Genomic DNA, 72,089 nt, shown 5'->3' on the forward strand with positions numbered 1-72,089 from the left:
CTACATTTCATCTGCATGGCCAAAGGGGGAGAAAGTTATGGATTCCCTGTTGCAGAGAATGGGGAATCATGGAGCTTCATTATAAACTGAGTGACTTGGTGCCTGAATTACAAATTTAAGTGAGGGGAGCACAGAAGAACTCAAAAGCAAATCAGAATTTTTAATTTTTCAAAGTTAACATCAGGAATTTAGAATTTAAATTTGGGGGTTTTTTTAGTCAAAGAAGTGTGTGTGCATATGCATGCATGAACAGTGTATTGTGTAACAATCTGATTGTTGTTGTTTGGTCGTTTAGTCGTGTCCAACTCTTCGTGACCCCATGGACCAGAGCACGCCAGGCACTCCTGTCTTCCACTGCCTCTGCAGTTTGGTCAAACTCATGTTAATAGCTTCAAGAACACTGTCCAACCATCTCATCCTCTGTCGTATAATGGGATCCACTAGTATTTATCAAAGCAGCCATACTGCTGTAAGCCATGTTCGGGGCACATTACACACAGGGTGACTTTGTCCAGTGGCATGTGACTTGGAGAGTGGCAAGGGAGAGCAGAGTTCTTTCTCCATGTCTAGGCTTTTGCCTCCCACAGAGGAGTCCTTTCCATGAGATCTCAGAAGAGAGGGAAGGTGGGCAGAAGTTCAAGGCTATTTATTTCCACCCACACTTGGGTTAGATTTTTTCCCTCTCAACCTTAATTGGCTCTTGGTTGGGTTTTTTCAGCTTTCCCTCAGTGAAGCATATGTCTTTAGATTGTTAGGCATCAATAATGTTTGTTATGGATAAGGTGGAAATGACATTGGGCAAGATCAACAGAGTGAAGGGCCAACCCTTCAGGGGTCTCAGGGGATGATTGGCTATGGCATGCCCTAAGCTCATGTTGAGGTCTCTGACTGGCTGGAATCTTCACCCTAGTCACCCAATGTGACCCTGGGAGCTTGGTTTGCACCATGAAAAGGTTCAACACTGGACAATTCCCATGGCAGGAGTTTGTCGCTTCCCATCCCCAGCAAATTTCAATTCAGCAGTAGGGGGCTGAGGGGAATGATGAACTGATCCTTGCCCTACTGCCATGCCAACCCTGCCTTACGCATTGTAGTCAATAAAGATTTGGCCTGATTTTCAACTAACAAGTAATTCCTGTTTCAGTTATTTCACAGCTCTCCCAGGTTAGAGAATGCATTTGCCAGGGCAATCACGTCATTGCCCATAGCCAATTCTTAATTTCATTAGGCCACAATAGAGACATTGAAAGAATGCATGACTAATATTTAAAACTTAAGAGTCCTACTTCCAGTCTTTAAATCTTTACTCATCGTTGATTCTAAGGATTGGTTTCATTTTCATAAGTCTAGTAGCTGAAACTATTTTTAAAAACTTCCATAGATTTTCTTCAGGGCAGTTTTAAAGTTCTGATTGTAGGCACTAGATACCCTTTATGAGCTAATATGCATCCAGTACCTTTCATCTGTGATTTCCACTGCTATAAACTGATAAGAGTTTTGTGCACCATATAATTTTGATAGTGATGTAGTCTCAATTCTAATGATAACAACCAGTTATAAAATAGCCAGACCTGAATAATATGTTCTTTTTATAAGTGCTGCCTCATAGTCTTTTGCATTTTAATGCAGCTTGGTCATTTTACTGCTTAATGTACTAACAGCTAAATAATGATTTAATTAATTAGCTGCTTCAAACTCATTTGTGCTTTTCCCCACCAAGTAGACCCATCTAGTTATAACTTCTTTAGGCCTAACAATGTGATGTTGACCTAAGATTTGTGTCTCTTTGAACTCAAAAACACAGGAAGTGCTGGCTTTATCCATATTATAGCCTGGGTCCCTTCCTGTGTTTTTGAGTTCAAAGAGACACAATTGATTGTTATTTGAAGTCTAAAATATATTAATACTTCCCAAAACCAGCATCATTAAGATGCCATCTGGATTTAGGGAAAATATTCTGTGAATAGTATTAATCCATAAGAATCTATTTGTGGACAGGACATGGAGCAGCTTTACCCATAAAACTCTTCCATTCTGAAGCAACAATGATAGCCACAATGTCAAAAAGAAGCTACGGTATATAACACAGGCTCCATGACTTTCATGGTCAGGTTCTAATTGATCAACATATTTGAAGATGAGACAACAATATTGCTTGTTATATTAATATCTCACCTTCCCTCACTGCGTTATTTTTAAGTATCTCGAGCAAGTCAGGAAGAATATTCAAAGGACCATATTTCTGCCAGCTGTAAATGAGATGCAGTAGCTCTGTAAGCTGGGATGGTTTATCCTTAATTGGAATTTGTATGTACTGTATTTATCTCTCCCCCCCAATCTATAAATAAGTCTTGTGTTTTGGCAATTACTGATGTCTGCTGTCATTTCTCAAGGCTGGGCTTTTGATGAAGCACTCAGTGTTATAGGCTAATATTTCTCATTCCTATCAGCTCCTAATTCTATTTCTGTATGGAAATATAGCCAAAGCTTTTTGCATGATGATTTTCTTTTTCTTTTTCTGCCTCCTAGAGAAATAAAAAAGATGGAGATGGGAAATGATTGAGGGCTTCGGGTTCTACTCTACTCAGTTTTCTTGAAGGGAAAGGTTCCATGAGGCAAATCTTTTCCTGAGGAATCACTAAATAAAGAGATGAGTCCCCCTAGCTTCGTTTGTTGTGCCATGAAATTTTATTGCAGAAGAAGTTGGGGGAGATCTAAGCCAGCATCGTTTGAGCCTTACTCAAAGTGACTTCACTAACCCTACAACAGGCTACAATTCCATTTATAAACATGTGTTCTAGCAGGTTTCATATTTATTTTTATATTTGATATGCTCTCTAAATTGAAACAGCTTTTAACGCACCTCCTTTTTTACCTTTGCTCTATACATCTCTCTCTGTGTTGCTCTTCCTCATATCTTTCTTTAGCTTCTTAGTCTAAGTTTTAAGACTGGAATATTCAACATTCAACAAATATTATTCACATGTCTTTATACCTCATAGAGGAGATGGGCTCCATGCATTGTCAAACTAGGGATGGATGAATCTGTTACGTAATTTCAGTTTCTCTCAGTTTCTTGTTTTTTCACTCTTAAATTCAGTTCATTTCATTTCCACATCAGCTTGTGTGTTTTTTAAAGCCTGCATGAAAATATGTTCATGAAATAAAGCAAGATGAGCGCCGCAACCTCAGAGTCGGTCACGACTGGACCTAATGGTCAGCGGTCCCTTTACCTTTACCTTTATGAAAATGTGTATGCATATTTCAGTGCTTTTCACCTAATATACATTTTTTGTAAGCAATCCTTTCCTAATGATCCATTATTTTCACTAATATAATCATTTCGGTGCATGCTTTTTCCTAATATATGTTTTTCTGCACACATTTTTGGTGGCAAAAATAGCATTGTAAAATTCAAATGATAGCTGTCTTTTGGTTGGTTTGGCATGTGTGAATTAGGTACATTTGTATTAATGCAAAGTGAATTAATTCCCCCTTCATCTCTAGTCCAAACATACCATTTTAGTTTGATGAAGTTTCAACAAGTCTGATATACTGACCAAAGCACATCACCCTCAGATCTGTAATTTCATTCATAGCTTAAAGCCATGTCTTTCACACATGCAAAATAATTATTCAGCATGATGTGGGAATTATTACATGTTAAGATTGATATGAAACCTGACATTCTTGCTCTTTTTCACTATAACACTTCTTTCTGTCTCTAAATTCTGCTATGTTGATTTTCAACAAAGGACCAGTATTCCTAACTGTAAAATGTAGTAGATGCTAGAGGGCACCTGGGCTGGACCTAGACACCTCAAAGAAGTGTTTCAGTTAAACATGTTGCAAATTTTGTATGAGAAATTGGGTTGGCAAAAACGAAACTCCACAGTGCCATCTGATGTCACAGTGTTAGAATATATAAACAACACATATAAAGCGCCTTTTCTTTGTCAATGTAGCTGAGTCCTTGGTACCTGCCCTCCCCAAGCATATTTTCAGTTATAACTTGATCCATATGCTTATCCTAAGATAAATTTATGGGGTACCCCAGATTTCCCTTTTCAAGGGTAGATTGTGGGATTAATGGCAGGATAACAAGAATGAGTCTTGTGTGCCATAATGGTCACAAAGAGACTTAAAGCATAAATCTGGTTGGTTGGATAAATCTATGCTGTCTATCATGCAATGGTCCCAAAACATTAATGCCCTTGCTACATATGAACATACTTTCTATGAATACTGACTTCACTTTGATACACATATGGACATTTAAAGGGCACGTACTGATCTAGATGTGTAAGCTGAGATTGATGCACTGGTGTTGAAAGCATTGCTAATGTGAGCTGGTGGGCAGGTGTTTTACCCTTCTTTTTTCTTCTCCTTGTGTTTTTCTTCTTACTTACTTCCTTTCCCTCCCTCTTCATGATTTTGCAATAAAAACAATGTAAAAATGAAACAAACCGGTCTGCATTTATCAGGACTGGTGGTGTGGTGCCATAGAGCTATCCTCCCCACACTAGCCTTGCTGCAATACAACAGGACATTGTGGGGGCAAAGCAGGGTGGCAGCCAAGTTGGACTGTGCAGGCACACTGGCAAGAGTGCCAGATAGGCTCAACTGGTGTGCCCATGCAGCCCCAACATTGCTGCCACCCTGGTAATTGGCAGCTATGCCAGTGTCAATAGAGTGCCTCTGCAGCAGCACCCTAACATGCCAGTCTGGCATGTATTCCTTTCTGTAGGTTGACCTTCTTCTCCATTCAAATGAATGAGAATGCCTTTTGAATGAAGGGACTTCATATCTGCAGTGGGAGACAGGATTCTTAAAAAAGTTGGATACTCTAATAGTTCAAACATTTGGGTGGGGGGATATTTCCTACTCACTTGAAAGAAATAACTATTTTTGGTCCCAGGATCAAATGGGAAAATATTCAGCACTACCCTATTCATAAGATCCCACTGCAGAACTGGGTGAATTATTTGTCTTTAATTATGATGAGCAAATTTCTTTGCCTCCAGCGAGCTCAATAAGAAACCATTCCTCAGAAAGAGCTTTGAAGAATGATATATGAAAGATGCCACAAAACATCTTGAGACCAACAGCTATAATTATCCTTTGAATAATTTCCCACCATTATTCAGCCCTTGCATATTGAGCATATAAAGAGCCCTTCCAGGCCACCAAGAAGCTCTTGGGTCTCAGGATTTACAGCTCATTGTGAAGGAGTCCAATTTTGTTTGGTGCCCCCAGGAAATGTATATTTAAATTGTCAATGGGATAAAGAAAAATGTGGTACTTTATTCTTTATGTTCTTTGTCTTCTGATAATTTTGGTACATTGCATTTCTTACTAAGCCTGTGAGAGCAATAAACATGAAGGCCTACAACTTAGATACGCCCCTTCATTCACACAAACACCCTGGAATGAAGATCAAAGCATATATGGAGTGAATAAAGGGGCACAACTTTATTGTTTATTCCAATATTTATTATCTAAATCACCTTTCAAGAAATGCATTCAAGGCGGATTGCAATTTTAAAACACTAAAACAGCAAAGGGAACAAAAATATAGAACAAAAGATTTCTTTCAGGCTGATGGCAGGTGATGATGGCACAAAAACTATGGTCTAGGCTTCTTGGCTTTTGGCTTCCCTCAGAGCACATAGATCTTAACTATCTCTGGGAAAGGTAGTTCTGGACACAAGAACTAGGAGGGCACTGACTTCTTCAAAATGGTCAAGATCACCCTTGCTTCAAGCATCATATTCATGCTTTTCTTTGCTGCTCGTCCAAAGGTCTGCCAATGATGTTTTCTTTCACTGCAGCTGGTGATCTAGATAGGACAAAGCTCTCCAAATCTCACATATTATGCTGCAGGAGCTGGGACGAAGTTGTGCAGACCCACAAACATTGGACTGGAAAATGAGCTTCTAGGAATGTTATACAGAAACTTCCCCAACCTTTACTGCTATGACTTACAAAAGAAAACTAGTGGTGGGGGGAGAGGGGGGAAAACATGGGGGATGAGAAGATTCCAAGGTAACTAAGTTTCAGATCAGTGGTGATAAGTGAAACCGAAGAAGTGGTGGTCAGTGAAGAGGTGGTTCTGTTGTTTCAACAATCTCATCCACTGATGAGATTCACAGCCCTTTGTGAAAGGGTTTGAAGCTGTGAGCAAAAAAGCTCTATCAGAAGAAAGATGAAACAAATTCCCACTGCAGATGCTACCTTTCCCTAATACTAAGGCAGACTCTTTATGAGCCAAAGTAAACATGGATACCATTCATGCAATTAATTTTTTTGTGATTGGGTTTTTGAAAAGTAAATAGCAGGCGCATGGGGGTGATTTGGATAGGAAGGCTGGAGAGGACAACCCTTGTCCTATGTCTGATATTTGAAATGGAAGGAAAGATCTCTTTTGCAGCAATGGATGCTTTCCTTCTGATGCAAATAGCAAGCGCAGAGCATCAGATCTGGATCAGGACCATATTGCATGTTCTCAAGCAAAAGCAATTTATTGATTGAAACGTTACCTGTGGAATGACTTATTTAGAGTTAATACATAACTATTTAGTATAATTTGTGTAGCGCTGAACTGAGATCTTATCTGCAGTATAATTTGTCTGTACTTTGTAGGAGACACATTTGTTATCAAAAAGATGGAAAATATGTTTAAGCATTCAAGGACTTGTTACTGTTTCTCCTCTCAGCTGAATAAAAGGAATTGTGGAGTGGCAATTATCAGTTCAAGTTGCTTCTTTTCAATAAGGGATGAATTTTGAGAAGCAAAAGGGAACTGGTATTAACTTCTACTCATACTTCTAATCTTGTGCTCATAATAATCATACTTAGATCCACTGATGCCTCAGATTTTGGTCTGCATGCTTTTTATAAAACATTATTTAAGGAGCTTGAGAAATTATTTGATGAAGCAATCATATTAGTGGAGGGCTCCAGTGCTGTTTAGAATGAAGAACAAAGTAAATTTTATGGAACTGGGTCTATTTAGCACTTTTATTACCTAATTCTTTTTGAAATCAAGTTAGATAACTGAGTATAACAGAAAATATATGCACAGTTATATCCATAACTCAATGATTATACTTTTTACTCATCAGGATCATTTTTCAAGAATAAACTTTTTTATGGATGTTTAAGACACCAGAAAGGGTAGATCTGGAAAATGAGAAACCTGAAAAATAACCAAGGTCTTCTTTTGTGTTTTCTGTTGTCATTGGTGCCAGTATGAAAATAATAGGTCGAGAAGATCCCATGGTGATTGAACAATATCATTTTAAATGACCATCTTTCAGAAGGAGAATTATCAAAGAGGTTAAGATTTTCATAATAACAACACACAAAGTCCAAAATTTGGGAGGGAGGCAGAAAAGATCTCAACCAAATAGGAATTTTGTTAAAGAAATAGAAGCAATTGCCTAAAAGAAACCAAGAAACTGGAAGAAAAATATAAACTAAAGTGGAAGCATGAAGCATTTTAGGGCACAGAAAGAGGCTGTGCAACACACCCACACACACCCTTTTTTTGAGAATTTCAATGAAATATTTTTAAATGTTTTTAATCTGCTAGTAAAGTTAAAATTTGAACATTGTATATCTCCAAATTTTTTAAAAAGAAAAAATAGGAAACCATTAGCTACCATGTAACTGAAAATTGCTTCAAAGTTTAAGATTTATCATCAACAATTCTATTTACCAGACAGAGCCAGCACCTGATTCAGGGGTCTTTGGGCAAGATGTCCTCAGTGCAGAAGTGGCTCATTGGGTTGCTGTGCCAGTTTCTCATCAGGTGGGTCACTGATGCTTACTGGAAGTGAGTGTGGGAGGTAGTAGGGAAGATTGGCACAGTGCAAATGCACCGGTGGAGCCAACCGGTGGAGGCATTCCTGCTGGTGTGCCTGAGCCAACCTCCTCGCCACTTTGCCTCTACCCCTCTCCCTCCTGGTAAGCAGCAGCAACCCACCTGCTGAGAACCTAGTGTGGTGGCTCAACCCCACCTGCTGAGATGTATCTGCCTCAGTGGGTTCTCTCATCAGTACCTGCCCAGGTGCTCTGGTCCCATTCCACACCAGTGTGTATAGGGAAGAAGTAGCCAGGAAAGTGGGGGCTGCTGCTGCTTCTCCTTGATCCTGTTCTGATCTCCTTGATTGCTCACTCAGAGCTATAAGTGACAGCAAGGGGAATGAGGAGGCCTGTGCAGTGGCGACGGGGAGGGGGGAGGGGAGGCAGGCCAGGAACTCAGATGGTTAAGCTGGCTACTTTTTTGTTTGAGTATATAACTTTATTCTAACAAGACTCCCACTGCAGTGGCCTGAGAAGGAGCAATGGGCCCGGTGGCATCAGCAAGGGCCTTTGCAGACACCTGGTTATGCAAACTCCTAAAGCCAACTTTGCTAAGTATTCGTAAATCATGTGTTTCTATATCTTTTGTCAAATAGCATGGAGGTGCTTTAATTCACTCCTGAACATAAACTTTCTGTTGAATAGCCTGGTAAGCACTATCCTATCAGATGAGAATCATCCTATTGGATTCTTTTATTATTGAAACAGCATTTCGAAGTTAATTATTTTTCCTAATCATCTAAACTCTTTCATAGCTAATTATAATTATGTCAATCAGGCGGATTTATTTTGGTCAAGGGAATGACTGATTAATGTTAGGTGAGTTACTGAAACCATTTTATAGTCAAATTCAAAGCTATTCCATTTCCAGATCTTGGTCTTTTCTGTTGAGTAAAAAAAAAAAAGGCTATTGATAGATTCAATTGGAAATATATTGATTATACTGTAAATGTTTTTGAGACTGGTCTCATTAGGAGATTGATTGGGATGAATTTTATCTCACCAGAAGCTAATGCAGCCATTAATGGTTCATCGTCTAGTACGTTTTATTTGAGGAGTTGAATTTGACAGGATGTCTCTACTGCCTCTCTGGTATGCTTTATGTATAGATCTGGATGAAGTAAATTGAGTTTTGAGATATAAAAAAGTAATGATGGGCAGATCAGTCCTGTGCTGTCCCATCAGTCAACTGAAATTCTCTATACTTTGCTGTGTCTTGGAAGTGGGAAATCATTTTTTTGTGAACTGACTGATAAATTTCCTGGTTGGTGAATTATACCTTGCTATACATTGCACATAATGTGCCAAAATGAAGTTGTATGTACATTTTTAGAGCATGTCCGATTAAATTAATGTTTGGACGAGGTCCTTTGTGTGTTCTTTGTGATGACAAAACAATGTTCATGAAGAAATTACTCTATGTTGTTCATAACATGCAGAATGACATATAAATGATTTAGTTTCATGCAAGAATCAATTCCTGCATGTGCACATTTACAAGTTTAATGCTGTGAACAAGTTGTAGCATCATAATGTACAGCAAGATGTTATGCATCATTCACGTTCCCATCCGTTCTCTCACTGGCTGTTTCCACTGTGTGATCCCTCCCTATGTTGTAGGCTCTGTCCTATCCAAAAATATTGTAAAGATTGCTTTCCAGAGTTAGCTCTGCCCAGCAGTGGTTAGGGTGGTGCAGGCAGGTTGGCACTGCACACTTGGTTTCCCAATGCTGAGTGACACTGCTAGTTACTGAGGGATGGAGGGACAAGGCATGGGGAGCTCAGCAGGATGCAAGCACAGTGGCAGGAGCATCTGGTTGTATGTGCCATTGCACCTGTGCTGAGCTCCCTGTGCCTTGCCGCTTCCAGTGTCCCTCTCAGTAATCAACAGTGATGCTCTGCATTGGGAAGCCAGATGTGCAACACCACCACTGCACAACTCATGGCTGTTGGCTCTGCCTAGTCTTCCTGCTGCTACAGTCATTGTGTCTGTTTCTCACCTCTTTTGATTCTTTGTTCTGCAACCCAAAACTCCTTTTTTTTTTGCCTTTATTTCACCCTTGTCTTCTCTGAAGCGTCTTACTGCAGTATGAAAAGTACACCTTTTCTTTCACACTGGGAAACATATTCTTGTAAATAGCCAGGAATTCTTTTTCACAGTACGTATGGCCAGATCCAAGTAATGAGTCCTGCTAGTGGAAGCTTGCACCAGGACTCCCACTAACACAACAGGCCTTTTCACATCAGGCAAGCAGAATGATGGAGTGATCTCCTTAGCACTACATTGAATTCTACCCATAATATTTTATTTGGACATGTTTCCTTTAAACAATAGTACATGATTGGCTTTCAATATGTTTTTCATGCACACCCCTTGACCAGTTTACATGGTGACTGTTCTTATGTGTGAGGGATGCTCACATTGGCCCTTTGTGGCCCTTTGTTGAGCTTACATGATTTTAAACTTAATATTAAGTTAATATTAATTATTAGAACCAAAAGATCTCAGTGCACAGACATCTGACAGATCATCAATAATGTCTTTAGTGTGTTACAAACATTTTTGCATGGCTGTATACAGAAAAATGGATAAGAACATTATACATTTTTTTCAAAGCTCCATGTCCCACCCCACATCTTCATTGAGAACACCCATAACTGAGAAAAAAAGCATAAATATTAACAACAAATGAAGCTGTGTTGCCTGATCACTTTCTCTCATTTAATCCAATTTTTCCCATTCCACAGTTAAACAGATAAAGCAAATAGATCTAACTTCAACTTGCACTCAGTTCATGGGCCTTTTCGGTAGTGGTGCCCGTCCTGTGGAACACCCTCCCATCAGATGTCAAAACGATAAACAACTACCTGACATTCAGAAGACATCTTAAGGCAGCCCTGTTCAGGGAAGTTTTTAATGTATGATATTTTAGTGTTTTTTGGTTTCTATGGAAGCCGCCCAGAGTGGCTGGGGAAACCCAGCCAGATGGGCGGGGTACAAATAAATTATTATTATTATTATTATTATTATTATTATTATTATTATTATGTGTGTATGCACTGCCTCACCTTGTTTTGCTGGGCAGTTCTTCAAAGCCACTTCCGCCTTAGGAGGAGATGGAGTTGTGGGCACTCACGACCCCTTCAAGTGCACAGGGGTGTGGTCAGCCCTGCGCGATTCGGGGTATTCCTGCCTGCATCACTGCCCAGGCAACCAAGCCGATTGCCCTGGGGGTGCGGCTTGCTTGACTTAAGCAGGACGCAGCGGGAATCTCACCCCTTTTCACGCTTCCAGCTGCTCTGGTTTTCCCACCCTCCCACCCTTTAGGTTATTTCATCTCTTGACTTTGCTATGGACTCTGGTTGGTCGCTGTTGAGGGGCCTGGTAGGACTTTTTCCACTTGGCAAATTGGCTCCGCCACTTGGTTTTCACCTACCTCATAGCAAATTGTCACAACTTTGTAAGGTTTGGCAGTTAGGCATTGGAATATTGCTGGAGAAGAGAGGAGGGGAGGTAGCACCATCACCTCCCCTGCACATTGAAGGGTATTCCGTTAAAGGATTCTGGGGGTCTGGCCCTGTCCGAAGCCTGGGGAGGCTAGGACCTAAGGCATGACCCCTATCGGTGGCCCTGGGGAGCTCCTAGTTGATGTGCATCAGCAGGACTCCCCCTACTGGTGGTTAACCCTTCACAGACTCTGCACAGACGGGCGGCAGTCAGATATAGTCGGTTAGCCTAAGCCAATACCACTCACATTTCAACACTCACAATCTGCAACCAATAAAGTTGTGGCCTTTTTAAGCCCATTAACCTAAAATACTGGTGTCAAGTGTCTTTGTTCAACCTCGTGGGGGGGGGGGGGTCGGGACCTTGCCATGCAACTGTGTGGTCATGTTCTCTGCAAGCGTTCTCTATCGCCATGAGAAAATATTGTAACAAAATGTGGTGTGGCTGGGTGAGCATGATCTTTTATTTAATAAGGCTAAAGAAGAGATTAAAAGTTGTGCTACCAGTGAAAAAACCAACAGGCAGTGAAGAAGCTAACAGGATGTCATAAAACCAGCCAAATGAAAAGGCCCAGAGGAAGAATAGTGAAGACACTGGATACTTTGACCACAGAGGAACAGTTAATGGAATGCAGAAAGATGAAACCATCAGTGACAACCTGCCAGAGGTGCTTCCTAATTCAGAGACCTGGGTCATGGGAAATTCCAGTATAACTAATGACAAGATAGATCCAGTGAAGATAAATGCAACTGGATTCTGGTTAAGCTGCATAGTAAATTGATTGCCCATTCACCAAATCAACTACAGCAGGGCTGACTCCCTGATCATGTTCTAGTGTGGATAAGATTGAAACAAATCAGAGATGTTATCAATGAATAAGAACACAAAAGCAGCAACCAGCAGATCTGCAATCATATATATTTGAAGCAGAAAAAAAATAGATAAGCCACACAGCCTGGAAGCCGCAAAACTGAACAGAATGCATTGCTAGTTCAATGTTGCCCTTCAATATTATGGAAAGCAAAGGTTTTAAGAAGTTTGTAAGCACACTTTGGCTCCAATTTCGTATAACTACTAAGCAGTCAGTATATTGCTGGCCCTGTCACAAAGCACAGAACAAAAGAGGAATAGAAAATGCATTAAGGAAATCAGATGAGAAAGCAGTCTACTTCACAAGTGACTTTTGGATTGGTAACCAGATGAAATCATACCTCTGCATTGGAGTGCAACTTCATTGATTCCTGTCATTATTAACAAAAAACCAAAAACAAAATTGCAACGGTGACACTTAGATTGTTTTCTGGAACACACGATGGTGACAATATATCCAGACAGTTGCAGGAATTGATAGATGACTGGGTGACTTCATTGATTTTAGTGGAGGGCTGTATCGCTACCGATAATGGTTGCAATTTCTTTAAACCTGTGAGACTAAGCAGCACGAATCATGTGCAATGCATTGAACACTGCCCACTTCTGGGTGTTCATTCTGCTTTGCCTCTGTAAGAGTGAGAAAAGTACTAGTTAGCTAGCAAGAACAAAGCTAGCAAGAATAATCTGTGTGCACTTTAGATAGCTGCAGGCTGCAATGGAGAGCATAAGAGCAATTCAGGTATGACATGGCCTACCAGAATACTAATTCATACTTGATGTACACATGGATTCCAGACAAACTTCAGCTAATACCAGAGGAGGAGGAGGAGGAGGAGGAGGAGGAGGAGGAAGCAGCAGCGGTGGCATGGAACTTTACCAGACATGCTTCCAGTAATGACAATGATACTGGGGTGCAGGTGGGGGGCAACACTGGTGATGATGAAGGCACATTGCGTGATGAATTCTACTAGGAGGACACCACAGCAACAAGTGAAGGTATTCAAGTTGACAATACATTTTGCATGAAAATAATTGGTGGTTGTTTGCGTACCTGCCGTTAAGCTTCTCTATGGTAGTTTGTTATTTTTGAATAAAGTGTGCTAATGGTAACATTTACTTCACTGCTAATGAGTTATTCTGTGTACAAGTACTAAAATAAGCTACAGGCACAATGAATTACAACCCAACACGCAGTGCTGAACAAAAGAGTTGAATATGTGGATAGATAATATTTTGAGCCTATTCATGACCTGCACACGTCTGCAAATGGAATGATTAGTTTGAAACACTGTCTGTTATATCTTCATTGTAACATTTTATTGCTGTAAATGCATAGTATTATGTCAGATTTATACTTATACTAAGTCTTGTATTTAAGAGTGTCCCCTCTTAGATCTTTGTAAATAAAAGTACTACAATGAGGCCATTTTTGTTTTATTTCTAAACATCAGTCTCATGCTACCATAGATTCTATCACAGCATAGATGTATATAATGACATTATCACATTATGCTATCAGCAGTTTCATTTTCAATTCATTTTCTAATGATCCCAACATGGAACTTCTCTTCTTCACCACTGCATCACATTGGATCAACATCTTCCATGAGCTATTATGACCTCAAGGTCCCATTGTTTACCCTGAATTGCATTTGCAATTTTACCACCCATTCACTCAGTTTGCTTGTTTTAACAACCCTGAACAATTAAGTATCATCAGCAATGAGGCATGATGACTGTTGCAGTCCAAGAGCAGATGAAGGACCACAGATTCTTCATTTGGTTCCAGAAATTTCTGCACTGAACAGGCCTGTGATGGCCTGGGAATCTGATTCAGAATCTGAACCTGAGGAGTCCCAGCCTGCACAGGAGTACCCACCTCCAGGGCCGGCTGAGCTGGGGCAGGGGCTTGAATCTGAAGGGCCTGCACCTGTGCCGGATCCTCAGGAGCAGACACCAGATGTATCCACTCTGGCTCCGGAGGTGATTGAGGATCCATTGCCTGCAGGTGCGCCTCTCCCAGCCCTGTCAGGGGAAGGTGAAGCTGCCCCTGGGTCCAATAACCCTTCAGCCTCTCCTGAGCTGCAGAGGCTCAGGGCAGAGAGGAGGAGGGAACTAAGTTCTCTGAGGAGGAGTGCTTGCCTTAAGGCCAGGAGAGGCGGGTCACCTGTGGGCCGGGACCGCCCCTGGCCTCAGAGGGAATAAAGGCCAGTCAGCCCAGTCCCAGGTTGTGGGAGCAACGTCGTTGGAAACCTGTTTCTGCCAGCACCCAGACCTGTTCTTCCGGAGTTCCTGACCACGCCCGGCTTCCTGCTTTGGACCCCGCTTCGCCCTTGGTGGACAGTCTCCAGACCCTCGACCCAGGACCGGACTCTGACCATGCCTCATGGTAACCTCCCCCCGGGACCAGCACAAGACCATAACCAATGCTCTAGATACACCACAAAACAAGCTAAATGCATGAAGATTCACCAGCTAGCGTAAAGTAATCTTTCTGAAGATGGCTGTGAACAGGGCTATTTTTCTAGAAAAAGAGTTGCTGGAACTCACCATGAATACCTTCTTTGTTCTCTTAAAATGGCAATGGTACCCACCTGAGAGGTGCTGGTGCTGAGTTCCAGGGAGTTCCATCTGAAAAAGGCCCTGGTTGTGGAACTTATGTCGTACTGTAACATGGTGTTCTTCTCCACTGAGAGCACTGCACCCCATAGTCGCCTTTGACTGGACTTAACTGCCCAGGGATCCTTTACCTTTACCTTTACCTTACACTGACCTAATCACTTACTTCATCAAATCCATGGTGCCCTGCTTTCTTGAATAAAAGTATAAGAGGCACTGTCTCTCAAAGCTTCTGTGACACATTTATTTATTTAATCAAATTTATATACTGCTTGATTGTAAAACAACAACAACCCTTGCAACAATTTACAAAAATATAAAACAAAGCATTTAAATGATTGATAGAAACAGTTTAAAACAGGTATTTGAAAACTCTCAAAGACAATTAAAATCAACCAAAGCTAAAAAGCGATAAAAGGAGATATAACTTCTACATGTCTGGATAGGCTAGCCTAAACAAAAATGTTTCAAACTGGTTCCGAAAAGGACACAGTAAAGGTGCCTGTCTGATAACTGATGCCTGCAAGTTATGACTCCTTTCTGTGCACTGTCCCTTCAGGCTAAAACCTGCAAGAGAAAATCACACTAGGAAATGAATTTAATTGGATTCTGATTTTTTTAAAAAATATATATTTTATTTAGTTTTGTTTGAAAAGTTCACAAGAACTTTTTGGAGCTTCATAGGCAATTTTGTGTGGCTGCAACAGCAAAAAAGTGTGAATAAAGAGTCATACAAGCTCCTTAATTGGTCTTAATTCATAGGACAGAGCCTAGTGAGCTAGAAAATAGAAAAGAAAAGCAAACTAAATGTGATGAGATAGATGTGCCTGCAGTATTTCAGCTAGAGTACATTTCTGACTGATAATGGGTCACTTCCAGTGGTCAGAAAGTTCTGTTTTGTATCAAAACCACTTCAATCTGAAATCAGCTACAAATACTTCAAAGTTTTGAAATAATCTAATGAGAGGTCTGTTTCTCAAAATGAACTGCACCATAAAACACTCACAGCTTTGTAAAATGACAGTCTACATGCACCCAGGCAGACGTTTTAAAGGAAGAAAGGCAATTTGGAAGCTACTCTTGCCTCTAGTTTGAAGACAAGAACAATGGGATTCTTGATAAAACTGAAAAGCCAGCCACTTCAAGGGAAAATTCCCCTCCATATGTGTAATTAGATTGTTGAATTCACTGTCACAGGAAGTGGCAGAGGCAGTAAATTTGACAAAAAACAATTGGGGAATTTTGGGTGACAATAATAGCTGAGGACTCATTAATAGTACCAATTTGGGGTAGAGAATGAAAAAGTCTGATTCATTATGCTTTAGCAATAATAGGCATGAAGATTAGACCTATTCAGGGTCTGGTTTCCACATCTGCATGACACTGAGGGACTTACAGCTAGAGATGAGGGCATTTCACCCATTTCAGCCTGTTCCTTGGTTGTTGTGTAAGTTTTGCTTTGTCCCATTCCTCACAGATTCCTGTTCTAGAGCTGAGTCAACATTTTGAAAAAGACAAATTCCTGGGGCAATGATTCTGGAGATTTTTCTTTCTCACACCCCTTGTCCCAGAAAAATGAGACAAATTCGTTCCAAATATTCTCCACCATTTTCCCAACCCCTGACAACCCCAATGAAAAGAAAAACTTTCCTCACAAATAGGATGGACAATTTCAAAAGTTCATTTGTTCATAGCTCTATGGAAGAATTCTAAAATAAACCTCAGCAGTGGTGAAAGCAATTTGCATACTAATCCAACATTTCTCCAATGAAAATAGGGGCGTCCTATTTCCATAATAATAATTTTATTATTTATACCCCACCTATCTGACTAGGTTGCCCCAACCACTCTGGGCAGCTTCCAACATATATAAGAAAATAATAAAACATTAAACATTAAAAAAAACTTTCCTATGAAGGGCTGCCTTTGAATGGCCCGGGGGTTGGATAACTCCATTCCCTCCAACATTTCGCCAATGAAAATAGGGACATCCTAAGGAAAAGTGGGGCATTCCGGGATCAAATCAGAAACCAGGACAGCTTCTGTAAATCCAGGACTGTCCCTGGAAATTAGGGGCACTTGGAAGGTCTGAATTTGCCACATCTTTCCATTCTCTTTCCTCCTCCTAGTGTACATAAGGCAGCAGCAGATGGAAGGAAGTGGAAGAAAAAACAGCTAGCTGAAAGAGTGGGGAAAGGTACAGGTTAACATCAGGCCTCCTGCAGAAGCAGCTATGTCTAAGAGGCTGTTCTGAAAGGAATTTAATATCAGATCTAGGCCTTGTCAAGGCTGTACACTATCTGGCTAAGTGGCATCTGCTGGTCAGGACACATTCCAAACCAGCACACTTTGCACTGGTGCTGGGAAGGAGGGTGTAAGACAAGCCTGCCTGGGCAGGGGGTGCTGGTGGTCCTGAAGGAGCAATGCCAAAGGAGGGCAAAGGCAAGGACCCACCCCCTTTTCATAGCTGCATTGGGCCTGGTTTTATATTTGGCATTGTATCTTTCCCTGTGGGGTTGTGTTTTTCTCAAGGCCACTTCTAGTGTGAGAGGCTGGACAAGTTCTGAAGTGGCGTCAGCACCAGATTTAGGGTGGCAATGGGTCCCCCCCCCCACAGGGTGTCATGCCAATGGGGCACAAAACTGAGAACACCCATAACTGAGAAGTTTCATTTTGGGGCACTACATTTTAGCCTTACACAAGGCGCTATATGTCCACAGATGTCCGCCCCTGATTATGTGTGTTAATAGAAAGTGGTTTCATGCCACTGAAGTGAGAGTCTAATATTGCATGGAACAGTGCCCTTGCTAGGTGGGAGGCAGGTGACAGAGTGGTGAGTTTTTATCCTAGGTGAAAGCTGGATTACAAGTCCTGACTGATTATTTATTTATTTTTTAGTAAGTGTTGCCTGATGCTATCTTCTTCTACATGCCTGCTGTTGGTGCCAGAATGTCCTCCCACTTCCAAAATAGTGGGAATTTTTGTTCCAATAAGGAGGAGTAGGATGCTAATGAAAGCCATTTTCAACAACTCTCCAAGATAAAGATAAATGAACTTCAAAGCCTCATTTATCATGGTGATGTCTGTTATTTGTAAAGATTTAATTATGTTATGTTTTAAACACACGTTAGTTTCACCTTTTTGAAATAAAACTTGTAGATTTTTACTTGCTATAGGGACTGAAAAGTTTTCCTGGCTCTACCATGAATGAAAGAAAATCCCAGCTGTGATGAGGAAGCAGATGCTGTGGAACTAGACAACTTTTTGCACAACCTTGTGTGGACCAGTGATGATTAATGAAACTGAGGGTAAAGACTGTGAACATTTTCATTACCTATTCAGGTTCTTGATATCAGTCAAGTGGCTTTTTGGACTTTGCAAACATTATTAGATTACTAAGAAGGCTAAAACATATCATGGTAGACACAGAGGCTACCATAAAAATGAAATCTAATGATAATTATGCACACCAGGCTAGTCAACCAGAAACTCTATTAGCTAATGAGATTAGACAGCAATCCTGTCCAGTGCCAATTAATCACACACCAATGCCAATATACCTGAGTTTAAAAGGGCACCTGATTATCTGGGAGGAGGGAGAAATAACACTGCAGTATCAGAATCTTGTGGTTTATTAAAAACCCAGTGAATTAAACGTAGGGAAGAATTTCAGTTTAGAAAACAGGAAAGCAGAGGAAGGGAAACTTAGGATGTACAAAATTAAGCCTGTTATGGAAAAAGCTGAAAGGGAAAAGTCATCCCCACCATAATATTTTAGAGGAAGGGGTCACCAAATGAAGCTGAATGCTGGGAGACTCAGTTCAGACCAGAGGAAGTACTCCTTTATACAATGCATACATGCAAAAGAAAAGGACCACACAATGGAATGTGTTACCATAAAATGTATTGATGACCACCAACTTTGATGGCTTTAAAAGGGGGATGAGATGAATTAATAGAAGTTAAGGCTATTAATTGTGATAAGGCTACTAGTTGTAATGCCTTTGTTTTAGTAATTGTGAAGCAACATGGCTGAATGAAATAATGTTGAAATGAGTGCTAAAATGCACTATATCCCATTAGCTTTACATGGTGTGAAAGCTCAGTTATAAGGTAGATATTAATAGTGAGGGAAACATTGTGGAAATGGAATGTGAATGCAACCTAAGTCTGTTGAAGCAAAAAACAACAAAGAGCATTGCGTAACCTTAAATAAGGAGTGGGAAACTTGAGATCCTCCACGTGTTGTTGAACTCCAACTCCAGGCAGCCCAGCCAGCAGGATCAACGGTCATAGGAGATTAGACTTTAGGAGCATCTAGAGGGCCAGAGGTTCCCCACCCCTGACTTAAAGACTAACAAATTTATTATAATAGGTTTCACGAACTGCCACAATCCCCTTTGTTGTCATTTATGCATGTAGTTATCTGTAGGCTTCTCTTTGTAACTCTCTCCCATTAAAATGTGAGCCGCACAGATACACAGTGGGAAACCATCCAGTGTGTATCTTACCAGTATATTGAGTAAGAAAACAAATTAACCAAGGCCCTTTGATCTCAAGATTAGCTACTGGTCGTTTACCTACGGGATTTTATCTGAAATGAAGCTCTAATCACACTAGCCACATACATGGTTTAAGAAGAGATTAAAATTAAGTTTCTCAAATATGCCCTGCATTTAAATTTCATATTTCCACACAACAGGGCTCAATCCTGAATTCCTTATGCAAGCAATATTCTCAATGGAATTAAAGATTTCTCCGAATACGCATAATGGAACAGAAGATCCATGCTTGATAAGGATTAACAAGGCTTTCAGTTCCCTTTGTATGTTGGATGGATACCCATCCAAATATTTATTATACATTTAATAGCCTGGGTGATGTTATTTACATAGTCATTACATTTATCTAGGAGGGAAGAATAGTATCACAACTCCAAATGATGGCTGGTTGATTATGTAGATCTGCTCAGTGACAGATTGGTCGTCCCTAAGAATGGCAAGAGCATATGTATGCAGGAGTCAATGCTATGACATTTGTGGAAGGGGTACAAAAGATTCTACTGCAGGGCTGAAACGAATCATTTCATATGAGGTTTTAGGATCAGGCCTCTGGGGAGCAGATTATCGTGTCTCATTCTATTACAACGGTTTTGCATATTGCTTTTCAGAATTCGAATATAGATTCAGCCCCTGCAAATTAATAGTTGGTCAGAAAAAACGGGATCTTTGTGGTAGCTCAAAGTCAGCTCTAGTTAAGGATTGATTCCTATTTTGTGAGATACAGTACAAGACTCTGCTAAAAGAAAAACAGGGGTTTTGTCCATGATGTGTATGAACAGATGCTCACACATTCCTGCAACCATCAAAGAAGTGAGGAGAAGCAGCTGTGGCAGCTTCCAGGTTCCAACGAGATTACGTGGAGACTTCTGGAGGCCTCACATGACCTTAGCTTGCTGGTAAGCAAGGAGCTCTACCTCGCTTACTGGGGTCTTGGGAAGTTCACATGAACCTGGAAGCCACAGATATGTGACTCCAGTAAGCAAGGCTTCGGTGGGGGGTAGCAAGGACAGGTGTGTGGTGTATTCACAGGGTGGCACCTTCCCATTTTGCCTCCCTGGGGAGGAGAGGGGAGGGGAAATCCTAAGAGCTCTACAACTATTTCATTAAATACCTCCCTGAATTTTTTTGAATCTGTTTTATAGCTGAAGGGGAGATAAAGTGGGGAAGAAGCAAATATTATTTTAAATATATATTCTTTAAAAAAATCTGTCAGTTCCATGATAGTTTCACAGTCCATCTTCTAGACATAAAACACGCATGTCAAAGATTCAGAATTCAAGAATTCTTCTAGAATTCAAACCTGGCAGGGTTGATATTTTTAAGCTTTAGCAATGACTTAGAACCATACATGTGTACAGATCTGTAGGCGCAGACTATCCCCCGACCCAAACTAGTTCGCTAAGAAAATCCCCAAACTTGGTCCCTTGGGTGACTCTGTGTCATCTCTCTGCTGTAGCTTATATTAAAGTTTTAAGTGTCTATATGCTTATCACATTTATAAATTTTAAATTTATTGTTGTACCTTGTTTTAAATGTTTGTTTTCCTTCTAGGATTGTACCCCCAAGTGTGTTTTATAAGCTGGTCTCCGACCGTAATAAATTATCTATCTATCAGCATAATTTCCTACGAGAGCTGATGACATCTCCAAAGCAATGGTGCATCAGCCACAACACTGACTGCAATGGAGACATAATGTGTATCTGGTGCTGCCAGAGGAGGACATGCAGAAGCCAAATCACATAGCAGCCTCCCATGTTCCCCTTTGCATCATTATTCCGTGTTCCAAATGTGGCTCCTTTAGAAGTTCTTTATGATTTGTAGCTATGAAGATTGCACATGATTATTACCATCTGACATATTTGCTCTTTTCATTCCCTTGCTAATCCTGCTACAAGATATTTGTAGGTATTTCTCTTTTGTCTTTTTTTGTTCATCCTCTCTGTTCAGTTGGATGGCTGTGTTTGGTATATAGGGATATATGCCCGTGTTTTTTAGATCAGCACTTACCTTCTGCATCATACGGGGAGCTTATATGAGTAGAAGCAGTTCCTCACCTCAGACTGTTGCCCTTCAACTCATGAGGGGTGGGCAAGGACAAAGGGCAGAGTATCACACTTATTCCTGCACCGCTCCCTGCACCTGCTACTTTAATCAAGTTTTCTGAACACCTGAAGAGGACTAAAATGCAAGTCAGAAGTCACCTCATTCCGATTTTTACCAGTTCAAAGATGGTTTTGTGAATCAGTTCTTGTTCTAGAGATGTTGGCACATATCTTCTTTATTCTTCCCTGACAGCTCTCTGTCCAACCTGCAGATGGATGGAAAGAAGGGTGTGTAAATGTTTTAGAACAGGTTTCAAAGTGTGGTGGAGGAAGCATCTGGAATTAGTAGTAAGCAGAAATGATTTTGAAAAGCGAATGCTTTCCTTGTTCACAGCGAGATCCATTGCCTGCATGAAAATCAGCAAACCCATTTCTTCTCATTTGCACTCTTTATGCAGAAATAGAGAATTAAAGGTCTGTACTGGTTACTAAACTATTTCATCTCCCTGGGACAATCCTCCCGGTTGGTATTAAAAAATATCTTTGCATAAAAGCTATCATGTTATGTATATTTGGCTGGTGCTCAAAGTAAGCATATAAAGGGTGTTTGGCGAATAAAGAGATGTAGGTAGCAGCACACAAATAATATAAAAGGTAAGAAATGAACAAGGAAGCAAAAACATAACACCTAAATCCTCATAAAGAATAATCTGTTGTTACTGATAAAAGCAGAAACATATAAAGGAGTGTGATATGCAATACTTCCCATCACCTGCAAACTAAAATTAATGAGCTGAATCCAGAGTAAGCTATTTACACTTAGTTGCGACTGAAATCAGTGGGGCTTCACTTACTCATGACTAACATTTCTCATTGATTTCTGTGGGACCTAAGAGCTACTACTTGCTCTGGATCCACATAATAATATATGCCTTAGTTACAAGCAAGTTGGACTGCAGCATACTCTGTATGGGGCTACCTTTGAAGGTCTTTGGAAACTTCATTTGGTTACTAATATACGATTCAAACTGTTGGTGATTATCTTTGAAAGACCAAAAGCTTCCTAAGATCAAATGGGTGGAAACATGGCTGGGTGGGACAAGAGAGAGGACCTTCTCAGTGGCCGCACCTATATTTTTACATCAGAAGTGTGGGATATACCGTATTTTTTGCCCTATAGGATGCACTTCCCCCCCCCCAAAAATGAAGGGGAAATCTGGGTGCGTCCTATGGGGCGAATGCAGGCTTTCGCTGAAGCTTGGAGAGCGAGAAGGGTCGCTGCGCACCGACCCCTCTCGCTCTCCAGGCTTCAGGAAGACATCTGCAGCCTAGGCAGCCCTGCGGGAGGTCCCACAGGGCTGTCTAGGCTGCAGATAGCAGCCTGCTTCCCGGAGCGTTGGGCGCCCTGAAACCAGAGCGCCCGGCGCTTCGGGAAGACATCCGCAGCCTAGGCAGCCCTGCGGGAGGTCCCGCAGGGCTATCTAGGCTGCAGATAGCAGCCTGCCGCCCGGCGGGCAGAGCGCCCTCAAGCAGAGCGCCCCGCCCGCCAGACAGACATCCGCAGCATGGGGAGCTCTGCAGGAGACATCGGCCAGCCCCACAAGCTCGGGGGACAGCAGGGAGGCGCAGCGCCGTCATCCCGCTGTTCCTCGACCTGGTTCGGTTTCCCCGACCTGCTTTTGGGGGGGAAATAAAGGAAATTTTTTCCCCTTTATTTTCCCCCCAAAAAACTAGGTGCGTCCTATGGGACGGAGCGTCCTATGGGACGAAAAATACGGTAAATGTTTTAATAAAACAAATATGCATTTTAAAAAGAGATAAATACACTGCCCAAATGTATGTGCCATATACAACTAAACTTGTAACTTGACAAGGAAAAATACATGCTTCCATGCAGGGTACCTGTTGTGCACTGTGTAAATAATTACTGGAATATTCCGTCTCATTTTTTATTATGATGAATAATCAGGTCAGGACAATTTCCTCATTTTACAGCTATTTTCTGTTTTTGTAATCTAAGATGAAAGACTCTAGGATACATGTCAGAGATGGGCCATCTCTTTCTGTGTAGGTTGTAACTATTGCTTCTTATCCTGTCCACACTGGAAAGATAGGTTGAACAAATATTTCCTGATTTATCTAACATCTTTGAGGCATTTGAATTAGCTGTCAGTTAACCTATGATTAATCTTCTGGCTATGCAAAATATGGGCATTTTCTTCAGCTTGTACTCATACCATTCCCTCCCCCCCGCCTGTACATTGCTATCAATTTTTTATTATTCATTGGTAACTCTCTAGCTAATGCCTCCCAGTTTGTCAGCATTTTCTCTTCAACTGCATACCCTCCAAAATTCCTCAGATGGAAATAGGGACATTTCTCACTCCCCCCCCAACTGACCCTCCTTGACCCCCAATTTTTTTGTCTCCTCCCCACTGAGCATTTCCACCACCACTACACCAACAGGAAACGGGACACACACACTTCACTGTCCCAAGAAAAGCCCTTAATCCAGATTTTATTTAATTTTTTGGTATGTTTACAAGAAGAAACACACATGCCAATAAATGAATTTTTAGAAAGGGCCAAGATTAGACATGGATGTGCAATATATATATATATATATATATATATATATATATATATATATATATATATATCACAACTCCGCTCCATTCTGTTCCACCTTTCTTCCTGCCCAGGGTGTCCCTGCACCTCAGGGCTGTTGCATCATGCAAGGCTGGTCCTCAATGGCAGCAGCCTCTCCTCACCTGTTCTCCAGCAGCCACTACAAGCTGCCCAAGGGGGGAGGCCAGCGGCAGCAGCCATGGAGAGGCCTGTTGGAAAATGCCCTGGGGTCACCTGCAAACCCCCAGAACTCCGAGTGTCCTCCGATGTGCGCAGCACTGGAAAAGGCATCTCCCTTCTTCTCCAGGGCACTCAGCGACATATATCAGCTTGATATAGGCACACTAATCTTCTGGCATAACACAGCAAGTAAGAGTGAGACATCGTGTTGTTGTTGTTTAGTCGTTTAGTGATGTCTCTACTTTTTAGGACATCGTAGATCTAAGCTATTATTTATTTATATACTATATACAGACTACAGTGGAGGTCAGCAACCTTTTTCAGCTGTGGGCCAGTCCACCGTCCCTTAGACCATGTGGTGGGCCGGACTATTTTTTGAAAAATATATATGAACGAATTCCTATGCCCCACAAATAACCCAGAAATGCATTTTAAATAAAAGGACACATTCTACTCATGTAAAAACACGCTGATTCTCAGACCGTCCACGGGCCGGATTGAGAAGCCGAATGGGTCGCATCCGGTCCCTGGGCCTTAGGTTGCCTACCCCTGGACTACAGCATAATTGGGTCCATTCACTTCAGCTCTGAGAGACAAACCAAAGTGAAAGTATGTTACAAACTATATACAGAGGAAGAGAGATAAGGTTGTCTTCTGTTCCCACAGTCTTCTCAGACAGGCGTGTGATTCACACCAGTCACATTTGCAGCATCAGCTGCATGAGATACTAACAAGGCCACAGAGAGGCAACAGGATGCTCTCTCACAGCTGCCGCTGCTGCTGCTTCTCAGACTAATGCCAGCTCATCCTCCTCCATGAACTCAGAGGCGGCACTGGTGGGCGAAATCAGGATATTCCAGGATCAAATTGGAAGCTGGGTTGGTTTTTGTAATTCTAGGACTGTCCCTGGAAAATAAGTACACTTGGAGGGTATGTGACTGTAATGCTCACAACTGAACATAATATAAATGAAGAATGATATGGTACTACAACTTATGAAGCCTTGGAGAAAGTGACCAGGTTGATACAAATGGCATTGGGTATTTGAGTTTCATAATATAATTGAAAAGGTTTGCAAATCTGAAGAGTAGATATTCTTTTCTTTTCTTTTCTTTTCCTAAGTTGCTAAACTTCCAAACTCAGGATACCAACCGCAATTAGTCTAATTCTCAAAGAAGCTTTTTGTTGTGTTGAGGATAGTTTGGGTGCCCATTCATCTCCACCTTGCCTAATTTCCACTCACCTCAGCTCATTTGATCAAACTGCATTTAATTCCAGTTTCTTTAAAATCTCTAGGAGAATACGGACTTTTTGGTTTTCAAATACGTTAGATTTTAATAACCTGCTGGAGGATTTAAAAGAGATTTATTCTACAAAAAAGTTAATTACTGATTAGAAAATTAATTTACACAATATAAATTAATTTTATCAAGCACCAGAGCAATAAAATACTTTAAATGCTTTTGGCTCATCTGTGTTTTAAACAAAAGATGATTTGATTCACATCCTCCTTTGAAACCCTGGTTCTATACCTTGTATTCTTCCCAAGAGGGCCTCTTTATAAAGTAATTTTGTAATTAGGAATAAATTGCTTTGAAGAGTGACACTTTTTCCATTTCACAAGTATAAAAATGGCCTACCTATTTCTCTCTCTCTTTCTCTCTCTCTTTTGAGTAAGTTCCATTTGTTTTCAAAGACAGATTGGAAAGAGACTGCAGATATAATTTTGGAATAATTGCTTTTAATACGTTTGGTTACAAAAGACTGAATTATACACACTTTACCTTCCCTTTGAAGCCATTACCAATCTTCGAAACTCCCAATAGTTAAGATGACACTTTGCTGCACTGTAGAATTCAACAGAGGTTGATGCCAATGTAATAATCCAAAGCTATTGCCTACTCATTTTATACTGGTTCAGACAAGTACCCATCATGAGCATTATACTGTCTCCTATAAAGGTTAGAATTTAATTTGTTACAATTGCAAGAGGCTCGCCCTATCTCATGATAGAAATCCACACCACTCCTTCATGTTCCTTGGTAGGCCAAAATGATTACTTTGCTAGGATAGGTTCAGGACCAGGTTCCAGTAGTGGGTGGTAGGGTGGCAGCGGCAGGACATTGCAGCTCTCCCAGCTGCCAAATGCAACATGCCCTGAAACTTACTGGGAGCAGGCATGGGGAACTTGATGTTGTACAGGCACATAATAGCCAGAGTGGCGAATTAGCTCTGCCATGCTGCACTGCACAGCACCAAACCTCCCATGTCTCACCCCTCCCACCAGTAAGTGCCAGTAATACACACAATGCTTGGAAGCTGGGAGAGCAGTGGGGCCCCACCAAATCTTTCCAATTTGCAATTTTCAAATTAATATGAGAACCGACATTCAGCCATTCATCAAATAGCACATATCAGAATTTTGCAATGCACCTCTCCAGTCAGATAATATTTACAAAAAGATGCACATCGTAGCCAAAAGCGTGCATAAAAATCAATATTTTTCTGAAAATAGCAGAAAAATACATCATGTGATGTGAAAATGCTTACATTGGTTACAATTGCATGAAAAATTGTGTGAAATGTCAAAGATTTTTCATTATATATATTTTTAAAAAATAAATTCACGAATTGCAGAAGAAATCTGGGGAAATGAGTTTAGGACTGGAAATGTGAGAAACTGAGAAAACCAAAATGGACAGATTCTATCACTCCTGGTGGCGCTTCACTTATGGAACTCCTTCCCAGGGGAGCCCCTGAAAATCTCCCTGAGGCCTCAGAAAACCAGCCATGACACCACATCTATGTCTAACAACCCCAGCCATCAAAATCATTCCCCTGTAACCTTTTTTTGTGGCTGATGGAACCAATCCTTCTGTGTCCCACTTCAGGTTACCATTGTTTGATAGTTAGCAGTGGGATAAAGACCCAAAATAACAATGTTCAAAAAGATATTCAGTCACCAAAGGGATTTTAAGATGGGGTAAAACCCCCAAATTTTTATAGTAAGGTGCTCAGTGGAGAGGACAGCTGCAGTGATAAGGGTTTACTGGCTCTGGTGTAAAACAAACAGTTTGTCTTGGCAGGGATTTGGCAGGCAGAGACTGTGCCTGCTGAATTATGGGCTTATTACACACAATTATGTGTGTTTATAAAGAGCGAGTGGCAGGCACAGACAAAGCTGACTCCAACATCCATTCACTGAGCAGGTGACAGGTAGGGGAGGAGGGCAGTGCAAGTGAAGCCAGCCAGCAGTCATTAGGCTTTAAATGGGTTCATTAAAAGAGGATTCTTTAATAAGACTCGTTCACTAAAGGCCAGAAGTTGCCTGTTAAGGCACAGCCTAGCTGTAGAGGTGACAGGTAGGGCAACCACAGATGGAGAGGTCCTGCTTTAACCATGTGTCATAATGTTTATTATGTTGCTGAATTTTCATGGTGTTTTCGTGTGATGGTGTGCCCTTTCACAAGGGAATAATTCTTCACCAAATTAGTTCCCTATTTTTTAAAAAAAGAAAATGGATTTGTTTATTTCTATACTGAATGCTCTTCAGCCACTCACCATGAACTATCTCCCTGAGTCCAGGGCCACTGTATCTCTAGGAAAAGAGTCAGACCGCAGATAAAGATAGACAGCTCCAGCAGAGGAGCTGAAACCACTTATGCCGTGTTGTTCATAAAGAAGTCCCATAATAAGGGCACAAGTTCTATGTGCAACCAATCTGATACATTTAAAAAGCCCTGTTTGCTACCTTGTAAGAGTCACTTCGCGTCATGCTTCAGCAACTAAAACACATAGTCAAGTGCAAAAGGCTGCTTCAGATATAAAAAACCACAGTTTCCTGCAGGCTCCTTCTCTCTTCTTCCGCCTGCCAGATGAAACTGGAAGCATCTACTTCTGGTTTTAAACAAGCCACAATTCTTTGTAATATCCAAACTTGGGAAATTGTGGTTTGCTTAAACCAGGATCAAATGAGTTGAACTTCATGTGACCCTCAGCCTACTTTAGTGGCAAAGAGGGGGAAACAGGGAAAAGGAATGGTGAAAAAAGAATGCCCACCACTGGCTTTGCCCCCACTCGCTGCTGAGATGTGGATTCTAACAGGGTAACCCTGGCAGTACTCAAGAGGGGTATGTGTTTATCACTCTTAGCTTAATATATGGTGAGTAAAAATGACCAAGATGAAACCTGTTTATTTAAAGACCTTTTATCAAGCGCTTCAATTTATCTACCAGTACCCATAGCACTACTCATGTGAAAAAGTTTTCATTTCTTACCATTAGGCAAGCAGTAAAGAAGGTCAGAGAGATATCCCTGGGGAGTGTGTTCCATAAACCCTGTTTTTCATTTTACTTCTTATTTCACTTATTCCACTCAGGACTGCACTCCATGCATCTGATGAAGTGGTCCACAAAAGCTTATGCCATTATAAATTTGTTAGTCTTTAAGATGCCACAATTGTTTATGGGTACACTTTTATAGTCCTTGGCATCACACTTCTCTCTTTAATACTGCACACACCCAGAGGGTTGCAGCATCACCAGCTTTCACACATACAGCCCCACGTTATGCGTGATTCTGCTTTTATAACTGCTATTGGCTCTGCTTGCTAGTTTGTCTTTTTTAAGGCTATATTTTTATTTTGTACTGTGTCAATTTTGTGTAAGTTTGCCTTGTGTGCTTTCGAAGAAAAGTGGGGTGATGATGATGGTGATTCCAGAGAACTTCAAATAGAAGGTTCAACAGAGCTAGGTGTCTCTGCCCCCACTTTTCTAGACTTTTGTGTCACTTCTCCTTACAGCAGCTACAAATTTCACTTAGAATCTCCTGGGTTCCATTCATTTGAAAGATGCTCAGCTGGGCTGGAACAAAGACCTTTGCCTGAGATATCAGGAAACCAGTGCTCATCAGATCAGATGGCTCTTGGCTAGATGTGGTAACGCAAAACCAAAACCAAAACCAAACCCTGTTCTACCTGAACCATAGCAGTTGAAACACTACTACAGGATATAGCTGTCCACCAAGAGGCAAGCCCTCCTCTTTTTGTGAATCTCAATGCTACAATTTTTTAAAATTATTATTATTATTATTATTATTATTATTATTATTATTATTATTATTATTAATTTATTTATACCCCACCCATCTGGCTGGGTTTCCCCAGCCACTCTGGGTGCCTTCCAACAGAAGATTAAAAATACATTAAGGTATAGAATTGTCTCTCATAACTATGGAACTGTTGAGGCCTAACTAGACTTATTGTCCATTGACTTTAGAGGTTTGGATTGGACACATACCCTGGGCTGTACAATTTTGACAAGAATGGTACAACGTGCCTCACAATATCTTTGCAGATTCACTTTAACCTGATATTGCCACAACTGTAAATAAAGGAGACAAAATGTTTTCTGAAACGTGCATGTAACATCCAGCCCTGACCTAGCCACTGTGATCCACGCAAAGGTCACCTCCAGACTGGATTATTGTAACTCGCTCTACATGGGGCTGCCCTTGAGACTGACCCAGAAACTCCAGCGGGTGCAGAATGCTGCAGCGAGACTCCTTACGGGGTCCTCGCTGCGAGATCACATCCACCCGGTGCTATACCAGCTGCACTGGCTCCCGGTGGAGTACAGGATCAGGTTTAAGGTGCTGGTTTTAACCTTTAAAGCCCTATACGGCCTAGGACCCTTGTACCTACGGGACCGCCTCTCCTGGTATGTCCCACAGAGAAACTTAGGGTCTTCAAATAAAAACATCTTGAAGGTCCCAGGCCACAGAGAGGTTAGGCTGGCCTCAACTAGGGCCAGGGCTTTTTCAGCTGTGGCTCCGATCTGGTGGAACACTCTGTCACAAGAGACTAGGGCCCTGCGGGACTTGACATCTTTCCGCAGGGCCTGCAAGGCAGAGCTGTTCCACCAGGCCTTTGGCCAGGGCACAGCCTGACTCCGGCAATCTTCGCGGAGCCCTGGCACAATGGTTGCCATTGGCTTGATTTGAATTAATTTTATAATGAATGATTTTAGAGTGTTGTGTTGTGCTGTACTGTTGTACTGTTTTATTGTTGTTAGCTGCCCTGAGCCCGGCTTCGGCTGGGGAGGGTGGGATATAAATAAAATTTATTATTATTATTATTATTATTATTATTATTATTATTATTATTAGTTTGTTGCATTTATTTCAATAATCCAATACTTTTTCCCTAACATTTTTTTGGTGGGGCTGTTCTTCCACAGATCCATTGGCATTGTAACTCTGCCGCATACAAGGGATTAGCTATTTTCCTGGTCACTAGAGCCAAAGCCAATCATTTCAAAGTCTCCCTATAACACAAAGGGTTAGTGGTGACTGGACTTGATCTATTTTTTTCACCAGCTTGGCTAATACACAGTCCTTTTTTTTGAGAAAGTAGAACTGGCTGTGGTATTTCATCCTCCAGACTTCTTCCAGACTACTGCAATCTGTAGCCAAAGCATCTGCAAAATTTGGTTGGGCCAAACTGTTGATTTCTTATCTGAGATAGGTCCAATGGGAAGAATTTCTAGACTTAATTCAAGGTGCTGGTGGTCACTTTTAAGGCCACAAATGGCTTGGTGCCTGGGCAATCCTGGTTCCTGAACTGGAGAGGGAATTGGGCTTATCTCATTAAGTCCCTCTCCTTCTTGCCACCACAACCACTGTCTATCTCCCTGTGGGCCCAATCCACATGTTGGCATTTATTATATGAAGCTTCACCCACCTTACTGCAACTGATATGTTCAGAGCTGTGCCTTCCCATTTTATAACAGATGCTCATTTTAAGCCAGCTATTAGTCTGAAAGGATTTCAGTTTATCTCCATTTGAAAACCACATCCCCCCCCCCATCAATTCTTTGCTGCTGCAAAGGAGGACTTCATCACGGCAAAAAATTGATTACAAATGCATTAGAAGAAATATGTACTCCTCGTTTAGTAAACACCTGCTTCTAATGCCAAACCTTTAACTCTGATTGTCTATCTCTTATCCACTCTCTGAGGAACATTCATTGGCTAATAGCCAATTTTCCTCTGTGTGTCTCAGAGATATTTTTCCTTGTCTGTAACAAGGATTAAATGTGTAGCTTCAGAATGGGAATACACTTTAAAAGTTTGCATGTGGGCTTGCTATATCGATTCAAATGTAATTAAATGTCTACGCTGCAAACGTGAACTTTGCAGAAAACACACGTGTTCTAGTGACTAACAAAACAAAGTTTTTAATTTCTTATAGCAAACTGTTTTGGCTTCTGGCTTTTTCAGCTTTTCTGCTGTTAATTAAAGGATGGTATATTGAATATGGGACGCGGGTGGCGTTGTGGGTAAAAGCCTCAGCGCCTAGGGCTTGCCAATCGAAAGGTCGGCGGTTCGAATCCCCGCGGCGGGGTGCGCTCCCGTTGCTCGGTCCCAGCGCCTGCCAACCTAGCAGTTCGAAAGCACCCCCAGGTGCAAGTAGATAAATAGGGACCGCTTACTGGCGGGAAGGTAAACGGCGTTTCTGTGTGCTGCGCTGGCTCTCCAGATGCAGCTTTGTCATGCTGGCCACGTGACCCGGAAGTGTCTCCGGACAGCGCTGGCCCCTGGCCTCTTAAGTGAGATGGGCGCACAACCCCAGAGTCTGTCAAGACTGGCCTGTATGGGCAGGGGTACCTTTACCTTTATATTGAATATGGCACTTTCAGAGCACCGGGAATGGAATATTCAGGAGTGTTGCATTTACTATAGCTGAATGATGTCAAGTATCCTCCTAGTTGAAGTTATGTGGTAAAATGTCAAGTCTATAGATGAAGAAGTTTTCTATTGTTTCCAGTTTACTTAGATCAGATGGTAGGTGTGAACCAGTGTTTCTGATTGATAGTTTAAGTACAGCTGTCTTGAACGGCCTGCATAGATTTGAAGGCTGGCATAATGCTATGACAGGAGGTTTGCTGATTACATTAGCAAGATGTTTAGTGCTCACCATCAGTGAGTAGCTTTCTGTTTGTCTTGTCTATTGTTTGTTGTTGTTTCAACCATCATGGTCTTATCAACCACCGAAAAAAGCAAATGCATCCTATACAAAATATATACATTGATATAACATTAAAACACAATATCAACCTAGATTGATTGATAGATCGATAGATGATAGATAGATGGACATAAATGAATACAAATAGGTTTTTATATTTCGTTCCCAATTAAATCTTTACAGTCCACCAATGAACATTCTCCTCAATTTTTGGACGGCAACTGCAGATCTTGCTACTTTATCTGCCACAAATTTGTCAAAACCAGACAACAAACATGTGATTTTCAGCTGGTCATCTGCAGAATGCTATAACAGGAGATTTGCTGATTACATTAGCAAGATGTTCAGTGAGTAGCTTTCTGTTATTGCTAGGTGACAGGAGGTGCTGAATGAAAATATCTCATGCATGGGATATGGTGTTCCTTGTTGATTGATGCCTCACTTTCATGAAGAAGAACTTCTTTAGAAAAAGATGTATGCCCAGGGGTGTTTCAATCATTGATATGTGGAGGATACCCACTGTGCTGAAGTTATTCTTTAAGTTTTCTGGTTCCTCTTTTGCAATTTTCTTTGTTCTTCCTTATGCATTTCATTTGCTTCTCTTGAGATGTTTGAGAAGCAGGATTTCCATTTAGTTAGGTCTATTAGTAGGTTTGGTGTAAAAATCCATGACTATTTTGTTGTTCCTGGTGGACAACATCAAGGAAATGGCAGTGTGAATTTCCAATGTTGCTTTTGGATGCAAACTTGGATTGTGGAATAAATAGAATTGATGTGATATCTAATTGCTATTATTATTGCTATCATGGTTATATGGAAGCAAATCTGCTGCAATGAAAAATAAGATATAGGCATTTATAGCCTATTCCTAACCTGTTGTTTGCTTGTATGTTTTGACTAGCTGCCTTGCTTTTTATTGTTTGGAAGTAATGTGAAAAGTAGGCTTTGGACATATAAAATGTGCCACTTGTTTTCACATGGCATCATGTAGAAGATGTTCTAAAAGAACTGTAAAACAGGGTGATGTGGAGTGGTTGTCACCAGAGTGTATCATAAATCAGGGGGTTACTACATTTTAAATTGTGTCAGTGACACCCCAGCATCCAGATATATGAGCTATCTACTGTCTATATTATAAGAATCACTTCCTTCTACAGCTACAGACTGGCCGGCACCTTTCTGAGGTATGACAGAATGCCCTGGGGTCTAAGACAATTTCTGTTTGTCTTAATTAATAGCATTTCATAAGAGTCAAATGCAGTATAGCTAGCAGGTGTGAAAAATAGGAAAGACTTTATCTCTTAGACATGTCCTTAAAACATGCAAAACCCATCTGAAATGTTAGCTCTTATTCTCTGCAGAAATAAAGGAGAACACTTGCTTTTGCCTGAGGCTCTGAGAGAGAGATCACATGGAAGGACCATGAGAAGCAAGCATTTACACAATAAAAGGGGGGGGGGTGCACCGGTGGTCCCAAGCACAGTGCTGGAGGGCTCATAGCCAGCTAAGAAAGTAATATCACTTGTTCCAACCACAGAGGCCTTGAGTTGTTCTTTGGAACTGTCTGCATTTCCAGAAAAACTAAGGAGAAACTGTTTAGAGATCAAAGCCTGTGTGGACAGTCCCTTTATGTAGTTTATTCAGTAGCTTGCACTGAACTTAGTTGTTTCTGTTTTCCATCAGGTGTTTGCTGTGTCTGTTTTCTTCTTGTTGCGATGAGAGGGTAAAGTTCTCCTGTTTCATGATTGGTGTGCTCTCTAACTCTGACATGACAAGCTATAATCCACTGGTTTTCAGACTTTTTATCTTCAGAGAACTGTTTCTATGATGTTCAGTCAATCGAATAAACCTTCCACATTTGCCACAGAACCACAATGTATGGGGGGGGGGGGGGAGGCGTGAAGGATCATCATTGTTGAAGAACACCAGCCTGGTCTATCAAACTTCCCTGCTGCAGTTGGAGGTTGCAGTTGGAGGTTGCACCAAATTTTGGTAGTGGGAGACAAGCTGCCTCACCAAGAAGCTTGTCTTCCATTACTGATCACCCTGCAAAGCTTCCCAGGAATCTCTAGAGCACAGCTGGAAAACTCTTAACTATTAATGAAGGTAAAGTAAAATACTAGATACCGTTGCAGTAAGACAGCATAATCACATAGAAGCCTTCAGCACAAGATCCAAATTTAAGGATTACCTTTCCTCCACTCCTTCCAAGCTCTGCGTCCAAGGATTTATTTTTATTTTTTGCTCTGGAGCTTTCCCTGTGAAAACCCGCTCTTTAAAGCTCAACTGGGGCAAATGGCAATCTGTGGAAAACCTGAACTGATGTTTTTTTTTTTAAATAAAATTTTTATTGGTTTTACAACAATTTTTAAAGACAAACAAACACTTAAAAAGACATACAAACACGTATAGTTTCATAACATTTTTTCATGAACCTCTTTTCCGTGACTCCCCCATACCCCCCCTTTCTGCATCCCAATGCCCATGATTTTTTAACAACTTCTAAATATTCCTTTCCAACCTCTGTCATCTTAATCTCTTCTATAATCTAATCTTATATCACTGTATCCCTTTTTTCCCCTAAAAACCTCGACATACTAACATTCATTAAGTTTATAGTAGTCCTTAAGGTAGCTTTTAAATTTTCTCCATTCTTCTTCCGCCATCTCTTTTCCCTGATCACGGATTCTGCCAGTCATCTCAGCCAATGTCATATAGTCCATCACTTTCATCTGCCATTCTTCCAGAGTGGGTAGATCTTGTGTCTTCCAATACTTTGCGATGAGTATTCTTGCTGCTGTTGTAGCATACATAAAGAAAGTTCTATCCCTCTTTAACACCAATTGGCCGACGATGCCTAAGAGGAAGGCCTCTGGTTTTTTAAGAAAAGTACATTTAAGTACCTTTTTCATTTCATTATAAATCATTTCCCAGAAAGCCTTAATCTTCGGGCATGTCCACCAAAGGTGATAGAAAGTACCTTCAGTCTCTTTACATTTCCAACACTTATTGTCAGGCAAATGGTAGATTTTTGCTAACTTGACTGGGGTCATGTACGTCATTTTCATAATGTTTTCCTTTAAGGCATTACATGCCGTGAATTTAATACCGGTGTTCCACAACCACTCCCAGTCAGCAAACATAATGTTATGACCAATGTCCTGTGCCCACTTAATCATAGCTGATTTAACTGTTTCATCTTGTGTATTCCATTTCAGCAACAAGTTATACATTCTTGACAAATTCTTAGTGTTGGGATCTAGCAATTCAGTCTCTAATTTTGATTTTTCCACCTGAAAGCCAATTTTCCTGTCCTGTTTGAAAATCTCCATTATTTGGTAATATTGAAACCAGTCTGGTACTTTAGACTTCAGTTTCTCATAACTTTGTAATTTCAGTTTATCACCCTCCTGTTCCAAAATTTCCCAATACTTCGGCCATCCGACCTCCATATTGAGTTTCTTGAAAGCCTTAGCCTCCAAGGATGACAACCATCTAGGGGTTTTGTTTTCCAACAGATCTTTATATCTTATCCAAACATTAAACAATGCTTTTCTAACAATATGGTTTTTAAAGGCCCTATGCACCTTGATTTTATCATACCATAGATATGCATGCCAACCAAATGCATTATTAAACCCTTCCAAATCCAAAATGTCTGTGTTCTCGAGGAGCATCCACTCTTTCAGCCAGCAAAACGCTGCTGCTTCATAATACAATTTTAAGTCCGGCAGGGCAAATCCCCCTCTTTCCTTGGCATCTGTCAATATTTTAAATTTAATTCTGGGCTTTTTGCCCTGCCAGACAAATTTTGAGATATCTTTCTGCCACCTCTTGAAACAATCCATCTTGTCAAGAATCTGCAAAGTTTGAAACAAAAATAACATTCTAGGCAATACATTCATCTTAATCACTGCAATTCGGCCTAAAACCTGAACTGATGTTTGCTCCGATTGAGCACTAAAGCCAGTGCTATTTTTCTGGAAAAAAGTGCCAGAACTCATCCTGAATGCCTCCCTCTCAGGTGGGCCTCTCTCAGGCCCACCAGAGAGGTGCTGGAACTCACCTGAGAGGTTCCGGAACTGATTTCTGGTGAGTTCCCCCTGAAAAAAATGCCCTAGCAAAAGGTAATTGACCATTGACCATGAAATGTGCACAATGCCCTCTTCTTTGACAGATTATGTGCATATTCTCCATGATCCTGAGGTGAATATGCACATTGGCCAACTGTTATGCATATTAACAGCTCAACTTACTCAACTTACATTGCATATGTGAATCTGAATTTGGGAATTTAGTAAGTTCACAACAGCATGGTTCTCAATAAAATAGAATTGGTTCAACACAATTTGCAAAACAATGATAAAACCATTGTGTCTGCTATTTGTGCTGGAATAGAGATGGCTTGAAGAGAATGTTTAAAAGGCTTAGAGGATAACAAAGAACAACTTACAAAGCATTATTGGCAAATATTCATGCTTTTTTGACAGTTTATGTGAGTGTTTGTGGGAGGCGGGAAGAAAATACTAGTATGGAACAATGATTCCAGAACCTATCTTGTGGGAAGGGAGAGACAATGGATGAAAAAATGTTAATTTTAGTGGTGTTACCAGATAATTGCAGCCACTTTTTGAAGGGGGGAAAGTGTGTGTGTGGTGGGGGAAATAATAAAATATCCTAATGTTATAAAAAATGTGTGATTATTAGCAATTGACAAATATAATATTTATATAAATTTCTATATTTATTTTGAAAATATACGCTTCCTACAAACCAAAGTTCTTGAAGTGATAAACCTGCTGTGAGAAACCTTGTATTTCTAGACGGGGTGATTGTGTGTGGGGAAGCTGGTGCAGGGAAACTCTGGTTGAAATTTAAGTAGATGTCTAACTGCCTTTGTCTGAAAATCCCAGTCATTTTTCTCTGTGACATTCACTCTGCAATTTCACCCACAATGAAAATGTATTCAGGGTTTTTTGTTTTGTTTTTTTGTTTTAAGAAGTCAGTGGTGTCTGTACTTCCCTGCTTCCTGCAGTGGGAAATTTATCATTGCCCTGAGCACTGTGTAGCTGTCATTCCCCATCACCCCTTCTCACCAATCTTGCACGAAACAACTAAGCAATTTACTGATCGACAAAGCCTTGGGATGCCTGTGTGGCCTGCCACCAATAGCGTTTCTAATTCTGTGCTGGCTTACAGTTTTACAGTTAGCTTACCTCTGTAGCTTTCATGTGGCTTTGATAGCTTTTAGTATTTCTGTCAAAGCAGTCAGGTTCTGGTGGGAGGTGTCAGTATGTATGCAAGGATAATTCTGCCTTGTGGAATGGGTTTGATAGCATATTGCTTTCCCCCAAGATTATATTTCCCCAAGATTGTTGTTTAGTCATTTAGTCGTGTCCGACACTTCGTGACCCCATGGACCAGAGCACGCCAGGCACTCCTGTCTTCCACCGCCTCCCGCAGTTTGGTCAGGCTCATATAATCCCCAAGATATATAATCCCCAAGATTATATATATTATATTTATATCCCACCTTCCCTCCAAGAAGCTCAGGGTTCTTCTTCCTCAAAGTACATGGTTCTCCTTCCTCGCCATTTTACCATCAAAACAACCCTGTGAGGTAGATTAAGCTGGGAGACTGTGACTGGCCCCAGATAATCCAGCAAGCTTCATGACTGAGTGGCAAATTGAACCCTTGTTCCCCAGGTCCTAGTCTAACACCCTAATCACTACACCTCACTGGCACCACACCATATGTATTTAGAAGTAGTTACTAGAAGTAGACTTTTCTCCATAACGTTTGCTTCTCAACCCTTCTTTTGAACATATGGGGGGGGGGGGGAATAGCATCAGAAGGACTTGTGTGAAGTTGAAGTCAGGGTCTGCTATGTCTGCAGAATTATGAAAACTTTCAAAACTCTTTCCTTCTTTCAATCCCTTCCTCAATGTAATGCCTTCTAGATGTTTTGTACTACATCTCCTGTCAGCCCCAGCCAACATAGCTGTGCCGACTGGCGCTGATAGGAGTTGTAGTAAAAATAAATAAATCTTGAAGGCACCAGGTTGGGTAAGGCTGCCCTAAGGAATAGATGACTATGGAGATTGTCCTATTTCCGTATCCAACTCTTTCCCTACTTATGGCACCACTGAAATAGAAGTGGGGACTTCCTGCATCCTGCAGTTCAGATCACAAATGATTATTCATCAGGACCAGGATTACTATGAAGTATCAAAAGTGAGCTCAACTAAAGCATACTTGTAATTGAAACTTTTGAAGCTGAGGATCTCTGCCCTTCTCCATCTCACAATGGAATCTTGTATTCCCTGCCGCTAGTGAAACTCCAAATGGCGTTTATACTGCCCGTTAGTATCTCCTACCCATCTCCATTACAATACTCTTCTTATGTATTTTACCTCACAGAACACCTGCCTCCAGAGTCAGAAATGAGGCACCAAAGTGCTAATGATAAATCAATCACATTTCTCCTTCAGTCAAATCTATGAGAGATGAATAGAGATTCAGGATGGACAGGAAGTAGGTTTCTTGAAAATGCATACAGGTGTGTTTTACTGATTATCCCATATATCCAGCCTTGGATTACCTAGTTATACCAGGAGCTACTACTGTCTTAAGGTGCACAGTAGGTATGTGTGGCACGCAGAATAATGAAACCACCACCCACACTGGTGCAACATATAGTGGACAACCACTGTTAATAGTGTATACCTAGATGTACAAGTATTCCATGGTGAACCTATCCATCTCTGTTAGTGTTCTTTTAGCCTGTTTTCAGTGGAATATGCCTTGGATTCCACTCCCTTTGATATCTCAGTTGTTGTTACTAATTCACAGGTTGGAAAAGGAAGATTAAATAGGAACACACAGGGCGATACTATATGACAGTGGTGAACTCAAGTGACAACTGATTGTCATAATCTGTGCTGACTTCATGGCTGCAGAATTTATGATGCAAATGGACATTAATCAAATTCATACCAGTTCCCTGGTGGTGGTAATTATTATTAGTAATTATCTTTGTATAGCATGTGTGGCAAACAATTGATGTCAGCCTCGATTGTGTTTATTCTTAGCTGTTTATGATACAAATCAGGAAGTGTCTTGAAGAGAAAGTCAAACACGGTGGGTTCAATGAAGGAGCAGAGCTGAAATGATAGTTATCACCACACTATTCTATTTACTTCCTCTTGACCTTGGCTACATGAAGAATGCCCCCATCTCCTGCCACCCTTTCACCCCTAAATTGATGGCTATCTCTTTGCAGACAAAGCGGGTATCCTGAAGTCCAATTTTGAAGTCTGCTAAGAATTGCCTGCCCTTCATTTAAATTCCTTCTCCTGTCAAACTGACGGTGACATTAACAAGCATGCACAGAAGGGGGCTTTGTGCCAATTAACAATTTCTCGTTAGCTTAATTAGGGGACACATGTTTTTAATCACAGCTAAGAATGTGGAGTGATTGAAGAATTGATTCTGAGCTTTTGAAAGCGTCACTGTCGGTGCATGGAATTTAATTCGGCAGATGTGGTTAAAAAGAGCGAGGGAGCTCTTTAAGTGACTTTGCCTAAATGGCCTTAATAGTAGACTAAAGCAAAAGAAATGGCAATTATATGGAAAATGCTTCCCTGGCGTCATCATCACAGACAGAATCTCACTAGTTATAATAACTGGGATACCAACAAATGAATATGTATGGATACTTCTAAAAACCCACAAAGCTTTGAATCTTTCATTCCATTCCCTCCCCCCTTTATAATATATTTGCTAATGTGTCAGCTATGTATAGGGGTTGCACAGGAGCAGTGCTGAATAGGGTTATTGCCTCTTGTGCAGCAGATTTCAAGCTGACATGCTGAGAGTAGGGAAAGGATCTGAACTCTTTGGGAAAGCAATTTGATGACATCTGCATGTTTTATCAATCTAGCAATGGCCAAGTAATAATCTCTCTTTGTACAGCCTATCTCCTAAATCAGTGGTGGCAAACCTCCAGCCTGTGGGCCTAATTAGGCCTGCCGGGCCATGAAGGGCAAACCACCCCCACTTTTCCTGGGCTTGCTAAGAGCCATTGCTAAGAGGCAGAAGAATTGGAAGCACTCTCCAAGTGTTCCTTGGACTTGAGCTGTGCCTGCAAAGGAGGAAAGGAAGAATCAGGAGTGCTTCTAGGGTGTGTTCCCAATCCTTTCTTTTCAAACTGAGTAACCCAATGTCATGATAATATCAGATAATTGACAAGGGCAGCCCTGCCCCCCTGTCAAAGTGATTAGAGAGTTCAGGATCTGGGTCAGGTCCTGTTCCCCTCCCCTTGTTAAAAAATACATTTGCATAACATTTGCATGTGCTGATTTATGTATATAGATGCACATCTATAAATAATTAATATTACTTGAATAGAAATAAGGTAAAAGGTAAAGAACCCCTGGATGGCTAAGCCCAGTCAAAGGTGACTATGAGGTTATGGCGCTCATCTTGCTTTCAGGCCGAGGGAGCCAGTGTTTGTCCACAGACAGCTTTCTGAGTCATGTGGCCAACATAACTAAACCGCTACTAGTGCACCATGATGGAAGCCAGAGCACACGGAAATGCCGTTTACCTTCCCACCGCAGTGGTACCTATTTATCTACTTGCACTGGCGTGCTTTGAAACTGCTAGGTTGGCATGAGCTGGGACAGAGCAACGGGACTCACCTCGTCGTGGGGATTCAAGCCACTGACCTTCCGATCAGCATGCCCAAGAGGCTCAGTGGTTTAGACCACAGCGCCACCCACTTGAATTCACCCTAGCTGAGAAGACTGTGACCAGGTGATGTGTGCCTGCTCATTCTGCTGTGCAGGTGCTAACAGTTGATGGGTAACTTTGCATTGCCTGCATGTCCATCTTATGGTCCTTTATTTTTAAACCAGACTTGGACTAGGCAGCTCTTCAAACAGGGAACTGTCCTCTGTAAAGTAGCACACATGGCCAGAAAATCTACCTTTGCAAGTTACATATCTTTAACAGACTACAGCCCTTGAAACTATAGCCCTGTTTCTTTTGCAATATAGTTACCCTCTATTGAATAGGGCTTAAAATATAACTGTTTCATTGTCATTCACTAGTAACCACCTTCATGCTGACACCCCAGCTTTGGAACCGGCTATTCCTTGAAAACTGGTTACTGCCTACACTGCTGGCTTTTAGATACCAGGTGAAAACTTGCCTGTTTATGCAGATCTTTGGACACAGAAGCTGCCTTATATTGAGTCAGGCCACTGGTCCTTCTCACTCGGTATTGTCTACACTGACTGGCAGAAGCTCTCTGGGTTCAAATAGGGGTTTCTCCCAACTCAACCTGAAGATGCCAGGGATCAAACCTGGAACCATTTGCAGGTAAGGCTCTCTCACTGCTTTAACCCTTCAAATGTAGCAGTGCCACTGGCATTTGAGATTGTTTTAATTGCTGTTTCTATTTTGTTTGGCTTATTGGCCATTTTGTATTGTTGTGTTTTATGAGTTATGTGATTTTATGGAATGTAATTTTTAGGTGCCCAGAAATCACTGGATTTGGGGTGGGATAGACAAATAATCCCTGTGTCAATACCCTACTCATCAATTGTGAGGAATAAACTACTGCTTTGGTTTTAAAGGAATTAATTTCCCAGCACAGCAAAGCTCTTTTTTATTTTTGTTTCCAAAAGTTCACTTTGCACTTGTCTCTTGATGATGCTCAAGAAAGACATACAATACTCTAGAATGCTATCTATGGCTTTTAGGAAATCAGAGAGCCAATAACTAGTAACATCACTAAAATGACATGTTCGCCTTGGTAATGTTAGGCTAGGTAATCTGGAAAGGTACTGTGGGATATTGTCTGGATTAAAGGACTCTCCCCTCTTATGCCCTGGAGAAGATTGTGATGGAACTTCACTACTGCAGCTTAAGATAAAATTAGATCCTAAAGTGTCATGAAATACTGTGTTTCCTTGAAGGCATAGAATCTGTATACTATTGGCTTCTAGGCTTAGTGGCTTATAGGCTGGAGATCTCTCCTCTCCCTCCCTCTCATACTACCCTGCCTAGTTCTTCTCCTGGCTCTGAGATTGCAGTTTGAAAAATGATTGTCTCTGCTCAGCTGATTTTTATCAACTTCCACTCAAAAGCCCAGAAAGACTGACAAAACTTTTAGTCCTATATTATTCTGCTCAGTCATTGCTTTAAAGGAGATTTATGAGATTATGGCCAACACTGCCAGTGTAGGAGGTCTTATGGGAACTATATCAGTAGGGCTGCCAACTCTTTGTACTGGCCCCTGCTCCTGTGCCTTTAACAACAGTTGGATCTGCAGGCTCTTACTTCCATACCATGAAATGTTTTGCCTCCTGATTCATTATTCAGACTCCCCCATCTCCAGTTACACTTAGTAAGCCTAATTATCTATTTCCCTGTGTGTGTGTGTGTGTGTGTGTGTGTGTGTGTGTGTGTGTGTGTAACATTCAACAAATCTGAATTGTTTTTAGAAAGATCTGCAGAAGTTAGTGACCATCATCACTACCCTAACGTTTGATATTATTTGACAAGGGTTACATGGTGGTTCATCAACAAAAACTTCTAAGCAGTTTTATATAAGATCACTAGGCAATGCATACAAATACTAAATGATAAAAGGCACTGTCTGTAAGGTTACAAATCTAACATGTATTTTAAAAATGAGACAGGAGAGGAAAGGAAGGAGGCAGAAAGGAACAGTAGAGAAAGGAAAGGATGGATAAATAGGTCCATTCCTCAATGGGATAATCTATATCTTGGATAACATAAATCATAAAAGGGATTAACTTTTAAGTAGAAAAGATGTCTTCAACTTCAAACTACCAGCTGTTTGCTGTAGTTCTCTCTGTCTTCAGCTTCAAACTACCCTGTTTGCCGTAGTTCTCACTTTCATTTAGTAACATTTCTTAGCTTATTCCTTTTGTCATCTCTTTCTAACCTTGCAGTTGAAAAATGGGAATACAGCATATAGTAGTATGTGCCAGATGTGAGAAATGATGACATTTACTGGCAATAGTATATATAGCAATAAAGGCCTCAAGGTCTCCGATGGTGGTAAGAGTGTTTATGCATGTGCTACAATGTCTGTGAAGTTGCAACTAAAGCATATAAATGGAAAACCTGCCACTGTTGCTTAAAAACATGACTTCACTGGAACCTTTTGATACATTAATGTATAACGTATTACTGCTTTTACTCACAAGCATTTAGATACAGAGGCAGAGCTTTGAATGAGCGTTAGGGCTGAGCCAAAAAGGTGAGTGCTTTTTCAAAAGCTTTCAGAAATTATGAAAACTTACCCCCTGACTACAACAGTGGTGGGGAACTGTGGGTCTCCAGATGCAGGACTACAACTCCCATGAACCCTGACCAGTGGTTATGTGTGATAGAGGTGATGCGTTGGGTCAGACAACATCTGGAGGGCCACAGGTCCCCCATCCTATTCTACAAACACCTAAGGGAGAGAAAATTCATAAAACTAAATGCATTTCTCAGAGTCAAGTGTTCTCACAAATACTTTCCTGCTACCATTTTTGAAATCAAATCAATAAGAGGTTATTTTTCCTCTCAGTTTTCACATGATAGCAGACTTGTGAAACATCTCCCAAATGTAAAATGGCAAGTTACTATGTAATGAAAATCATTAACTTCCCTAAGATTTAGGATGTAAAGTCAGTACTGTAAACAAGTTGCAGAAGATATGGCTGGCAGTGTTTCAAACAAACTGTCCTTGAATGCAGAATAGACTCACATTTCCTTGGACAATTGCTAGGATCCCTCTATGACTGAGGTACATTCCAGTCAGTTTTGAATTCTCTCTCTGCTCTTTGCTGTGAATGTGCAGTGACCTTGTTATGGCTTTGTTGTTTGAACAGATTTGGCACGTATCACATAGAGTGAGGAATAGTTTCTTTTTTCTAACACATGCATGCACAAGCACCTCATTTTTCTGGGAATATATATCTTTCCAATCTAATAAGTATTGTGGATGAGTAATGAGCTAGATGAGTTGCCTTAACTATCCAACTGCAATCAGTCAAAGTACAAAGCAAGCAAACCTCAAAACTAGTCCTAATTTCAAACAGGCCCCATTTGTTATATGTGTTTGCTAACTCAATAGTATTCACACAGATATGTATCACAGAAGCAGTGTTGGACATATTAAGATATTTCTTGACAAACAAACAAATATCCAGCTATGAATTTTAAAACATAATTAGGAAAACAAAACACCAGCATGGGAGACAATGTTTGATCACATCCCACATAGCAATAATAAGCATTCAAGAGATGCTGAATTTCTAATAGGAACCTTTGCCAACAAAGCAGCAATTGCTTACTCTCATTGTACTAGTGGTGGCTGTTGCCCATTGGAACTGATTGAACAGAAGAAAAGGAGACCAACAGTAGATGGCGACAGAACAAACTGGAACAGCTTGGCCCTGATTTTAATCAGATGCAATGGTCACCATTTTGTGGCTCCAGAAGGATGGTCAAAGAAGATGGGAAAAACTTCTGAAGGGCACAATGTTGACTATCCCTGCTCAAACACAAGGTCAACAAAAAGTTACATATTTTGCACATCCATGAGTATGTAGTCAGTAGCACCACTCATATTTCTGTGGTATGAAAAGTACAGCTAAAATGTTTTTTTCTCAAGGAAGTAAACAGTAGAGGAAAATACATACTCATAATAGCTGGGTCTGGAGATTCAACTTTCTCTAGTTGATGTTACCTATTGTGTTTGTTCTCTAGAGATATTTATTATTGGCATATTGTAAAGGTTACCTGACTCAACTTCAAGAGCCTTCTCATGAGGATATAGCAAAATACCAAAATGGAGTTTGGTCAATTATACTTGTGCCCTTTCCTCCTCTCTCGGGCATTTGAAGTGAAGCAACAAAATGACTTCATAGCTAGTAACAAATAAGCACCTGGTCTTTGAGGCAAAAGTCACTGTGCATCTGTTTGGACTTTTATTTTATTTTATTTTATTGCAAGCACATCCTGCCAAGCTCAAAGCCAGCTGAGAAAATTACCTGAGACTGGGATCATCTACTTCTTCCTAGTCTCAGAAGACTTTGCCAAAAAACATTCTGCTGCAATTTGCTTTTTTGTTCACAATTTAAAGTAACCACAAAAAGGCAAGATCCCAGTGAAACTTCTCATCTAGCGCAATGAAAGGTGTAACCTTCAGACTGATGACTGCCTCTCCAAAGCTGCTGACTTTAATTGCAAATGAGAATGATGGCGCTGGTGGGAATGGCTGTTTTAGATTTCTCCTGTCGACTCTTCCTAAATTCCACTTCATTTAAAGAAGAATTTATCATTTATTTATTTGTTGCATTTATATCCCACCCTTTTTTCCAAGCTGTCCAAGGTGGCATACATGGTTCCCCTTCTCATTTAATTGGCACAAACCCCTGTGAGGTAGGTTAGGCTGAGAGGCGCTGACTGCCCAAGGGCACCCAGTGAGCTTCATAGCCTAGTGGGGATTTCAAAAATTAATGTACAACTTGAAAGCCATGGCTCTCAGTGTATTCATCTCTCTCCCACCTTCCTGTGTTAAGAATGCACACATCTGCAGTGATAAAATGCTGCTAAAATGTAGGCTTAGTGCAACTGTTTGTATAATTGAATCAATATTTTTGCACGTTTTAAAACTGATGTGCTCAGGCGTTCCTTCACGATGGAACAAAAAATATTGTTACAACTGCATGAGTGATAGCCAAAGTTAGTCATACACGAGTCCATTGATTTTGATGGGTCTGCTTTGAGTATGACTGTGTCACCTATCACCTAATGTATATACAATCAAATGAATTGGTAGTTTGGAGCAGGATTTTATCAACACACTCATGTGTACATGCATTATTGCATGCAAAACTCAGCAAACTGTTTTTGGCCAGTTTTATCAATGCCCACTGGTAATTCAGAGGACACAAGAGAGAAGGCACAGAAAGAGGTGGCATGAACAGGATTCTGTACAAAATAATAATAATAATAATAATAATAATAATAATAATAATGATGGAATAATGAAGAATTTCATGTGCATTGATTGGTTCCACTTAAAAAAACAACAACCCACTACATTCAGAAATCCAAAGTCTGGAGAGAAATCCAGATAAGGAGAACTACAGATGCATTTCTAATATAACTGGGTCCTTGGTTTTACTGAAGCCACTACTGTATAGTTGTGTCATTTTGCCTTAGAGACAGAAATACTACTAGCCCCTGCATGATGCAGAATGACACTGCTGCTTATTTTGAAACAGAAAGGGGTTAGCAAAAGTGGCAAAGTTCTGACTTTATTTTTATATGACCTCTACAACCACAGATGATGTTTAAACAGTTTATTTACTCAGAAAACACTGAAAGCTTTTTTGTTCAGTGGGAACTTTTCCTCCTTGACATGTTTCTGTCATGGCAATGAAGCCCTTAGTACATCTATGACATTAACTGGAGTTGATCTTCAAGCCCAACTGCATATGATGCTGTCACTTCTGGTGTCCAATCAAGTGTGTTGGTCAGTGAAGTAATGGTCAAACGAATATATAAAATTAGGTCACAGGAAAGTATATTTGGGTAAGCCAGAAAAAGCAAAATTAATGGTGAGCTGAGCTGTTCACCATCTCCTTTCTGCAGAATCCAGGTTGTGAACAATGAGAAAAATCAGAATGATGGATCTTCGTATTAGGCCTTCTGGAATTATCCCATGTCTGTAAAGAACTTTTCCATTAGTGGACTATGCTCTGCTCACTTCTAAATTGTTTTGCAATTTGTGAGCTTTCTCAATGAGGTTTTTTTTGGGGGGGGTAGTGGGGGGGGTTTCCAAGAGTTCTCTTCCAACTCATATGTAGTTGTAGCTCACGAAGTTGTACTTCTGCTGCAATCCACATGCACCTGTACTGACCCCTGGAAAGGGGAGATCCCGTTAACCACTAAACACAGACCATAGCTCATACATGCATGCCAAAAGAAACATACTTGTGTGCAACAGAAGACTTTAGTTTTTGGTGGGAGACAGTAAATACATCAAATGTTTGCTGAAGAGGGAAGAGGACAAACTCAGCAAACAAAAGGCTGCTTGACCAGGCATATTATTCACTGCGATCAAAAGGACATTAATTGATGTTAAATAACTTTTATGCAGGTGCTACAAAGCAGTTAGTTTATTTCTTTCATAAAATTTATACACTGCTTGATTGTAAAACACACAAACACCCTCAAAGCAGTTTACAAAGAAAGATGAAAACAATGCAATTATTTTTGAAGATGCCTGAACTCAGCCATAATAATTTCTTGCCAGGGCCTAAACTTTGTTCTTGAAAACACTCTTCAAAAGCTAACTTCCCAGAAGTCAGAAAGCAGAAGTTAAAGCCACAATTTGTAACCAGCACAACCAAGGAATAGTGCCAGCAGGTTTACTCAGCCACAACCTTACATCAACTGACTAGATGGCTTAAGGAAAGCCACTGATACTTCTCAGCATCAGTATCTCATTTAAGAAGTGTGGATAATTATATTGAATGACCGTATGAAATTATGGAACCACCCTGAGATCTATGGATGAAAGGCAGTACGCAAATTTAAGAAATAATAATGAATAAAAATGGTAATGATTACTCAGATAATATATGAAGTGTTCTGTGAAATTGATGCATCATGTATTGGCATTGCCAAACAGTATCCGTATCAGGATGGGTTTCATATCTTTGCTAACTATGAGATGGAAAGGGAGATTCCAGACCAGCTGTTTATTGAGTCTTTGTACTGATATGTTTGTGCAGAGGTTATATGATGTTGCCAGCTGGTGGTTGTCATCCAGCACTTTCCAGTCAATTTTCCATCATTTTTCCTATCAGACCTTTTGCAGTTAAAAAAAAGTATCAGGATAACTGCAGCAAAAATGTCATGTATAACAACCACATTTTGTGCAAATAAGCAGCCTGCCTGGAAACTCCAAAAACTCCATTCTATTTATGGATATTACTGAAAATGGATAAATTGAGCTTTATTCGCTTTTCAGAAAAACACAATGACTAGAAACATACAATTTACAAGATGTGGAAAACATTTAAAGTAAAATGAATTCTAAGCAAACATATTTCAAGGAAATAAAAAAGATTTTTGTGTGTCGGAGGGGGGGATCCTTGTCTGTGAAAATTGATAAAATGCCTAATTCTTAATTTCCACCACATCTATTAAGAGCCAGCCATGTGGAGAAACTATTAGTACTGGTAATATTTCAACCTGTGTTCTTTTCCTAATTGATGTATTCTTTAATTAATGTTGTGCAGACAAAGTAGACCATGTTCTCACAAATTATACAAACCCATTAATTAAAGAGGCTTACAGTTTCAAAGAAAAAAATCCAACTTTAGGGCTAAGCAATGAACTAACTGCAGAAGTTAACCCTTCTGAATCATCTTCTCTGGTTTCCATAGGAACAAGTTGTGCCTATGAGGCTGCATTGTACACAGCCATTCATAGAAGTTGATGGACTGATGAGCAGATCCATATGGTCAAACTACACATTACAAATATTTGGCTGCCAGGCCCCTACATCTCCCTATGTCTCCCTTCGTGCAACTCTTGGTATCATTCCATTTGATGCATGGTGTGATGCCACTGCTCTCAAGTTTACATACACCTTGCAAATGACATTCATCAAAGTAGAGTGGAGAGAAAGAAATGCTAGGTGCCGTGATATAATATCTCACATCTATTTTAAGCATTCCTGGGATTCACAGAGAAGAAGCCTGGAGAAGTGGGTGGTTGCAGATTCAAAGTAACATTAGAATATAAGAAAAGTCTGATGGATCATTTTTGTCTAGCAGCCAGTTCCACGTTGGCCAACTAGATGCCTATGGGAGGTCCACAAGCAGGATTTCAGTCTCTCCATTCATGGTTCACTGCAAATGGCACATTGCCTCCAAAAGTGGAGGCAAAGCATAGTCATCATGCTTGTAGCTATTGATGGTCTCACCCATAAATTTGTCCTCTTTTAAAGTCATCCAGGAGCAATGTAATATTGAGCTGAATTTCCACCTGTGAAAGTTGTGTGGGGTGAAAAGGGAAACTTGGAGACAAGTCATGTTTATTAGCTTCAATGGGTCTACTCTGAGTAGGACTAGTGCTAGGTACCACCTACTGTTCCTTCTTCCACCAAGGATATGTTTCCTCTCTTCCCGTTAGGTGCTGACACTGCAGCCCAGTGCCAGAAGAGAGAGAATGTTCCTAGTTACCTCAACAATGTGGGGATATAATCCCTTTCCATAGGGCCTGAGCTCATCACTCCTTAATACAGACACCCCTTTTGAAAGCCATAAGGCTGCAAAGGTAGAGGGCACCTCAGCTCATTCCAGTTTGGCCACTTGAGAAGCATTTCAGCCCCTGCTTTTGAATTAATGGGAATTTTGCCACATGCTTACAATTTCTTTTCAAGTCTTCAGATAGAAGGATGGTCAAATCTGGTGGTTGTTTTCTGATCAAAATGTTATGACTTTCCTAAACAATAGCTTTCTTCCAGAGGCTCCATGTATGCTAGAAGCCTGATTTTTTTCATTGTTTTATATATCCTTCCATGCGTTTCAGGGCAATTGGGATGGCAACAAGGGCACAGCTAGCCTACTTTTCTTCACACTTCCATCTCCTGCATCTTCATGTACGTGAAGAACACATGCAGTGGACTTATGTCAGCAAAACAAATCACTCAATCTGTTACCAATGATGAGTCCCATGAAGCAATTATTGAATATATTGCAGGAAATAATATTTTGAACCGACTTTAATATGACTACTGCTCACCTGCTGGTTTCAACAGTACAAGCTTTATACATATAGAAAGGCAATTTTTCATACTATATAAGACTTCTGAAGCTGTTAGAGCCTTCTGTGGAATCAGAAGAATTTACAAAACAATTTTGTATCAAACTAGGAATATGTCCTGTCTTAAAAACGTATTTTAAGAATTCGCTGTAGGGATTGAGAAATCCATCATTTTCAGATTCTGACAGTTTCTTGTTTTCCCAATCTTCAGTTTATCCCATTTGCACATTGGAGTTTTTTAAAATGGCAAACTAAAGTAAATTGCACTCCATCCATAGTATGAAGTGATACTACAAAAGGAGGAATTGGATTTAAGCAGTGACTTGTAAGCACATACCTTTGTCTCTAGAAAGACAAATGGGCCTAGACAGTCAATCTTCCTTCCCACTGCCTCAATAGCCCATCCCACTAAGGACTCCATTTGCTGCATTTTCAGTCATGGAGCTTATGTTTCCATAAAGAAATAAAAGAAGATTTATGTAAGCATTTATTGACAGGTGCAGGTCAATTAACCACATGTGCACCTGTCTATCCAGTCACATCCTGCATAATGCAATTTCCCCATTTGTAATGGATGCTCCTAGGAAAAGTAGCTCTTTCAGTCAAAATGTCTTCATTGTGTCATTTTCTTCTACAGAAAACTAAATAAGAGTAAAACAAGGCTTCATGCTGAAACTGTATTTTTAAAAACCCGAAAGTTAAAAATGTACATATTGAAAACATTAGATTGATTCTATGTTCATATAATCAATTTTGTGACTATACAGCATCTGGTCAAGTGAATGACAATCTCAATTATTGTCTGGTTTCTTTATAACACGTGAGTTCATAAAATGACCAGCCAAACAGCAGAATACACTTAATCATTTGAGCCACTGCAGGGAAGGCCTGTTCACATGTTGCCACCCTCCAGACCTCTCGTGGAGAGGGCGCAGAAAGAATGGCTTCAAATGATGATTGCAGGGTCCAGGTTGGTTCATAAGGGGACAGGCAATCTTTGAGGTATTGCAGTCCTGAGCCAATTTAAGGCTTTATGTGTCAAAACCAGCACTTTGAATTGGGCCCAGAAACTAACTGGCAGCCAGTGCAGTTAGGCCAGGATTGCCAAAACCATCTTGCCTCAATGAGCAACATCGCCACTGAATTCTGCACCAGCTGAAGTTTCTGAACTGTCTTCAGAGGCACACCCATGTATAATGTGTTGCAGTAATCTAACCCAGAGGTTACCAGAGCATATACAATAGAAGTTAGGCTATCCCTGTCCAACAAGTCCATAAGTCAGAACAACAGGAGTTGTTGTTCTCAAAACCTGGAGGGCACCATGTTGGTCGCTCCTACTTTAAGTCAACATATTGTGGGAGAACCAACTAGTAGCAAGAATATTATGACTAACAAATATCTTAGAGCTCTGCATAATATGATTCCTAAATAGTATTTTCTGCTATCAAACTGGACCTTGCATTTGAATTTTTGAATATGTTTACTAAATAAGAGAAGATGTTTCAGTTCACCCATCAATGTTTTTTTTTCCCTATTGAAATGCTAAGAGGCAACACTACATGACTCCAGCAAAACTGCTGACTAATTTTTTATAGGTCGTGTGCTTTTCACTTTTCACTTACCAGCTGCTACCAGCCGCATTTATTATGGAGTACAGTGAAGCAGCACTAACAAGAAGTAAAAGTTTTATGAATAAACAAAACCCCTTCACATCAGCTCCTGTACAACATGCCAGCAAAGTGAAACAGGAAGAAACTTTTCAGCTTAGAGTTTTTGCTTGCAACAAAAACAGCTATCAACAACTCAACATATAACATTCACAAATATATTGACTAATGAACAATCTGCACCTAATGCCTTTAAGAAGATTTGGTTAAGGTAAAATATTTTGACTATTCTCATAGTTATACGGCAATTGAAGCAAGGCTGTTCCTTCTTGGGAGAGTCAAATTGTAATGAGGACTGAAAATTCTGGTTGTCTGTCCTAGTGTGGCAGGCTATAATATATTTTGTAATAAGGAAGAGCGGGAATGTTTTGAATGGTTGCATTGATATTGGGAAATGGGAAATGAATAAAGAAATAAAAAAGTCAACACTAGAATATCACTAATAGAAATGGAGAAGCTCAGTGATTTGATTACAATCTCTTTTTGAGCTTTGTTGCTAGCTGAAGACATATTTATGTTCTGAACCGCCCTGAGATCTACAAGTACAGTATAGGGTGGTATATAAATTTAATAAATAAAAATAAATATTCATTTATTCAAGCATTTATTAGGTATTAGAGCTTGGGCTAGTTTGTGATGTATATTATCACTGTATTAGCTGCTGTTTGTTTATTTTTATCTGCTTTTGTTTTATTACACTGTCATGTTGTTGGATGAGACTGTTGGTTCTTTAATTGGTTTACCATAACCCACCTTGGGACCACTTTCATTTAAGGGTAAGTTAGTAATATTATAAATATCCTATAATAATAACATAGCCTAATAAGAAGCTTACTAAATATATCATATGTAAGTTAGATATGACATACATAAAGATAAAGGGACCCCTGACCATTAGGTCCAGTCGCGGATAACTCTGGGGTTGCGGCGCTCATCTCGTTTTATTGGTCGAGGGAGCTGGCGTACAGCTTCCGGGTCATGTGGCCAGCATGACTAAGCCGCTTCTGGTGAACCAGAGCAGCGCACAGAAACGCCGTTTACCTTCCCGCTGGAGTGGTACCTATTTACCCACGTGCACTTGGACGTGCTTTTGAACTGCTAGGTTGGCAGGAGCAGGGACCAATCAACGGGAGCTCACCCTGGCACGGGGATTTGAACCGCCAACCTTCTGAGTGGCAAGCCCTAGGCTTTGTACCATGGTTTTAAAAAAAGAAGGCACTATATTTGACTGGAATTTTACTAGATGCTTGAAATGTGGAACCCCTTCAAGCATCTGATCATAATATACTTTTTAAGATATTAAAAAGACACCCCTTGTGATGTCATTGTGGCAGAAGCAGTGACCTTTTAGTTGTCTAGACTTTTCAACACCTAGTGTAAGGTTGCTGTATATTGCATTCATTCTGTTGAATTTAATGGGATGTTTTTAATGGCTGATTTTTTATTTTATTTTTTACTGTTTTATCTATTCAGCTGTTCTTTCCTTCTTTATCCTTTTCTTGTTTTATTACTCTACTGTCAGAGGCTTGGAGGTTTTACAGAAGAACTGCATTAAAAATATATTAAATTAATAAATAAAAATTGATGGTTGTTTTGACAGCAAAATAAAGTCCTGTGCGCTTCAATCACACTACTTTATTCGTAATTATTAATCAGAGGCTTCAGCACGATGCACACTTACCTGGGAGTAAGGGTACTGGAAAATTCTGATGAAAATGGAAACAGGAGCATCAATTGCTTATTCCAGGAGAATGGAAATTCAACCAGTAAATACAACTGGCATTCACTGTTGTTGTTTTCAGCCCACAAATAATATGTAATTGATTATATTACCTCCCCCCACCCCCACAATTTGCACTGTGTTTCAGTTGCACTGAAATGAATGGGATGGAATAATGTAATTTATGTAGATTACATAAATGACATAATATCACCACAGCAAAGAGCAAGATGAATAATGTGGTTTTTGGTGGAATACAAATTGCAGCAGAATGGAAACAGCATGTGATGAATACAAGGCAGGATGGAAAACGATGCCTTCTTGCATCCCTATTTATGTATTCCTATTGAACTCAATGAGAATATTTGAGTAGTCTTGCCAAAGATGGCACTCTATGTGTGCTATTAACCTCATTTCTTCTCTGTGGTGGATACTGTATTTTGGGTTCAAGCAGAAATTTCTCAGTACAAAAGAAATTTCTCAGTACAAATCAAGATGGAGTTTGCTGTCTAAAGTATGTTTTTTCTAGTTTGTTTAATAAAGAAAGGGGGGTTTCACTGAGGTTTTTGGTATAGAACTCTACAGGGGAATTGGATTTCTATATACATAATCATGTTCCTCCCTCAATCAAGTTTTCTTTGGAAACACAAAGCCGTGCAAGTCTAAAACTCCTGGGGAAGTATATATGATATTGAAGGTGTAACCTCTAGGTCAAAAATCTGTTTCCTTCACTGCTATGAGCCTTACACTTGACCTGAATTTTTCCCCCCTCTGGCAAAATCAAATCTTCCTGCCATGTGGCAGCAGAGCAGGGAATCAGGCAATGCTAGAGTGAATTTCACAAAGTGCAAACTATAATTTTTTTAGACACCAGCAAAAAATGGCTCAGTTGAGTTGCATTACGACGAGTCCAAAAGGTAAAAATCAATGAAACCTATATCTTATTACTATTGTTACTAAAATAATAGTAGCAATAATAATAAATTTGGGAATTGACAAATATTAGAACCAAGCGTAATAAAAAATTGGTCCCCATGTTATTCTGGCACAGCACACAATCATAATACACACTGGTAGTATAAATAAACTTGGGAATAGACAATTATATCAGTGAACCCAGACTAATAAAAATTGGGTTCCTATATATAATTCTGTCACTGCACACTTCTTACATAATGCACATTGGTGGATATACTAAACAAGGTTTAAAAGTAAGTTGAAGGTCTGTGGGTGGGGAATAAGAACGAGGTCTGAACAATGTTGCCTGACAACAATGCGGCAAAAGGCAATTTACTCTGAGGTGACAATCTGAAGGGGGAAGAAAAATAAACTAACAAGAGGGAGTTTAGGCTCATTAGCATCCTGGTCTCCATATTTCATCATTAATAATAATAAAGATGGATGGGTGAGTCATAATAAAGCACTGCTCCATTCTTTACTGAGTACACTATAAAAAGAGGCAGGGACAACTAGAAGTTAACATGAAGAATGGGTCAGACGTGACATCAGGCTGCTGTCTCCAAAATTATAGCCCCTCTGTAGGGAGGCAGCTGATTTATGCCAGCCATTGGAAAAGGCAATTAGGACTTTCCATCCTGCCATCTTTAATGTATCCTAAGGTCCACAGAGCACCAACTTCCAACAGCCGTGACTAGGATGTCTGAGGGTTCATCATTCAAATGGTGGCAGGCAGTTCACTTTTGTGAATATCCAGCCTAATGTGAAATGTATTGTCAGTCTGAAGGGGGTTGGATGCGAGATTCAGAAATGGAAACAAAGGATAAATTTCTTTCATGGGATAGCAAGAGATAAGAAACTTGGGACAGCAAAATGCAGAACATTTTCAGCAGGATTTGGGGAAATCTTAATCCAAAGCAGTCTTCCCAAAGACCACAACCCCCTTATTGTTTTGTTTTGGTTTTTTAAACGTCCTGTCATATTTCAGTCATATATTCTGCTATTTTCATATTTCAGTAGTTGCTGAGTTTGAAATCAAATTAGGCTTTGATTTAAATAAATTGTTCCAATTTATTTGATATTTATCTGACTCTGGTTCCTTTTCTGATTACCACCACTTGTTCACTGGAACAACATTGAAGACGCTCTCTTCAAATGCATAAGCTGCTTAGGCCACAGTAGTTCTGGAAAACCACAGACTGTGAGAGATAGATTGAAGATGCATTCCCAAAGTTGGTGGACTTGTTGACTTTGTAAACTAAGATCTTGACTAAACATCAGCTCATTGCTTAACTGTGGATTGTAACCACAATACTGCTGAGCCAATAAATTTCTGTGAGTCTTTTTGGCCCTACGACTGAGAAGGAATCCCCACTGGAAATTGAGAAGAGAAAAAATAATTCTGCTGAATTTTGAGGAAGGGTGGTGGTGGAGGGTTTGTCACCAAGTGCTTACCTTAATCTTACATGGTTGAGAGGTACTCTTCCATTTGAACTTTTAAAAAATCCCCAAATTGTTCCCTGGCACTCTGATCTCTGCCTGGCTGACACAATTGCAGAAATGTTCATGGGAGTATGTTATGTCAGGACATGTGATACCAAGAGAAGCTGCTTGTAGAAATGACAAACAGCAATTTATTTATTTTTAAGGTTAAAAGAAAAAAACAGCAGCCATCCTGTAATGTTATTAACATAATTGCCCAGCACCAAGCACCACACCCAGCCTAGGAATTTCACTGAAATTCTCTTGTTACCCCCCAAATGGCAGAAGAAATGTCAGCTGCTTTTGCAGGTAGGGGAGGGGGAAGAGTTTGGGAAATTAGTCAATGGAATTTGGCAACTTCTGTTTTGTAGTGCTTTGATTCTAGTTCTTAATTGACTAATGCCTGTGATGCACCAGGATGCAGTTTGAGCACGCTTGAATCCTATTCGTGTCCCTCGGGTGAGAGGTGCTTGATAAGTGCAAAGCATTATTATGTTAGCACTTGGGAGTGAAAAAGATTATCATCATTGTGTCACCGAAAACATAATTAGAGCTCTGTTATGAAAACATGCATATGGTGGAAGTCAGCCTGCATTGCACCTCTCTCTTAATTATGCCTCAAAAAAAGAGACGTAAGCTCTGCTTAATTACAGAAAGCATAAATTCAGAATTACCTTTTATCAATACACTTTAGCTTTTTTAAATCTGAAGGGAAAATTTTAATGGGAGACAGAAAAAGACAACTGAAAATGAAATAGACTCAAATGCTGCAAGTCCTAAAGCAGATTCTGGCTTGTGATGACAGTCATTGATTCCCCCCCCCCCACCCCCAGTGTGGTCCTACACCTTCAGATAGTCATATATTTCAACCGTTTGAAAGCAGCGCAAAGAAAAGTTGCGGCTGAAAAGGAAAGGAGGAGTAGAATTTCACTTAAGAAATCTGAAGGGAGGGGCAAGAGTTGTCTTTACCATAGAAACTGAACAAGGTGGATGACTGCGCTTTTCGTTTGTCCAAACATCGTAACAAAGACCTGTGCTTCTTCACAGCACTGCAGGACTCTTTACTGATATGATTCCAGTCTGGCAGGGCTTCCTGGAGTGACCATGCAACCATGCAATGCCATGTGGTCACTTCAGGAAGCTCTGTTGGGGGACAATCTTGTGCGCAAAGAGCTTTGCATTGCTGTGAGTGTGGGGCATTTCAAAATAGCATTTTTGGCTCTTTGAACATTAGGAAAGCCCCATGTTCACTTGCAGATACACGAGGGTAAGTGCTGCTGTCCATACACCAATAGTTAGCACTCCCCAGAACTCTTCAAAAAGTCCAAATCACCCTAAAATATCTCTTATACACATCAGGGGTGTCATTAAGAATACACATATTTTCATTTATGGTGCCCCCCCAAACCTCACTTCAAAAGCAGATTCTCCCCCAACCTCCTTCCCATTTCTCATATATAGAATCATAGAATCATAGAGTTGGAAGAGACCACAAGGGCCATCGAGTCCAACCCCCTGCCAAGCAGGAAACACCATCAGAGCACTCCTGACATATGGTTGTCAAGCCTCTGCTTAAAGACCTCCAAAGAAGGAGACTCCACCACACTCCTTGGCAGCAAATTCCACTGTCGAACAGCTCTTACTGTCAGGAAGTTCTTCCTAATGTTTAGGTGGAATCTTCTTTCTTGTAGTTTGGATCCATTGCTCCGTGTCCGCTTCTCTGGAGCAGCAGAAAACAACCTTTCTCCCTCCTCTATGTGACATCCTTTTATATATTTGAACATGGCTATCATATCACCCCTTAACCTCCTCTTCTCCAGGCTAAACATGCCCAGCTCCCTTAGCCGTTCCTCATAAGGCATCGTTTCCAGGCCTTTGACCATTTTGGTTGCCCTCCTCTGGACACGTTCCAGTTTCTCAGTGTCCTTCTTGAACTGTGGTGCCCAGAACTGGACACAGTACTCCAGGTGAGGTCTGACCAGAGCAGAATACAGTGGCACTATTACTTCCCTTGATCTAGATGCTATACTCCTATTGATGCAGCCCAGAATTGCATTGGCTTTTTTAGCTGCCGCGTCACACTGTTGGCTCATGTCAAGTTTGTGGTCAACCAAGACTCCTAGATCCTTTTCACATGTACTGCTCTCAAGCCAGGTGTCCCCCATCTTGTATTTGTGCCTCTCATTTTTTTTGCCCAAGTGCAATACTTTACATTTCTCCCTGTTAAAGTTCATCTTGTTTGTTTTGGCCCAGTTCTCTAATCTGTCAAGGTCGTTTTGAAGTGTGATCCTGTCCTTTGGGGTGTTAGCCACCCCTCCCAGTTTGGTGTCATCTGCAAATTTGCTCAGGATGCCCTTGAGTCCATCATCCAAGTCGTTGATAAAGATGTTGAATAAGACCGGGCCCAAGACAGAACCCTGTGGCACCCCACTAGTCACTCTTCTCCAGGATGAAGAGGAACCATTGATGAGCACCCTTTGGGTTCGGTCAGTCAGCCAGTTACAAATCCACTGAGTGGTAGCATAGTCAAGACCGCATTTTACCAGCTTCTTTACAAGAATATCATGGGGCACCTTGTCAAATGTGTTCCCTTCATCTACCAGGCTTGTAATTCTGTCAAAAAACGAGATCAGGTTAGTCTGACATGACTTATTTTTCAGAAATCCATGCTGACTATTGGTGATCACAGCATTCCTTTCTAGGTGCTCACAGACTGTATCCTGAGAGTGTCAGTATGACATATTTTTGTTTATGGCATTTATCTTTTCTAACCTCATTTCAAAAGTATATATGAGATTCTAAAAACCTAGGGCAAAACTCAGAAATATTCTTTAAAAACTGAAAAGGTTTCTTTTAAAAATCAGAATATACATATCTTAAAACAAGTATTTAGAAAATAGGGGGAAGCATGGATATTAACTGTAGCTTAATCAGGCTGAACTTTAGCTTGAGAGATTAAAAATGTCACAATCAATGCTGCACTTAGTGCTTACAAGTCATAATATTACCCACACATGTTTGAGTCAGAGTTCTTTTGTCTTTCACAATCAGCAAGGAAGCAAGGCCGCCTTACAGACATAGCCATTCAGCTCTGCAAAATAGAAGAGCCATGCAGAAGTGGCCAGAGATGTGCCTTGTAGAGGTGAGTGAATGCAAGGGAGCAGAGATAAATTTCAAGGCAAATCTACTAAATTTGCACTTTCTGAAAATACGTGAACTGAAACACAGCAACCCTTCGGAATTCACACTTCTACGAATTTTGCAGTGTAGTTCTCTATACAGAAATGCACATACTGGAGTATACTGCACATAAAAATGCATATGTTGGTGAAAATAGCATACAAATTGCATAAAATTACACAAATTTGCAGAATAAAAACACGTATATTAGGAGAAATTCACACCATAATGCCAATGAATTTTCACGAGGACTTAACCCCCCCCCCAAAAAAAATTTATGTGGAAACTAAATTTAAGATTAGAAGAATGAGAAAGTGAGAGAAGCTGATATTGACAAATTCACTCACCCCTAGTGGATGCTCTATCAATGTCTCACTTGCCTTTTCCCTAAGCAGTTCAGTTTCCCTGTGGCACCTGCCACCCACTTTGTATTCAATGCAAGGACATCTGGTTGCAAATGGACCAATTCCCTCCCCCCTCCCCTTTCCCCTTCTCCTTTATCTCCAATAGGTGCCAGACTGCCATAATAAAATAGTGCAGTCACACTGGGAATACTGTGTAGAATTCTGGTTTACTCATGTCAAAGGAAATTGTAAGCCCAGAAAAGGGTCAAAAAACTGCAGCCACTGTCATCAAGGATCAGGAGTGACACCCATACAGTGGACGCTCGGGTTGCGAACGTGATCAGTGTGGGATGCATGTTTGCAACCTGCAGCATTCGCAACCCGCGTCTGCGCATGCGCAGGTTGCGATTTGGTCTTCTGCGCATGCACAAAGCGTGATTTGGCACTTCTGCGAATGCATGACTGCCGAAACCCGGAAGTAACCCGTTCCGGTACTTCCGGGTTTCGGCAGTCCGCAACCAGAGAAAACGCAACCTGAAGTGGACGCAACATGAGGTATGACTGTATAAGAAAAGGTTACAGTGTTTGGGGCTTGTTAGTTTAGGGAAAAAAGAGAGTAAGGGGGAAGATGTTAGAGGTGCTTACGTTTATGCATGATGTGCAGAGAATGGACAGGGAGAAGTTTCCTCTCTCATAATACTTGAATGTAGCTCTACCCTTTCCTCCTGGTGGGCGGCTCTTGTGGACTCTTGTGCTTGGTTGCCATCCCTGGCAGTGAGAACAGAGTGCGCATGGCCAGGCAGCTGTTGGGGGAATTCCTCCTGGCCACCTGGACAGCTGGTTTGAGTTTCTGCTGGCTGCCGCATTCCAAATTGACCAATGAATGGCCTCTTCTGGGAGGTGTGCCTTGCAGGCTGAGAGGGCATTGGCTGCACATGTACCCTCGAAGCCGGCGAGGCTTAAACGCTGGCAGTGCCGCCCTGCCCATATGGGCGGGATTCACCTAATGAGTCCTGTCTGTGGAAATCCTGCACAAGGACTTCCGTTTACACAGTGGGTCTTTCTCCCCACCCCTCATTCCCTGTTTCCCCTGAAATTGTCCCTGGAGTGGCTAGGAGTGCATGGGCAGAGGAAAGGGCGTGAATATTCCATCTTTCTAGCTGAAATGCTATTGCATAAGGAATGTTAATATTAGTGTGATAATGAATTCCACACATGGTATTGATGAGTCCACAGAAACACACACATATGAAAACTTTCATGGAAAGAACTGAATAACTAATGAATTAATTCAGTTTCTTGTTACATGAGCTTGTGGTGTTACAATTTTCGCTTACCAGTTCAACAGATAATTAACTCAGGTACAGACTACGCTTGTTGTAAAAGCTAAACTGTAGCAGCAATAGTGAACTTAAAGGGACAGTTTATGCAGAGCAAAGGCAAGAATGACGAGTTTTGGTTAGGCCTCATGAACCATTTACCATAGAGTCAAAGAAAGTTCCATAATGCAAGTGAGAATTCAAATTCCCACTTTGTGAACTTGTGAAATTCTTTGCTTTGAGTATCAGCTCAGCTGCATCTCAAACAGAAAATAATCCCCATTATCTGAACCTTGCACATTTGCAACTTCTCGGCATCAGAGCTCACTGGGTCCGCCTATGTATCCCCATGTCAGTGTAATCCTTCAGAAATTGCCTCCCATCTCTTTGAAGCTATGATCGAATATTGTAGTTATCTCCCAGGCTATTTGGATAAATGAAGCTGACCTGCACAGGCATCCAACAAATCCCAAACACGGTAGACTTCAGAATCAGGAAAACTGTTTTTGAAAAGAAGAGTTTGGTTGTTTTCCTCTATGCATTTTCTGTTACAAGTCTAAACTTCATCCTATTAGGACCTTACTGCACACTCCTATGCATGCCTACTCAGAAGCAAGACTCACTGGGCTTAGTTGAAATTACTCACAGGTAAACGTATATAGCAAGATTAGCCACTGTGGTGCCCTCTAGATGTTATGGGGCTACAACTCTCATAATCCCTGACCATTGGTCATGCTGGCTGAGGCTGATTGGAGCAGGAGTCCAACATCTGGAGAACCCTGTGTTGGCTATCCCTGATGTATATTACAGCCTCAATATCAGCCCACATCATAACATGCTAATCGTGGCTTCTGCAGCAGCTTCTTCCCCTAGATTTAACCAAACCTTTTTGAATGAGTTATAGATTCCATTTACATACATCTAAAAATTGTTAGTATTTCCTGGGTATCTTTGCTTCATTGCACTGTTAGACAAGGTTCTGTGCTTTTGTTTGGGATTGAATGCAAGTGAATCAGAATTCACGACTCTCATCAGTTTGGAACATGGCAAAATAATTTATTCTCCTTCTGTATAGCCTGGGTGTCATGAATCTGTCCTGGAAAAAATGCTATCTAAAATCAACAGAATTTTATCATGCAAATTATAGGAAGTGTGATTATTATGAGCAGCGGGTGGTTCCTGATTCATTGCCATTTGCACTTCCAATGAGCTCAGATTTGCTCCAGGAAATGCACGGTGTAAGGAACGTAGTTTATTCTCAAATACACAAATACATCTCCGACTGCTTGTAGGACATGGCAGGAGAAATCCTAGTTGCAAAGGTGAATTTTTCATATTGAAAGTCTCTGGATCATTGGGAAAAGCTAGCATTTTGACAGACTATTATTACTCCTGTATTGCATTGTGGCACTAAAACCAACTAATGCCAGATTTTCCCTGTATAGGGAAACATTTATATATGTAGCCCTGATAGGTTGTTAAGGAGTGATTCATCCCTGGTTCTTCTGTACTGAACCCGAGACCTCTTGGTCTTCTCCATCCTTTTCAAAAGCTTTCATTAATTTTGCTTACATGGTTGCTCTGCATATTGTGAAGCACATTTCTGATGAGACCTCAGCTACCCATCATCATCATTTGTCCAGAGACCTAAATTTGCACAGCTGCATGTGCACACAAACATATATGCACATGCAAATTTTATGCATATCTGTGTCATGGGCTTTTGCCCTTCATTTTTAAAGGAATGTCTCTAAAGACTAAAGCTAAAAGGATCCCTGTTCCCTTGCTAGTGGTAGTAATACAGTAAAACTGAAGGCAGGTGCAGTTAGATCTTCACTGTACAAGCATGTCTTCTGAATGGCCCAGTTTGGACTACTGATGTCTTGGTGTTGACCTCTCAGCACCTTTATTCCAGTACTTGTGGGCAACATATCTCCTCACTTGACCTTTGCTCATCAGCAGTGCACTTTATGATCTTAGCATTACTGCATCTATTGCCTGTTGGTTAAGCAGAGTTCCTTCATCACACAATAGCACTCCATGACTTATGCTAAGCTAGATTCCCCCTATGCTTCTTCCAGTTTACTGAACTCCTCAAACTGGGATGTGCATGCTTCTTCTAATGCTTGAAGATAGAGGAAATTATTTATTTTTTAAACTTTTATCTGGCATTTCCCACAAATAGCCCAAGGTGGCTCAAAAATATAATTTTAAAGAACAGTGCACTTTACAAATAGCAAATACCAAGAGTGAATTTCTACAATAAAGGCACATTCCATAAAACAGCAGCAACAGCAGCCAAAAAACCAAACCAAAACACAGCCGCTTCCATGCAATTACCAGTTGGATTAAAACCAGGTTCAGTATGTGCCTTATTCAAAATACTTTCAAAATACTTTCTCTGCCATATGTTAGAAGACCATTAAAGTGAGGGCAAGATCAGTCTTCTGTGGGAGAGATCTTTCAGAGCCTAGGTGCAACCTCCAAAAAGGAAAATGGCAAATTAAGCATCTCTGTTGCAAAAAGAAAATAATGCAGGCTACAGTTTTGTGGTGTTTCAAACAAGAAGCCTAAAGACCAATTAAATGTAGAATGGGTTGTTAATGTCAAATTGCCAGCAGGAGAAGGGATAAATCAAAGTTCATTCACCATGTTTCCTCTCTTGTATCTTTTGGCAGTATTCTCTCTGCAAATTCATAAGTGTGAGACTGGAAAGACTTGCAGCATTGAGATCCACTGAACTTTCGGGTTGAAGTCATGGCAAATGCTTTTCATTTAATTTAGTTCTCTATGCCACTCGTGAGCAGGTGAGATTTTGCCACTTATATGCTCGTTTTTATTAACAGAGGCCAGAATGAGGGGGTCTTGCAAGTATTTTACTTTAGCTGAGTGGGTAATGAGAGGCCACAAGTAACAACTTCATAAATGTCTCTGACACCTTTTCCAGATGCCTCCTGCCTCTAAGGGGTTGCCTACTTGTACTAATTGGCTGCTTCCACAGGCAGAATTAAGAATCAACTCACATATGAACATTCTGGCTCATTTTTGATGTGATGAATCAACTATCAAGGCAGGTTGGAATATTTTTACAAAGTCAGTAGACTAACAACATATATTCACACAGACCGGGAGTGCTTCCCTCTAAAGGAGCAGGTATGCAGCTTGAGGGTACTTCTGGATCCATTGCTGTCACTTAAGCCTCAGGTGGCCTCAGTGGCATAGAGTGCTTTCCATCAGCTTCAGCTGGTAGCCCAGCTGCGCTCCTAACTGGACAGGGATAGCATATCCTCCAACATTTCTCCAATGAAAATGGGGAAGTCCCATTCCATAATGATAACTTTACTATTTATAACCCCCCCCCATCTTATTGGGTTGTCCCAGCACTCTGGGTAGCTTTCAACATATATAAAACATAATGAAATATTAAACATTTAAAAAAACCCTTCCCTATAAGGGATTACCTTCAGGTGGCTTGGGGGCTGGATAACTTCATACCCTCCAACATTTCTCCAATGAAAATAGGGACATCCTAAGGAGAAGCGAGACATTCCAGGATCAAATCAGAAACCAGGACAGCTTCTCTAAACCAGGGACATCCCTAGAAAATAGGGACACTTGGAAGGTCTGCGATAGCATCACGTCTGTCATCTATGGGACACGAGTGGCGCTGTGGTCTAAACCACTGAGCCTCTTGGGCTTGCTGATCAGAAGGTAGGTGGTTCGAATCCCCGCAATGGGGTGAGCTCCCATTGTTCTGTCCCAGCTCCTGCCAACCTAGCAGTTCGAAAGCATGCCAGTGCAAGTAGATAAATAGGTACCACTGCGGTGGGAAAGTAAATGACATTTCCTTGAGCTCTGGTTTCCGTCACAGTGTTCCATTGCGTCAGAAGTAGGTTAGTCATGCTGGCCACATGGCTCAGAAAGCTGTCTGTGGCCACCGCCGGCTCCCTTGGCCTGAAAGCGAAATGAGCATCGCAACCCCACAGTCGACTTTGACTGCACTTAACCATCCAGGGGTCCTTTACTTTTACCTGTCATCTATGCACTTTTAACCTCTACGTTGTAACTGCAACATGGTATACATGGAGCTGCCTCAGAAACTTCAGCTGGTACAAAATTCAGTGGTTAGGTTGCTCAGCCGGGCAAGACGCTTTGAGCATTTAGCACCAATCCTGGCTAGACTGCACTTGCTGCCAATTAGTTTCCAGGCTCAATTCAAAGTGCTGGGGGGGGGGCAAGGGAGAGATAACCATTTGCTTTTCTAATTTTTTAAAAAAACTGAATCTGTTTATAAAGAAGCTTAGAGTGAATTTTGTTGGCAGTGCACACCCCCTACTGGAAACCCTTAAGCAGGGAAGCCAACATGCTGCCCTCCAGACGTTTTCAGACCAAAACTCCTATCAGCCCCAGCCAGCATTATCAATGGTTTTAGGGTGATGGGAATTGTAATCCAGCAACATTTGAAGACACCACATTGTCCACCCACTGATAAACAATTTTTTTGGTGCTAAACAAAATGACCAGCCTCTTCCCAAAATGCTAATATATATAACAGTGTAACTACAGTATAACTTGCCTGTTCATAGACTCACATTCGATATTAGAAACTTGTGACCTTCAAGGGGATTCAATGGGAATCCATTTTTAACAAAGGTTCATCATACCACAACATATTATAAAACAGTGATTACTTTCTAATCTTCACAATAGCAGCGTTATATGACATCTCTCTGGACATCAAGGTCAGAAAGCACATTGTTAACAAACCCACTTATGACAACTGAACAAAAGGCAATTTCTCTTACAAGGTCCATCACTTTGTTAATGAACCTGTGCACTAAAGTACACCTGTTCCCTAGATTTATAGACATCTTATATATCCATTAAGCGTTTACAGGCTTATTGGTTGAGTAGCTCTTTGGCACTTGGGATCCAGACAGGAGTTGATCTGACAGCATTGCTACTGTAAAGAGGATCATGCAATGGTGGCTGATCATTACAATTGGGGGAAGGGCATTTATTTTTCAAGAATAGTCAGTGGGAGAAGCGAAGGTGCTGTCAACTTGATCAAATGTTACCAGATCAAGGGGAAGGAGAGTGGGGGTTGAAAGAGATGAACTGTTTTTCTCTGTGTGTGTTTCGCACCAAAGGTCGGCAGGTTGGTTCAACTCCTTCATCCATGCAGTCACTTAACACCAGACATGTGAGTTTCCCATTGATTTTTATCGATAGGTAGCCTCTAAAAGCTGTGATAGTGAGGCCCACATGGTGGGCTTTCAAGCTATAAATATGGGTTAAGGTTGAAAATAACTCTAGGGTGAACTTGGGGATTAAAGTGAAGTGGTCGAATATTGTCCACTTAGTTCTTTTTATTTGCAAGATCACTTCCCTCTTTGCAGAAGAAAGACAGAGAATAAAATAGAATAGAAGTTTCTTTAATTCCAGCAATTTGAAAGACTGTCTATAAGTTTCGATATAGCCTGTGTGTGTGTTTCATTTTTTTCTATAGAACTTTGACAACTATAAGAAATTTACCTTTCTGGTGAAATATTATGGCCAAACTACATATTATATTTAATGAATAGTGTGTAGTTACTAGAGATGAAAGGAACTTCCCATTTAAGTTCTCTGTGTTTCTCATTTTTCCAATCTTAAACTCAGTTCCTCACACTTTTGTAACAAATTGTGATTTTTAAAAAAATGCTCATGAAAATACCACAGCAGTTTAGTGCACTTTTCTCCAGATAAATACATTTTTGTATGCAGTTTTGACTAATGTATATATTTTTGCAAACATTTTCCCTAATATGAATTTTGATATGTTATTTTCATTCATCTATTCCTTTTTATTCACACCTTTCTCTAATGTATGCATTTTTAAAGCCTTGGTTGGAGAACTGCACCACAGAATTCTCATAAGTGCAAGTTTTGAAGGATGGCTGTATTTTGCTTCTCATATTGTTCTGGAAAGGGCATATTTGCCTTTACATGCAAACAGAATTGAATTTTGCCCCCTAGAAGTAACATCTGGTTGCTATTTTTTAAAAAGGCATGAAGTGGGGGGCATAGCATGCAGGCAGGAAAGATTTATCTCTAACTTTCCTGCCACAATCCATAAAAATATTGACCTCTGCATGGCTAGCTATGAGGGCCACTAAAAGATAAAGGTAAAGGACACCTGGATGGTTAAGTCCAGTCAAAAGCAACTATGGGGTTGCAGCGCTCATCTCGCTTTCAGGCTGAAGGAGCTGGCGTTTGACCACAGACCGCTTTCCAGGTTGTGTTGCAAGCATGAATAAACCGCTTCTGGCGCAACGGGACACCATGACGGAAACCAGAGTGCACGGAAACACCGTTTACCTTCCCACCACAGCGGTACCTATTTATCATCACCATCATCATCATAAACTTTATTGCACTAGCCAAAGGCAATGGCATCATTCACAATGGGAACAAAAAGAAAAGCAACAATAAGCATAAAAACCATAAAAAATCAGGCACTGCAGATACAATAAACCACAATCACTTCTCCTAAAAATTATTTGTTGCATATGATAGAATAGCAAGGGGTTCTCAGGTAGAATGTGCCACCTTAAATGTCCAAATCACCTTTGCAATTGACCGCTATTTTATCTAGTTCTTTTCTCCTGATCTTCTTAGCCACCGATGCATATGGTGCTACTTTATATGTTATGAAGTCATCAGTATCACTCAGCAGCCATTTCACCCTTTCCACCCTGTTTGAGTGTGTTCCATTCATGAGCAGGGGTTTTATAAATTGGTCTCTTGGTTCTATATATAGTGGGCATTGCAATAAATAGTGGTACAGGTCCTCTACACAAGGTTGCCCACACAGACAAAATCTCTCCTTGTACTGTACTTTGCTGTACCGACCATCCACCATACCTATTGATCTACTTGCACTGGTGTGCTTTTGAACTGCTAGGTAGGCAGGAACTGGGACAGAGCAACAGGAGCTCACTCCATTGTGCAGATTCGAACCGCCAACCTTCTGATTGGCAAGCCCAAGAGGCTCAGTGGTTTAAGACCACAGCGCCACAGCACCACCCACATCTAGCTACTAGCCATACAGGGGGCACAATTTTTTCCTGATCACAGCTCACCAGAGATAAATCTCTTATTCCTATATGCTGTGGCCTTAATAATGTACCTACACCCAAAATTAATTTAATAAACAACAGAGATGTAGCTGCCTGCCATGCATTAGGCATAATGTGCCATTTGCCCTTAGGGACCTACACTAAATGTCAGAATTTTACCGTGTCTTTTATTGCCTATTTTTTATTATGAATGGAAAGGAAAAGTGTTTTACAAAGGACCTAGGTCTCAGTCAGAGCAACTACATGAACACAGAATGGTTCTACATTAGTCATTGTCTCTTGGCCTAAGCACCACACTTATATTATCGGGAAAACAAGGCAGGACATACAATGACAATCAGTTTTAGCTTGCAATTCAGGTTTACATTTTTAATATGTTTGTGCAAGTGTTTAAAGTTATTTTTCTTGTTGATTGGTTGCATTCTTTTAAAATTGTTTGCATTTTGCATATTTTATGCTTTATATATATCATCGCAGGAGGTGAATGATAATATAACATATTTAAAAGATAAGAAGGAGCTGCTGGATCAAACTGATGCCCCATCTAGTCCAGCATCCTGTTCTCACAGTAGCCAGCCTGTGGGTAACATACAAGTAGGACTTGAACACAACAGTACTTTTGTCCTAACCCACCAACACATGCCTCTAGCCACTAATCAACTGTCCCCCAAAGATCTGCACCCTATGGAGAAGTTGCAGTGACAGTGAGACCCCACCCCTCTGTCAGCTTATATACCCTGCCTTGATGCGTTGTGTGCCTGCAGCCTGAGACTTCTCCTGCATGGAAGTCATCACTGCTCTTCCCGCTTCAAGCCCCTCCTGGTTCTAGGAGACAGTGGTGCAAGGGAAACTGGGGTGTCTACTGACCCATCTGTCACCTGAACAGCCTCTTTTTCTTCCATCACATCCTCCATGCTTTCTTCCTTCTCGGACTGCTCTGCCTCTCCTTCTGCCCCTCTGCCCTGCCTCTTGCCTTATGGGCAGTGTCAAACCCCATAAATCTCTAGTACCATCTATTGGGTCACTCTGCCTCTGCCACACACCCTTTGGAGCCCTGCCAGTCCTTGAAGACTTTCACTTTCTGTGGTTTCCAGCAACTGGTATTCAGAAGCATATTGCCTCCAACAGTGGCGGTAGCATTTAGCTATCACTGATATAGCCTTATCCTTCATTAATAAGTAAGTTGGCTAAAATATAAGAAGCATTTAGAAAATTAGAAACATCTACATTCTGTGTGATAACCTAAGCACTTCCATTCATAATTAAATGAAAAATAATGCATATACCATTCTATTCTTTATTTTTTATCCATGTTCCATTATATCTATGTTACATCATGAATGTACAACATGCTGTGTACATGCTATGTAAGTGAATAGGGGGGGGGGGAATTTAAGGCCTGCTCTCTACATGATTTTTTCTTCATTGGTGTTGACTCTTGTGAAACTTTATTATGTGAACTTTATCCTAGGGGCACATAAGGTTGTGGAATAGTAAGCAGCTCATAAGCAATGATGTTCTGATTTTACTAGTTAATAATGATGACAGTCACATTTTTTATCTCTCCGTCATTAAACCATAATTTTAAATGCTCCATTTGAGAAACAGGCCTCCCACTCAGTAGAGCATTGCAGAATTACGGCGTGTGCCATGAACCAGTGTGACCCTCTGGCAAAAGCAGCCATAACCTCATCAGAGCTTCTTAGAAGAGACTATTAAAGGTGCTAATGGGAACAAGGTATTTAAATTCATGACTCAGAGAGGATTATCTAGAGTGAGTTGTTTTACACTGATGCCTGAGTTCCTCTGAGTGTCTCAGAAGGATGAGAATAAACAGTGGAAGGGGTGGGGGAGAGAAGCAATCATTTTGGATGACTTTGCTTCTTCACCTTTAGAGAATATTTACATTAATGAACCTCCAGGCCAGTGAAACATTTAACACCTGAGAATCTCTGTGCTGTTTTGCCTCCTGTGTTGGTAATTTAAGATAATGTGGATGCTGCTGATCTAGCTAAACTTAGAATTCTTGACTAGCTCCAATTGAAAGCAAGATGGACACTGTCTTTGATCTTCTTCTAGCTTTCTATCACCTTGGTTGATATGGAGATTGTTGGAGGTTGGCATCCATCTGGCTTGAGAGTCAATGGAGTGTGCCGGGGGGGGGGGGGTTGAAGTCAAACTGCTGTGTTTGCGACATCAAAGTGACCTCCCTGGGTCGTATGCGTGGGCAGTGTGTATGGAGGTCTTGGGCTGCCCAAATGACAAGACCTCTTGGCCTCACTGATGTGGTCCAAAGGAAAGCAGAGCAATATGTTTGGCACCAGTTAGGCTGCAGGGGTTGCCAGAAGGAGGCATACAAGGCACCATCCAACTATGTTAGGGACTCCACTGAGGATTTGTGTAGAGTTTACTCCTTAGCCCTTTCTTCTCCCAAAGATATCCCACAGGGCAGCAGAGGTTTAGGACCAGAGTTTACCTTCTTCTGGTTGGGCTACCTTTGCAAGTTGATGAGCCCCATCTGCCCCTCACTTCCCTCTACAGCATGTACAGAAACTACCTTCTTTATCACTGGACCCACTACTGGTCTCATCCACTCAATCTGCCAGAACCTCTCTTCACATACAAGGGAAGTCCCTAGCAGGGCTGTCTTAAGCATATCCGGTGCTGTGGTGCAAAGCTCCCTCCGGTGTCCCCCCACCGGTGCTGCAGACGGGGCTGGAGGAGGTGGACAGTGGCTGGAGGGCAGCTCCTCCAGCGGGAAGAGGCGGAGGCTGGATGCAGCACCTCCTGGCTCAGCTGGCTGCTCCGTGCCACAGTGCCCATGGCAGATGGAGGCTCTGGGCACGGCGCTGCTTTGGTGTGGCATGGCGGAGGTTGGCGAGGGTGGTGAGCTGATGCCAGGAGGCACTCCGTCCAGTCTCCACCTCTTCCCTGGTGCCCTCCAGAACTTGGTGCCCTGGTGCCCCACGCCACTAGCCTTTATGGGTAAGACACCCCTGGTCCCTAACTCACTGAGGGTTTAAGACACATGAGCTATCCTCGCCTGATTTAGCCAGCCAGTGAAAACTATTCCCGGGCTGTGGCCACTGTCACACACCAACAGCATTTGGGAGCCACTGGTGAGAACGGAATGCAGGGGTGGGACCAAAGGTGGGCAAATTACCCCAGAAGGAACTTGAAGTGGATTAAGCAGACTGTCTCATGTTTCCCCCCAGCTTGTGGTCTAAAGGAGGGAAGAGACTGGGCTCTGAACCTGAGTGCATGCCCTGAGAGTGCAATTTGCTCTTCCAAAGATCTTGTAATCTGCAAGGGGGGAAATGCCACTTTATAACTGTAAGGTTCCTGCCAGAGCATGATTAGCAACGGTGGATATGATGCTTCCTGGCCCAATCTACCCCATAAGAACCCTTTAACCAGAGGGGACAGGACTGCAGATCATGACTGAGCTGCCTAATCACTTTGTGACTCCACTACACCACTAACATTAGTATAGTATTAGGGACAATCCATCCTAAAGACATCTGTGCACTTTTATAGCCACTGAGGATCTAACCCATTAAATCTTGCAGTTTATGTTTCTCAATGGCCAGTTCTACAATAGTTATAAGAAGGAGATTCATATTTCTCAGTCTGCCAGAAAGCCAAGCACACACTACTTCTGGTAGTAGCTAAGGGTGGTTATTTTTCCACTGTTAGGTTTTTAATCACTGTCAGCCTAGCACCGTGGTCCAAACAGACATATAAATAAAAACATGGGAAGAAACTGTGTTTCTGTTTATCACTTGTGATAAGACAGTCTTGTGTGTCTTTGACACTTGGCTTCCTCTTCCTGCCATCCTAATAAGTAAAATAATATGGCACAGAAAGCAATTTGCAAACAAACCTTCACTGCATTTGACTAAATCGTCATTGACAGCGCAGGGTTAGGGGGAGTTCTTTTACTCAATAAGTGGCTGTATACACACATACACAAATGCATACAAATGATTGCAGCTGTTGTTATCACAACTTTGGAATAAATGCAGATGGCATGAAATAATATTTGAAACCAGCTAATAGAATTTTAATGGCCTTTGAAAGAAAATAAAAGGAAAAAGAATTGCTTTTGCAAGGGATGTG

This window comes from Podarcis muralis, chromosome 5 (assembly GCF_964188315.1).
Source record: "Podarcis muralis chromosome 5, rPodMur119.hap1.1, whole genome shotgun sequence".
In the NCBI taxonomy this organism is placed as follows: Eukaryota; Metazoa; Chordata; class Lepidosauria; order Squamata; family Lacertidae; genus Podarcis; species Podarcis muralis.